Source organism: Amblyomma maculatum, chromosome 9 (genome assembly GCF_055883805.1).
Source record: "Amblyomma maculatum isolate TAMU_Amacu chromosome 9, ASM5588380v1, whole genome shotgun sequence".
NCBI classification, from domain to species: Eukaryota; Metazoa; Arthropoda; class Arachnida; order Ixodida; family Ixodidae; genus Amblyomma; species Amblyomma maculatum.
The window spans coordinates 127,044,179-127,115,962 of record NC_139352.1 but is presented as its reverse complement, the minus strand read 5'-3'; the positions used below and the strand labels follow the sequence as shown (position 1 = coordinate 127,115,962).

The 71,784-nt window shown below is 45.5% G+C and overlaps 1 protein-coding gene, 1 long non-coding RNA gene and 1 pseudogene across 2 annotated transcripts in view; 2 read left to right on the top strand and 1 right to left on the bottom strand.

Annotated features, from left to right (window-relative positions):
* Positions 1-24,034: 24,034 nt before the first annotated feature.
* On the top strand, positions 24,035-24,766 carry LOC146180348 (uncharacterized; annotated as a pseudogene).
* Positions 24,767-40,468: 15,702 nt separating this feature from the next.
* Positions 40,469-65,757, top strand: LOC146180347 (uncharacterized). The gene is made up of 4 exons (XM_084579545.1): positions 40,469-41,044; positions 44,863-44,974; positions 46,473-46,634; positions 63,954-65,757. Exons 2-4 carry the CDS (start codon positions 44,893-44,895, stop codon positions 64,445-64,447), a joined length of 738 nt encoding a protein of 245 aa, XP_084435671.1. The 5' UTR covers positions 40,469-41,044; positions 44,863-44,892; the 3' UTR covers positions 64,448-65,757.
* Positions 65,758-70,563: 4,806 nt separating this feature from the next.
* Positions 70,564-71,784, bottom strand: part of LOC146180346 (uncharacterized) — a 3,461-nt gene continuing 2,240 nt past the window's right edge. The window contains exon 3 of the long non-coding RNA XR_014700837.1: positions 70,564-71,784. This exon is cut by the window's right edge and continues 147 nt beyond it. This is a non-coding gene — a long non-coding RNA (uncharacterized LOC146180346).

Genomic DNA, 71,784 nt, shown 5'->3' with positions numbered 1-71,784 from the left:
TTCTTTTCTTTTTTTTTCTTCCGGTTATTCTACGCGCGCTCGCTATGACCGTTGGCGGCTTTTCTTTTCTTTTTTTTTCTTCCGGTTATTCTACGCGCGCTCGATATGACCGTTGGCGGCTGTTCTTTTCTTTTTTTTTCTTCCGATTATTCTACGCGCGCTCGCTATGACCGTTGGCGGCTGTTCTTTTCTTTTTTTTTCTTCCGGTTATTCTATGCGCGCTCGCTATGACCGTTGGCGGCTTTTCTTTTCTTTTTTTTTTCTTCCGGTTATTCTACGCGCGCTCGCTATGACCGTTGGCGGCTTTTCTTTTCTTTTTTTTTCTTCCGGTTATTCTACGCGCGCTCCCTATGACCGTTGGCGGCTTTTCTTTTCTTTTTTTTTCTTCCGGTTATTCTACGCGCGCTCGCTATGACCGTTGGCGGCTTTTCTTTTCTTTTTTTTTCTTCCGGTTATTCTACGCGCGCTCGCTATGACCGTTGGCGGCTTTTCTTTTCTTTTTCTTCCGGTTATTCTACGCGCGCTCGCTATGACCGTTGGCGGCTTTTCTTTTCTTTTTTTTTCTTCCGGTTATTCTACGCGCGCTCGCTATGACCGTTGGCGTCTGCGAATTTCGACTACGCGTGCTGTGAAAGTTTCTTTTTTTTTTCTTCCGGTTATTCTACGCGCGCTCGCTATGACCGTTGGCGGCTGTTCTTTTCTTTTTTTTCTTCCGGTTATTCTACGCGCGCTCGCTATGACCGTCGGCGGCTTTTCTTTTCTTTTTTTTTTCTACCGGTTATTCTACGCGCGCTCGCTATGACCGTTGGCGGCTTTTCTTTTCTTTTTTTTTCTTCCAGTTATTCTACGCGCGCTCGCTATGACCGTTGGCGGCTTTTCTTTTCTTTTTTTTTTCTTCCGGTTATTCTACGCGCGCTCGCTATGACCGTTGGCGGCTTTTCTTTTCTTTTTTTTTCTTCCGGTTATTCTACGCGCGCTCGCTATGACCGTTGGCGGCTTTTCTTTTCTTTTTTTTTCTTCCGGTTATTCTACGCGCGCTCGCTATGACCGTTGGCGGCTTTTCTTTTCTTTTTTTTTCTTCCGGTTATTCTACGCGCGCTCGCTATGACCGTTGGCGGCTTTTCTTTTCTTTTTTTTTCTTCCGGTTATTCTCCGCGCGCTCGCTATGACCGTTGGCGGCTTTTCTTTTCTTTTTTTTTTTCTTCCGGTTATTCTACGCGCGCTCGCTATGACCGTTGGCGGCTTTTCTTTTCTTTTTTTTTTCTTCCGGTTATTCTACGCGCGCTCGCTATGACCGTTGGCGGCTTTTCTTTTCTTTTTTTTTTCTTCCGGTTATTCTACGCGCGCTCGCTATGACCGTTGGCGGCTTTTCTTTTCTTTTTTTTTCTTCCGGTTATTCTACGCGCGCTCGCTATGACCGTTGGCGGCTTTTCTTTTCTTTTTTTTTCTTCCGGTTATTCTACGCGCGCTCGCTATGACCGTTGGCGGCTTTTCTTTTCTTTTTTTTTCTTCCGGTTATTCTACGCGCGCTCGCTATGACCGTTGGCGGCTTTTCTTTTCATTTTTTTTCTTCCGGTTATTCTACGCGCGCTCGCTATGACCGTTGGCGGCTTTTCTTTTCTTTTTTTTCTTCCGGTTATTCTACGCGCGCTCGCTATGACCGTTGGCGGCTTTTCTTTTCTTTTTTTTTTCTTCCGGTTATTCTACGCGCGCTCGCTATGACCGTTGGCGGCTTTTCTTTTCTTTTTTTTTCTTCCGGTTATTCTACGCGCGCTCGATATGACCGTTGGCGGCTGTTCTTTTCTTTTTTTTTCTTCCGATTATTCTACGCGCGCTCGCTATGACCGTTGGCGGCTGTTCTTTTCTTTTTTTTTCTTCCGGTTATTCTATGCGCGCTCGCTATGACCGTTGGCGGCTTTTCTTTTCTTTTTTTTTTCTTCCGGTTATTCTACGCGCGCTCGCTATGACCGTTGGCGGCTTTTCTTTTCTTTTTTTTTCTTCCGGTTATTCTACGCGCGCTCCCTATGACCGTTGGCGGCTTTTCTTTTCTTTTTTTTTCTTCAGGTTATTCTACGCGCGCTCGCTATGACCGTTGGCGGCTTTTCTTTTCTTTTTTTTCTTCCGGTTATTCTACGCGCGCTCGCTATGACCGTTGGCGGCTTTTCTTTTCTTTTTCTTCCGGTTATTCTACGCGCGCTCGCTATGACCGTTGGCGGCTTTTCTTTTCTTTTTTTTTCTTCCGGTTATTCTACGCGCGCTCGCTATGACCGTTGGCGTCTGCGAATTTCGACTACGCGTGCTGTGAAAGATTCTTTTTTTTTTCTTCCGGTTATTCTACGCGCGCTCGCTATGACCGTTGGCGGCTGTTCTTTTCTTTTTTTTCTTCCGGTTATTCTACGCGCGCTCGCTATGACCGTCGGCGGCTTTTCTTTTCTTTTTTTTTCTACCGGTTATTCTACGCGCGCTGGCTATGACCGTTGGCGGCTTTTCTTTTCTTTTTTTTTCTTCCAGTTATTCTACGCGCGCTCGCTATGACCGTTGGCGGCTTTTCTTTTCTTTTTTTTTCTTCCGGTTATTCTACGCGCGCTCGCTATGACCGTTGGCGGCTTTTCTTTTCTTTTTTTTTCTTCCGGTTATTCTACGCGCGCTCGCTATGACCGTTGGCGGCTTTTCTTTTCTTTTTTTTTCTTCCGGTTATTCTACGCGCGCTCGCTATGACCGTTGGCGGCTTTTCTTTTCTTTTTTTTTATTCCGGTTATTCTACGCGCGCTCGCTATGACCGTTGGCGGCTTTTCTTTTCTTTTTTTTTCTTCCGGTTATTCTACGCGCGCTCGTTATGACCGTTGGCGGCTTTTCTTTTCTTTTTTTTTCTTCCGGTTATTCTACGCGCGCTCGCTATGACCGTTGGCGTCTGCGAATTTCGACTACGCGTGCTGTGAAAGTTTTTTTTTTCTTCCGGTTATTCTACGCGCGCTCGCTATGACCGTTGGCGGCTGCGAATTTCGACAACGCGTGCTGTGAAAGTTTTTTTTTTTTCTTCCGGTTATTCTACGCGCGCTCGCTATGACCGTTGGCGGCTTTTCTTTTCTTTTTTTTTTCTTCCGGTTATTCTACGCGCGCTCGCTATGACCGTTGGCGGCTTTTCTTGTCTTTTTTTTTCTTCCGGTTATTCTACGCGCGCTCGCTATGACCGTTGGCGGCTGCGAATTTCGACTACGCGTGCTGTGAAAGTTTTTTTTTTTCTTCCGGTTATTCTACGCGCGCTCGCTATGACCGTTGGCGGCTTTTCTTTTCTTTTTTTTTTCTTCCGGTTATTCTACGCGCGCTCGCTATGACCGTTGGCGGCTTTTCTTTTCTTTTTTTTTCTTCCGGTTATTCTACGCGCGCTCGCTATGACCGTTGGCGGCTTTTCTTTTCTTTTTTTTTCTTCCGGTTATTCTACGCGCGCTCGCTATGACCGTTGGCGGCTTTTCTTTTCTTTTTTTTTCTTCCGGTTATTCTACGCGCGCTCGCTATGACCGTTGGCGGCTTTTCTTTTCTTTTTTTTTCTTCCGGTTATTCTGCGCGCGCTCGCTATGACCGTTGGCGGCTTTTCGTTTCTTTTTTTTTTCTTCCGGTTATTCTACGCGCGCTCGCTATGACCGTTGGCGGCTTTTCGTTTCTTTTTTTTTTCTTCCGGTTATTCTACGCGCGCTCGCTATGACCGTTGGCGGCTTTTCGTTTCTTTTTTTTTTCTTCCGGTTATTCTACGCGCGCTCGCTATGACCGTTGGCGGCTATTCTTTTCTTTTTTTTTCTTCCGGTTATTATACGCGCGCTCGCTATGACCGTTGGCGGCTATTCTTTTCTTTTTTTTTTCTTCCGGTTATTCTACGCGCGCTCGCTATGACCGTTGGCGGCTTTTGTTTTCTTTTTTTTTCTTCAGGTTATTCTACGCGCGCTCGCTATGACCGTTGGCGGCTTTTCTTTTCTTTTTTTTTTCTTCAGGTTATTCTACGCGCGCTCGCTATGACCGTTGGCGGCTTTTCTTTTCTTTTTTTTTTCTTCAGGTTATTCTACGCGCGCTCGCTATGACCGTTGGCGGCTTTTCTTTTCTTTTTTTTTCTTCAGGTTATTCTACGCGCGCTCGCTATGACCGTTGGCGGCTTTTCTTTTCTTTTTTTTTTCTTCAGGTTATTCTACGCGCGCTCGCTATTACCGTTGGCGGCTTTTCTTTTCTTTTTTTTTTTCTTCAGGTTATTCTACGCGCGCTCGCTATGACCGTTGGCGGCTTTTCTTTTCTTTTTTTTTCTTCAGGTTATTCTACGCGCGCTCGCTATGACCGTTGGCGGCTTTTCTTTTTTTTTTTTGTTCCGGTTATTCTACGCGCGCTCGCTATGACGGTTGGCGGCTTTTCTTTTTTTTTTGTTCCGGTTATTCTACGCGCGCTCGCTATGACCGTTGGCGGCTTTTCTTTTTTTTTTTGTTCCGGTTATTCTACGCGCGCTCGCTATGACCGTTGGCGGCTTTTCTTTTCTTTTTTTTTTGTTCCGGTTATTCTACGCGCGCTCGCTATGACCGTTGGCGGCTTTTCTTTTCTTTTTTGTTCCGGTTATTCTACGCGCGCTCGCTATGACCGTTGGCGGCTTTTCTTTTCTTTTTTTTTGTTCCGGTTATTCTACGCGCGCTCGCTATGACCGTTGGCGGCTTTTCTTTTTTTTTTGTTCCGGTTATTCTACGCGCGCTCGCTATGACCGTTGGCGGCTTTTCTTTTTTTTTTGTTCCGGTTATTCTACGCGCGCTCGCTATGACCGTTGGCCGCTTTTCTTTTTTTTTTGTTCCGGTTATTCTATGCGCGCTCGCTATGACCGTTGGCGGCTTTTCTTTTCTTTTTTCTTCCGGTTATTCTACGCGCGCTCGCTATGACCGTTGGCGGCTTTTCTTTTTTTTTTCTTCCGGTTATTCTACGCGCGCTCGCTATGACTGTTGGCGGCTTTTCTTTTCTTTTTTTTTTGTTCCGGTTATTCTACGCGCGCTCGCTATGACTGTTGGCGGCTTTTCTTTTCTTTTTTTTTTCTTCCGGTTATTCTACGCGCGCTCGCTATGACCGTTGGCGGCTTTTCTTTTCTTTTTTTTTTGTTCCGGTTATTCTACGCGCGCTCGCTATGACCGTTGGCGGCTTTTCTTTTCTTTTTTTTTTGTTCCGGTTATTCTACGCGCGCTCGCTATGACCGTTGGCGGCTTTTCTTTTTTTTTTTGTTCCGGTTATTCTACGCGCGCTCGCTATGACCGTTGGCGGCTTTTCTTTTTCTTTTTTTTTGTTCCGGTTATTCTACGCGCGCTCGCTATGACCGTTGGCGGCTTTTCTTTTCTTTTTTTTTTTGTTCCGGTTATTCTACGCGCGCTCGCTATGACCGTTGGCGGCTTTTCTTTTCTTTTTTTTTCTTCCGGTTATTCTACGCGCGCTCGCTATGACCGTTGGCGGCTTTTGTTTTCTTTTTTTTTTTCTTCCGGTTATTCTACGCGCGCTCGCTATGACCGTTGGCGGCTTTTCTTTTCTTTTTTTTTTTCTTCCGGTTATTCTACGCGCGCTCGCTATGACCGTTGGCGGCTTTTCTTTTCTTTCTTTTTTCTTCCGGTTATTCTACGCGCGCTCGCTATGACCGTTGGCGGCTTTTCTTTTCTTTTTTTTTTCTTCCGGTTATTCTACGCGCGCTCGCTATGACCGTTGGCGGCTTTTCTTTTCTTTCTTTTTTCTTCCGGTTATTCTACGCGCGCTCGCTATGACCGTTGGCGGCTTTTCTTTTCTTTTTTTTTCTTCCGGTTATTCTACGCGCGCTCGCTATGACCGTTGGCGGCTTTTCTTTTCTTTTTTTTTTCTTCCGGTTATTCTACGCGCGCTCGCTATGACCGTTGGCGGCTTTTCTTTTCTTTTTTTTTTCTTCTTCCGGTTATTCTACGCGCGCTCGCTATGACCGTTGGCGGCTTTTCTTTTCTTTTTTTTCTTCCGTTTATTCTACGCGCGCTCGCTATGACCGTTGGCGGCTTTTCTTTTCTTTTTTTTTTCTTCTTCTGGTTATTCTACGCGCGCTCGCTATGACCGTTGGCGGCTTTTCTTTTCTTTTTTTTTTCTTCCGGTTATTCTACGCGCGCTCGCTATGACCGTTGGCGGCTTTTCTTTTCTTTTTTTTTTTCTTCCGGTTATTCTACGCGCGCTCGCTATGACCGTTGGCGGCTTTTCTTTTCTTTTTTTTCTTCTTCCGGTTATTCTACGCGCGCTCGCTATGACCGTTGGCGGCTTTTCTTTTCTTTTTTTTTCTTCTTCCGGTTATTCTACGCGCGCTCGCTATGACCGTTGGCGGCTTTTCTTTTCTTTTTTTTTTCTTCCGGTTATTCTACGCGCGCTCGCTATGACCGTTGGCGGCTTTTCTTTTCTTTTTTTTTTCTTCCGGTTATTCTACGCGCGCTCGCTATGACCGTTGGCGGCTTTTCTTTTCTTTTTTTTTTCTTCCGGTTATTCTACGCGCGCTCGCTATGACCGTTGGCGGCTTTTCTTTTCTTTTTTTTTTCTTCCGGTTATTCTACGCGCGCTCGCTATGACCGTTGGCGGCTTTTCTTTTCTTTTTTTTTCTTCCGGTTATTCTACGCGCGCTCGCTATGACCGTTGGCGGCTTTTCTTTTCTTTTTTTTTTCTTCCGGTTATTCTACGCGCGCTCGCTATGACCGTTGGCGGCTTTTCTTTTCTTTTTTCTTCTTCCGGTTATTCTACGCGCGCTCGCTATGACCGTTGGCGGCTTTTCTTTTCTTTTTTTTTCTTCCGGTTATTCTACGCGCGCTCGCTATGACCGTTGGCGGCTTTTCTTTTCTTTTTTTTTCTTCCGGTTATTCTACGCGCGCTCGCTATGACCGTTGGCGGCTTTTCTTTTCTTTTTTTTTCTTCCGGTTATTCTACGCGCGCTCGCTATGACCGTTGGCGGCTTTTCTTTTCTTTTTTTTTCTTCCGGTTATTCTACGCGCGCTCGCTATGACCGTTGGCGTCTGCGAATTTCGACTACGCGTGCTGTGAAAGTTTTTTTTTCTTCCGGTTATTCTACGCGCGCTCGCTATGACCGTTGGCGTCTGCGAATTTCGACTACGCGTGCTGTGAAAGTTTTTTTTTTTCTTCCGGTTATTCTACGCGCGCTCGCTATGACCGTTGGCGGCTGCGAATTTCGACTACGCAGTTTTTTCTTCTTCCGGTTATTCTTGGCAATGTTTTCCTCCTTTCAGCTGCTGTCAAATACCGCGATTGCCTTACACAATGACCGTTCGATCGGCACGCATGTTTTCCGGCTGACGCTACACGGCCAAATTTTTATTTTACGGCAATGTCTTCCGGCTGGCGTTACATAACCTCGACGGCGCTTATGGCAGTCTTAGCGGCTTTGATGCTTGTGGTAGCCTTAGCGGCGTGCTCTGATATCTACTTCCGAACTTCGCAGCTGCGAATTTCGGCTACGCGTTCTCTTATTTATTTATTTATTATTTTTTTTTGCTTCGGTGTACTCTTGACAACGTTTTCCTCATTTAAGGCACAGCTGCGAATGTCGGCACGCCTGTTTTCCGGCTGGCGTTACATAACCTCGACGGCGCTTATGGCAGTCTTAGCGGCTTTGATGCTTGTGGTAGCCTTAGCGGCGTGCTCTGATATCTACTTCAGAACTTCGCAGCTGCGAATTTCGGCTACGCGTTCTCTTATTTATTTATTTATTATTATTATTTTTTGGCTTCGGTGTACTTTTGACAACGTTTTCCTCATTTAAGACACGGCTGCGAATGTCGGCACGCCTGTTTTCCGGCTGGCGTTACATAACCTCGACGGCGCTTATAGTAGCCTTACCTGTTTTCCGGCTGGCGTTACATAACCTCGACGGCGTTTTTAGTAGCCTTACCTGTTTTGCGACCGGTGTTACATAACCTTCTCAGAAACCCAAGTGCACGTGCGCGCCACATACTGCTCCCAGCATTGTCGCTTTCCAGCAATTGCAAATCTTTCCTGCATTCCCGGGAAATCATCTAATGGCCGTATGCGTCATATGCTCCTTTCTTGTCCTGCAAGTCAGTGGACATGTCACTCTGTCGTCTCCTATGGACAGTAGGCATTCCTCACTGGACGATCATGCCCAGCTTTCCGGGACACGTGTCTTTAGTTCGGCAAACTGGCACCACGCGGTGTACCACCGTGAACTCCTCCTTTCCATTTTCTTCTGCCCTTCCCTCTCTCGCCTAAGGAAGGACACGAGTAGCGGCCAGAGCTGCCGGGCTCAGCGGTGGGGCTTTTTTACGTCGCGAGACTCTGCACCACGCACTTATTTTTTTTTCGCGCCCCCCCCTTTTTTTTTTCTTTGGACGCTCGACCACCGACCACCAACACCACAGGGGGTGGTGGCACGGGGAGACGAAGCCCACGCGCGGGCACCAGTCCCTCGCTTTCTCGCCACTCGCATCGTCGCGCGGTTGCTCGCCGCCGCCGTCTCCACTGTCCGAGCGGAGCCGCGAGGAAGTCGAGTCGGCAAGAAGGCTGGCACAACGACGATCGCGTCAGCGCTGCACTGGCGCGTTGTATGTACAGTCCCAGCCATAATATGGAGCATGCCTCGGTGATAAAAACTCTCTCCACGCGTAACCTAGCGAATATTAGGAGGTATACAATTGCATATATTAGTACATGCCGCCGATGCATACACGGAAAAATTGCGTTTCAAAAGGAATAAAAAAAAAAGAATGCCAATTACGACTCCGAAAATTATTCACATTAAATTACAATTACTTCCGATATGTAATTCATTTAGTCTCAGATTACGTTCCAGTTATACATAAAAAAAAACCAAAACGAAACCTAAGTGAACGAAACTACAACCACTCTCCAGATCGCATTTATTACCGCTTTATTTAAGAAAAGCACAGTAGAGGCTTTTAAAACGTGCATGAGGTGTGTAAAACTGCAGTAAGATATTTTCCGTAACGGCAACGAGCCGCCGAATCCATACTGCGCCGCAATATTAAAAATGTAATGCCAATTCAATAATGCCGCTCGATGTCCCAAGAATTCGTCTAATTTCTACTTCTAGCTTGAAATTTAGAGCTCACTGTTTCGAATTCCACAGCTTTCATACGTTCTTTTTTTCTTCTTATTTATAATAAGTTTTCCAATGACGCTGCATTATTTATTTCGCATTGATGAACTCACCCCCCACCAAAACACACACACACACACACACACACACACACACACACACACACACACACACACACACACACACACACACACACACACACACACACACACACACACACACACACACACACACACATCCCTTGTTTTCAATTGTGTGGGTAGTGGCTGTTGTCTCCTCTTTTATGTATCTCATTGCGAGCCCCTCATTGTGCCTTAATTTTCATCGGCGCACCATTGCATACAAACCAACCGGCTCTGTCTGGAGCTCCACCTGGAACCGAACTGCCATGACACTTTTTGTTGGGATACTATATGAGCAGTGGGTTCTCGTTTAATTTTGCTGCCCTTTATCGTGAACCGCCGGTATCTGAGCGCTGCGCACTACTTTTTTTTTTTTGTCAACTTTGAGCCATAGGCCTAGAGTGCTGCGGACCAGGCCGAGCACATAGGGTGCCTGTTTGGAGCACAACCTAGCGAACCAACAAACAAACGAAACAAGTTGAGTCGCGTACGCAGAACTCCTTGTACGCCCCGCGAAGATAACCGCAAGGCGAAAAGGGGCGGGAGGGGGGGGGGGGGGTAGAGAACGTAAGCAAACAAACGAAAAACGAACGAACAATTAAGCAAGGAAGAGAAGCGGACGCCACGCACGCGGAGTGCGCGTGGGAAAAAAAAAAGAAAAAGTACAGAACAAACGAAACTGTTTGGGCGGCCATCAACACACGAAGGGCGCGCGGCGGATGTGTGTTATGGGGGTATTACTCCCGCAAGAATGCGCCACGAGGGACTAGACGCAGGAGTCGCCTTCTAGCCCCGACGTGCCAGCCCTAGCAGACAGAGCTGTGACCCCCAACCCGCGGTGCGAGAAATCGCCACTGCGGCGGGTTCGGGCCAGAGGGGACAAACACCGAGTTGCGTACTCGAACAGAGTTTATTGCACTGCTCGAGTACACGGCAAAGGAATAGCAATCAAGAATAACCACCGTGTAGCGAGCGAACGCCGCGTACGGGGGTGAAATAACAACCACCTAATAGGGAAGCGCGTCAAGTAGGTGAGAGGAAGTGTCTGCTCACCTGACACAGCTTCTCGCTCACATCCCGTTGCGGTGCCTACGGTCAGTGTGCGATTCTCGGTGACGGCGGTGGTCTCCTCGGCGGAAATCATGAACCGCGCGCGTGCGCGCCCATTCGCCGAAGAACCCCAGCGAGTTGCTACAGTCGCGCTCCTCGACACGGAACGGGAGAGGAGGTCTCCCGGTTACGCCGGCAGGAAAGAGGGAAGCCCGCGGCAGCGTCGCCGCAGGGCCCGGGAGGCGGCGGGGGGTGGCCAGCATGCCCTCTCCTCCGCCAACCTCTCTGCCAGCGCGCGTAATCACGCGTGTTAATTACGCGCGGGCGTTACAATGGAGGAAGGGGATTGTGAATCCCCACAGTGTGCACACACATTCCTGCGGTGTTCATGGAGACGATCATTAGGACACCTTTCAATTTGCTCTACACACTTTTTCCACAATATATCGGTATGCTATATGCCTCTGTGACCTGAAACAAATTGTTGCGAGTTAGCGCTCGTGCGTGTATCCTGTCCTTCCTGGTCCTCACCTGGATGTGCGCTTATGATTCCATGTCATGTATTAAACGCAAGCCCAAACTGATAGTCTCAAGAAGGCACCGAGCCCATCCCGGAGCCCCTAACCATTTCATGCTTACATTTACTGTCGATTATGGGAGAGGCAGATAATCGTTGACGTCATCGTTCACATAATGTTGATTTTATAAAGTCGAACCCCGTCATAAAAGGCTGGATATAACAGGTAGTCGGATATAAGAAACACCGTTCACCCAAATGAATGGCACCCATATGAAATTTATTAATTGGACCTTTGCTTTATTAGACATTCGATGTAGAAGCCAGTTGGCTATAAAGGACAAGTTAGCCTTGAATTTTGGTATACTCAGTCTCGCTTGTAACAGACATTTTTCATTAGGTGCGGTACCATCGATCGCCAGGTTCAGTTACAGCTATAGTGAAAACAAAGAAAAGAGGGACACGCTTGCGTCATGACGAATAATTACAACTTCAGTAAAAAAAAAAAAAAAAGCAAGTCAGTCGCCTATCAAATGACTAAAAGAAGCACCTGCAGTGGGAATGCAACGTAGATGAGCTCCTCAAGCTTGCCGCGAGGAGCACAAGAGCGACTGCACATGCGAGCTTCTGCGCGAGCTTACCGGGAGTGCCGTTGGGTTCTCCAATTATTGGAGCTTCCTATCAGGGATATACCGTAGATGTTGTGTCCGCTAGTTAGAAGAATACAGCGGGAATTGTCAATTACGTTGACTTTTAGTATAAACAACAATCTATCCGAAGAAGGATAGACAATTGGGTATTGGTTCCCATTGGAAATGTACAGCGCAAAAAGACACGAGGCGAAAAGAAGACGGATAGACGTACGCTGACTCGCAACTAAATTTATTGGAAAGAAACACATTTTTATACGTCTTTCAAGCGATTACAAGAAGCCTATAGCACTTGCGCGAAGCCCATTGCAAGGGGCCAAAACATATCATACGTCATAAACACCGGATGATAGATTTTTGGGGGATGTTTTCCTACCATCTCCCGTGAAAACTAAGGCCAAGATTATGAATTATCCAGAAACGACTCCTCTTTATCTACTAATATAACCGAAGGCTGGCTTAAACATTGCGACTGTCTTTTTCGGATCAAGTAGGCTTCCATAAGCTCTCTTGTTGTTTTATCTCGGTGTCGAAATAAAATCTTAGTGTTCGCAACTAAAGGGCGGCAGATTTTTGTTTTCTTGCTCTTTTCATCTTTTACACAGCTGCGACAGTTCTTCTTGTGTCTTTTTGCGCAGTATTTTTCCAATATGAACAATCTATCCGGTAAATGCGAAGAAAGGGATCAGCTGGTGCCGCTGACGTAGACACACCATTGTGACTAGAAAGCAAGACATAGCCAAGCCAAATAAACAATAAATAAATAAACAAGATTAATAAACTGCTCTGGTTACTATTCCACCATGGTTTCAACTTCACTCAGAAATGTCCTGTTATCTTTTTATTTATTTTTCATCTCAGTAGCGACATTCATAAGTTTGTTACTCACAGCCGATGTTACCCGTTGACAAACAAGCTAAACTTTTCGAGTGATATTTCTGCTGGTGATGTTTTATAGTTCTGGCTACTTCTAGCACCTTGGTGGTAAGCTGGCTACATTCACAATGACGTGGCGCTTTTTTTTTTTTTTACTTGAGTTCGTGTAGTGTTACGAGACACAGAACTTTTTCCAGAGTTGGGAATCGCTAGCTGCGGCGCCACGTCACATCGCGATGGCACTTTGCAATCGCTGCAAACGCAGTTCGCAAATAATACAAGAAAGTTGCGAAAGTGTGTTCAGTGTGTGGTGGTCCATCAGGGAAATGCAGTATGTAAATGAAAGCGATAATAACGCTTATGCTAAAGGATATATATTTCCTTTTTGCCATTTTATCCGTAGGATGCCTAGGTCGAAATAAGGTCTGGTTAGAAAATGGGATTGTATATTCTGCTTATAAGGGACCCTCTGATATTAGAGATAAAAAACCTTCTCCCCAGTGCACGTATCTTATAAAACGGTTCAACTGTAGTCGTAAGATTTGCAAAATGAGTCTCCAGGAGGTTGAGAGTGATGCACCCCGGGAAAAATAGGACGCAGTGACACACAGTGTGACATGTCTCTCCGCGTAGGGGCTGTATATTTTCGTTCTGTAATATCAACTAGCCCAAAGCGCCACCTTAGTAAACTCAGATTTACACCCCTGATCAGAAGCCAAATTAAAGTTTATTAAAAGATTTACGCAGTCAATGATGCTGAAAGCAGGGATACCGGGTGTTTGGAGAAGCATCTTTTCGTGAAGGCATTAAAGCGTCTAACGGACCAATGTCAAAAATCATTCAGGGGAGCTGCAGGCTGCCGCTAAGATTTTATATTTGCTTTCGCCTCCCTTTGCTGCGCCTGAGTGACCCAGCTGTTTCATCGACGTAATGCTAGTACGAGATTTGTGTCCGGAACTTAACTTTTCTGATATGAACCAACCATCACGGATAGCTACGCTCTTCATGAATTTTGTGACGGGGGTGAGACACTCCGGTACAAGCTGAAGAAACAACGTTTTGTTAGACGATGTCTCTCGCTTTGTGCACGCTGAGCGTTCGTGAAATGAGCGGCCAGCAGTGACAAAAAACACTCTCGAAGTTTTTCGTGAAGATTGGCTTTAGCGGACTGTGGTAGAAACACGATCTTTAAGTTTAAGAACTCAGGTTGCGGAATTGCCGACAGACCAGAGTAAGCATAATCCCCCCATAGACACCACCACCACTGCTCTCGCAAAAAGCTACACACAGCACGAGTAGGATTATTTCTTGCTTCTTTTACATAGTTGTCAAACAGACACATGTACCATTGCTTGAGTTCGATTGATCAATTTTAATTTAATTGCTCCAACGACAACATAAGCATGTAAACTTAATTCACTATTCCCGTACGACAGACATTGCGTCATTACTCTGTTGCGCTGAAACAAAACATGTCGTCGGTTTAAAATATAAGCTGCACTTTTCATAACTCCAGTGCTGTGTAGTCTTAAATTTACAATACAATGTTTTTCTGAAGTTAACCGCAATGCTGCGTGGTGCTAGAAGTAATTTTGGCACTGTGTCGCCAAGTGCCGTCCGCGGATCCCTCGGTTGAGGGAAAAGGAGGGGAAACTTTTGGCGTCGGGGTACAAATGTCTTTCCTTCCGCGCGCGCGCCGTCTTTCTTCCCCTTCTCTGTGTTTATGAGCGCCTCATCCCTGCTGAGTCGGTCTGCAGATGTTCCGGCCTTGAGCGCGAGAAGCATCCAACAAAGGGGGCGAACAGAAAAAAAACAACAAAAAAAAAAACACATAGACGGAAACCTGCGAGCAGTGTTTCGGAATGTACGCTCGCTGGCAAGTGCTAGTTTGTTTTCTCGCGGATCCTAACTGTTGGGCGTAAGCCTGGTGGGAGGAGGCGTAGTTTTATTTTTGTCCGTTTTGTAAAGTGGAGTCTCACATTTCAGCTGGTTCGCAGTGGGCGGTGAATTGACTTCTATTTTCAATATTTAGAATCTTGTTCGAATATTATTTGTTATGGCTGTCGCTGGTCTCAGTGCCTGTTTGCCTCAGGCTTTGCGCATGTTCTCCGGGGTATGTATTGCGTTCTGGACGAGGTTGGTGCAATGGCTGTACTGCGTGGCCGAGAACGATTCCGTCAGATAGATAACGTAGCCCTGACGAACATTTCTTGAGCTTTGACGCTGGTCACCTTACATGAGCTTCTGGTTTTGCGCGAGTCTAACAGTATACAAGCTTGAATTCGGCTTTGCATGCACGAGTTGGAATGTTTAGTTGCACATGGTCCTATTTTGAGTCATTCCTGTCATGTTATCGTTATGTTGACAATGTTGTACAGCTTGAAGTGATGGTTGCATAGTGTTTTGTGAATGTTAGTCGAAGTAACTGTCATGCGAGTGTCATTGAGAACGGAGGCAAGGCGGCAAGGCTCATTGCTGCATCTAGTGCAGTGAGTGTTGTGCTGGTCTTTAACGACCGTTGCTGTGCTTATTAACACACGAAGAATTTACGAAGTGGAGCATGAGATCATATTCTGCTTGACTGAGAGCGTAAGTGCGTGGTGAATTCTGAATGTGTGCCTTGAGCTTGCTCTCCGCCCTCAACTCTCGCGGTGTGGGTAAAAAGCACTTACACCTGCGTGCGCGCTCATTGCCATCAGGCCGGTGCATTCCCAATCTAAAGGGGTCTTATTCCTGACCAACGATATTCACGTAGTCGCAAAGTGACGGATGCCCATTCCGAGAATGAAACGGAAAAAATAATTGTGAAAAAGTAAAAAGTAAAGCTTTCTAGTGCGGTGCTGTGAGCTCGGCAGGCACAGGAAAGGCAAACTGAGGACTGCCGGCCTATTTTTGGCCGCCAAGTGGATGTTGGCCGTCTACGTGGATTTTTCGGTGTGGCGCTCAGGGACCGCTTCAGCGGGAAGCTTTCTTCCATTCTGTTCATTATTCGTTACAGCCTGCCCTGCCAGACTCCCTTATACGATGGTTATCGCGAGTACGTTTTCAGGGCTGTCTTTCCTGACAATTACCACGGCGAAAAACCAGCCATTTTCAAGCGTAAGCACCGTAATCTGAACGCAAATACCTCCATAATACAGCTCGTCAGAGTGCTGTTATTACTTAGTGAGCTCTACCGGTCTAGTAGATCTCATTACGCCTTAAAGGATGCTACATACAGTCTACCTCAGGGGTCTTTTCTGGCGTCTTTATTTTTATTAATACATAGCAACACTATTTTTCATAAAGTTTCACGCAAAATTCGCTTGTACGCACAAGACTGCACCATGTGCAGCCCGACACTCAACGAATAAAACATTTGCGGCATACAGTAAACGATCTAGACAGCTTCCACCAATTGACGCGTTATGGGGAAATGGACATCCAAATGAAATAAATGCAAATATACTCACTTGACTAGAAACCGTATATCAAGAAGCTCAACATACGATTTCAATTCCAATCCTTTGGAAAAAGCTTCCGAATCTAAATTAATGGGCGTGCATACTGAATTATGACATTTCATGGAGAACTAATGTCGAATATTTAACTAGCAAAGCATACAGGATATTGAATTTCTTGGCAAAAAATTTCACACAGCCTGAGCTGTAAAAGAGCTGCTGTACCTCCCACTTATTACACCATTTCTTAATAGTGTCAGCACAGTGTGACATCCGCGTACGGTAACATTATCAGACTCTCAGAACGCACACAGAACCGTGTAGCCGTTTTTTTTTTTTTTTTTTTTTTTTTGTTAATGGTTACAATTTTCAACACAACGTTTCAGCAGTGATGGAATCTTTTGGCTGGGAATTTTATAGCACTGCTATTAGTAGGCGGATTTGTTGTGTTTTGATAAAACTGGGATCGATAAAGCTGTGTAGGCTGCTACTAGATCTACCAAGAATTAAACTCCCAACCAAACTTCTGAAATGCTTTGCTGAAAATTGTAGAACAAAGCCGGTTACGCGGTTTACGCGTTCTAAGATATCTGATAATGTAGCCATACATGAATCCCACACGGCGCTGACATATTTAACAATCGATGTAATATATGTGTGAGGTGCAGCCGATATTTTACATGTAAGGCGGTGTGAAATTTTCATTAAGGTATTCAATACTATGTGTGCTTTGCTAGTTGCATATTCTATATGAATTCTCCATGAAATGTACTCTCTAATATACACTCTAGGGCATTTAAATTCGGAAGATTTTTCCAAAACATTGGAATTTAAACAGTATGCCGAGCTTCTTGGATTACGTTTTTTAGTCAGTGGAACATATTTGCATTCATTTCAATTAAGCGTCCATTTCTCCGTGATGCGTCATTGGTGATGCTTTCTAGATTGTATAGATCGGTAGAGCTCAGTAAATAACAATATCACTCTGATGAGTTGTATTATGAAAGCATTTGTTTTCAGCTTACGTTGCTTACGTTTGAAAATGGCGTGGTTTTTCATTGTGGTAATTGTCAGGAAAGACAACTGTAGAAATGACGCGCTGGGACCACCGTTTAAGCGAGTCACGCAGGGCAGGCTGTGAGTAATAATGACGAAAAAAATGAAACAAAGCTTCCCGCTGAAGATGTCTCTGGGCGCCGCGCCAACAAATCCATGTGGACAGCCAACATCCACTTGGATACCAAAGATAGGTCGGCATGCAGTCCTCAGTTCGCCTCTTCTGTGCGGCCCGACTGCCAACCACAATGCACTAGAAAAGCTTGCTTCTTTCTTTTTTCGCCATTATTTTTTCCGTTTCTTGCTAAAAAAGTAGCACGGCCATCGGACACTTTCTTACTGCATGAACCTCACTGGTCAAGAACAAGATACTATTATATTGAGAATACACCGTCTTGATGCTGATGATGAGCGCCTCGCAGGTGTAAGTGTTTTTTACTCACGCAGCGCAGATTCGGGGTGGAGCATGCCCAAGGCACACAGTCAGAATTCTCCACGCACTTACGCTCTCAATCAAGCGGACAATGTCCGCATGCTCCATGTTTTAAATTATCTGCGAGTTAGAAATCACAGCGACGGCCATTAAAGATAGCACCACAGTCGCTGCACTCGCTGCACATGGATGCAGCAATGAGTCTTGCCGCCTAGCCTGTTACCCGTTCTCAATCACACCCTCTTGGCACTTATTTCGACTTAGTGCAAGCATTTACAAAACACTACGTAACCAGCACCTCAGGCCTTAAAGCACTGCCAACATGTTGATAACATGAGATGATTATTCAAAATAGAACCGCGTGGATCGAAAACGAGAAATAAACATTCTAACTGTATATGCAAAGCCGAAGTCAAGCTTTGACAGTGTCGGACTTGCGCAAGACCAGAAGCTCATGAAAGGTGACCAGCGTCAAACTTCAAGAAAAGTCCGTCGGGGCTACGTTATATATATGATGGAATCGTTCTCAGCCACGCAGTACCGCCATTGCACCAACCTCGTCCAGCACGCACTGCACACCATGCAAGGAGCACGTGCGCAAGCCCTGGGGCAAGAAGGTGAGACCAGCGACAGCCATCACAAACAAAATTCGAACAGTACTCTAGATATTGAAAGTAGCAGCCAACTGAACGCCTACTGTGCGCTTACTGAAGAGCAAGACTCTACAAAAAAGAACAAAACTAAAATAACGAAAACACCGACCCTCGCCCAACAAGTTTACGCCCAACTGTAGGATTCGTTTGAAAACGTGCCCTTCCCAACATGCGCATATTCCGAACCGCTGCTCGCAGGTTTCCCTCTCTCTTTTTTTTTTTTCGCCCCCTCTGGGGATGCCTCTCGCGCACAAAGCCTGAGCATCTGTAGACCGACCCGGCAGGAACAAGGCGCTAGCAAGCCAAGAATGACAGCGCGCTCGGAAGAAAAGGGCTTTGTACTCCGACCCAGTCCCCTACTTTTCCCAGAAACAAGGCACCCCCGGACGACACTTGAAGAGAGGGTGGTGGTGGTGGTAGTGGTTGATTTATTATTTTTTAAAAATAATCAAAAAGAAGGAAAAGAGTATTGCCGGCCGCGGCAACTGCTATCTAACAAACTGAAGCACTTGAGCTGCGGCCGGCGGGAAGGAAAAGGGGATAGGGAGAGGATAGCAAGGGGAAGTTGAGAGGGGAGCGATAGGAAGAAAGGACAGGGGAGCTTTTTTACATTATTTACAAAATAAAGACGCTCAACGAGTTCGCATCGCTCGCGCGCAAGTGTCCGAGCACTGTCCACAAATGTCTGCGCGCGAGCGGCCTCTGCAATTGTTTATAAAATATATACACATATATATGCAATATCATTGATGTATATACATAGTCGCGCGCACGTAGCGTCCTGTCGCAGACAGATCGCGCGCGCGACACAATGCACCAGCTGCCGGGGTGGGGCGCCCGGCAGCATACGTCCAAGGTAGCACACACGGAGCGTTCAGGTCACGCACGCACTACCTGGCGAAGAGCAAGCGAGGCTTCAAGCCCGCCCGCTCGATGAACGCACAGAGGCTCACCATTGCCCTGTCACGGGTGCGCGCACTGCCTCGCGGCCACAGGAGCGTCTCGATGCTGTCCGGGATGATTCCGAGCGCCCTATAAGCCGCGAGCATCTCGCGACGTGGCTCTGCGGATGCGGTACAGCGAAGCAGCATGTGCTCCAATGTCTCCACTGCACCGCAATCACCACACACGTCGCTCGACGATAGTCCGTGGCGCACCCGTCTTACCCCGGGCCACGCGCAGCCGACGCGCACTCGGATGAGCATTGCACGCTGTAGGCGCGACAATGAGCGCGCGCCGACAGCAGGGATGCGCTCTCCTCGCGCGATGCGTGGGTCCGGGTGTTGCTACTTGAAGAGAGGGAAAATTACTTCTTTAGCCTCACGCAGCTTTGGGATTAACTTCACTGTAACCTTGTATTGTAAATTTAGGACTACATACCACTGGAGTCATGAAAAGTGCAGCCTACATTTATACAAGCGACATGCTTTGATTCAGCGGAACATAGTAATGACGTAATGTCGTAGGGGAAAACTGAATTAAGTTTACATGCTTATGTTGTCATTGGAACCGTTAAATTAAAATTGAACAATTGAACGCAAGCAAGGGTACATGCATCTGTTTGAAACTATGTAGAAGAACTAAGGAATAATCCTACTCGTGCTCTGTGCAGCTTTTTGCGAAAGCAGTAGTGGTGGTGTCTATGGGGGGGGGGGGGGGGGGGATTATCCTTACTCTGGTTTGTCGGCTATTCCGCGACTTGAGTACTTAAACTTGAAGGTCGTGTTTCTACCACAGTCCGCTAAAGCCAAAGTTTCCGAAAAACTTCGAGAGTGTTTTTTGTCACTGCTGGCCGCTCATTTCACGAACGCTCAGCGTGCACGAAGCGAGCGACGTCGCTTAACAAAACGTTGTTTCCTCAGCTTGTACCGGAGTGTCTCACTCCCGTCACAAAATTCATGAAGAGCGTAGCTATCCGTGATGGTTGGTTCATATCAGAAAAGTTAAGTTCCGGACACAAATCTCGTACTAGCATTACGTCGATGAAACAGCTGGGTCACTCAGGCGCAGCAAAGGGAGGCGAAAGCAATTATAAAATCTTAGCGGCAGCCTGCAGCTCCCCTGAATGATTTTTGACATTGGTCCGTTAGACGCTTTAGTGCCTTCACGAAAAGATGCTTCTCCAAACACCCGGTATCCCTGCTTTCAGCATCATTGACTGCGTAAATCTTTTAATAAACTTTAATTTGGCTTCTGATCAGGGGTGTAAATCTGAGTTTACTAAGGTGGCGCTTTGGGCTAGTTGATATTACAGAACGAAAATATACAGCCCTACGCGGAGAGACATGTCACACTGTGTGTCACTGCGTCCTTTTTTCCCGGGGTGCATCACTTCTCAACCTCCTGGAGACTCATTTTGCAAATCTTACGACTACAGTTGAACCGTTTTATAAGATACGTGCACTGGGGAGCAGGTTTTTTATCTCTAATATCAGAGGGTCCCTTATAAGCAGAATATACAATCCCATTTTCTAACCAGACCTTATTTCGACCTAGGCATCCTACGGGTAAAATGCGCAAAAATGAAATGTATATCCTTTAGCATAAGCGTTATTATCGCTTTCATTCAGATACTGCATTTCCTTAATAGAACACCGCACACTGAACACACTTCGCAACTTTCTTATATATTTGCGAACTGCGTTTGCAGCGATTGCAAAGTGCCATCGCGATGTGACGTGGCACCGCAGCTAGCGATTCCTAACTACGGAAAAAGCTATGTGTCTCGTAACACTACACAAACTCAAGTAAAAAAAAAAAAGCGCCACGATATTGTGAATGTAGCCAGCTTACCACCAAGGTGCTAGAAGCAGCCGGAACTATAAAACATCACCAGAAGAAATATCACTCGGAAAGTTTTGCATTTTTTTCAAAGGGTAACATCAGCTTTGAGTAACAAACTTGTGAATGTCGCTACTGAGACGAAAAATAAATAAAACGCCAACAGGGCATTTCTGAGTGAAGTTCAAACCATATTTGTATAGCAATCAGAGAAGTTTATTTGTCTTGGCTAAAACAGAACCACTTGTGATATGTTGTTTTTTTTTGGTCTTGGCTTTGCTATTTCTTGCTTTCTAGACCAATGGTTTGTTTACGTCAGCAGCACCAGCTGATCGCTTTCTTCGCATTTACCGGATAGATTGTAGTTTATACTGAAATGCAACGTATTTCATTCCCGCTGTATTTGTTCTTCTATCTAGCGGACACAACATCTACAGTACATCCTAATAGGCAGCTCCAATAAAAAGAAAAAAAAATTGCGGTTTAGCTCTAGTTAACCCTAGTTGAATTGCGAAAGCAACGGCGGAAGCTTCTTTCTACATTATTTGCCTATCACGATCTGTAAGTGTAAGGTGCTACATTATTGGGGACGCTTAAGCTCATTCTTTAAGGGTATGAATGAGCTCTGAGTGAGCTCTGAATATCACGTTCCAGGTAGAAATTATCGAATTCTTGGAAAATCAACATTTATGCACTCTGTGTACCGTCGTACAGATTCCATATCTGCTCTGATGGCGTCCAACAACATTCACGCGCTCCACTCAAGGAGAAAGTTCTTACGCCAAAAAAAGTTTTGTACTTGCTATAGAATCAGGTAACAGCGCAAAAAAAAAAAAAAACATAGACGGGACACAAGAGCAAGAACACACAACGAGATCTGCTGTGTGTTCTTGCTCTTGTGTTCCATCCATGATTTTTGCGCTGTTACCTGATGATGCGTTCCTGGCGGGCTCTGGCTTTCGGGTAAGTCCGAGCATGTGCAGTGCTCGAAACCCCCATCCGCGTGGAACAGGGATGCGAACACAGTGTGCGGGTGGCATTCTTCGCTTGTTCTTGTTTTTTGCACAAAGTTTTGAATAACGTAATTAGTGCATATATAGTTCTGCGCTTGCTTTTCTCCGTGTTATTCTCCTACTAACCTCTTCAGTCTCTTTTATTTACCATTGACCGCAGCTCAGGTGCTTGCGGAGTAAAACAGCAGCTTCTACGGTCGACAAACACATTTTTTTTTTCGTGTTTATCCTTCTGTGTAACAGCCGCTTCAGAACCTGTAGCGGTTCCTGAGGCTTTCAGTGCCGTGAGTGAATTGCCGGCGCAATGACTGTCAGTCACCAATTAAGCTCCTGTTCTAAACAAAGCTTTCCACTGAAAATGTACTCTGCTTTCCGCTTGTAAAAAGCGAACGTTCGGACCGGTCCTCTTTGGGTTGTCGCGACTGCTACTGAACAAACAGATTCTCTCATTGTTCAGCACTAGAGCAACAATGCAGGCCTTCCGCCCTCTCCAAACGGTCTTACCCTCTTTCTGCCTGACTATTAAAAAAAGACAGAAGAAAACGGAGATGTCTGTCTCCGCAAAGTGGGGTTCGGACACTTGGGCCACTGCGGGCAGGGGAATTGCTTTTTTCTTGGAAGCGTGTATTCGCACATTGTGAGATTCCCTGCTGAACGCATGGTAAAGGGGCTTATCCTCAGGTCTTGGTTTATTCTTTTTTTTTTTCGCTTTAAAACCCGGCTACGCCCGTCACAGGCACCAGAACAAAGAGCACCATACTGTCGCTTTTTTCTTCCCTGCATCACCGTTCGTTTTGTCAGTTCTATGTGACTGACATGGCTGCCTGACTTGGCCTTCCCGATGACATATTGATGTATGACACCAAGAGTCAGGACAAATGCGCGAAGAGAACGAAGAGTGCAGCGTTCGAGTGCTTTAAGTAGGCACGATTTACTGCCCAGTTTTTATGGGTGGAGAGGGGCGCTTCATGTACACATACGGAGAAACGAAATGGGACATGGGGCTGAATCGTGCTTTTGGGAGTAGCGAACGTGCAATGTGTATATTTAGATCCTCTAAAGAAGCATTCTAAGCTACACACGCCTGCCCTCCTTGCTCATAGCGTAGCACAGGCGGCGCACTAAATTTGAGACCAAGAAGAAAACTCTCTCTCGTCTGTGCAGTGGATAAATAAACATATATATATATATTAGGCTGCAGGGCCGCGCGACAAACACACACACACACACACACACACACACACACACACACACACACACACACACACACACACACACACACACACACACACACACACACACACACACACACTTGCGATGCCGAAAGCTAAATATCTAAAGTCAGTGAGACTGCGGAGACGTCTCCGGCGAGGGAAAATACACCAATCAGGTACAGCAGGACTGAAGATATATGGAAGAAAGCACTCCTGTCAGGCAAAAAAGGCGCCAAAACTACGCCCGAGGTTATTTAAGAGGGCCTGACTCCTTTGTCCGCTTATTCCTGCATGTGATAGTCTGCCGTTCTGTGCCGTTGTTTCTGCACCATCTGGGGAGCTCTAGCCACAACATTTGAAACTCTCAAGGATATTGCTACATTGTCCGACATAAGCTGCATCTGTATAAACCGTGAGCATATTTATATTCAAATTACGTCAACTTTTGCTGACTGATATTCCTTGCTAAAGTGCGGATGATGCACGGTCATAACAATACGAAGACGGCTCGCTAGTCCTGCCTGCGCATATATTCAGCTCGCTGTGTAAACCGTCACCGTCAGCGCTGCCTGAATCTAAGGCCACCATCTCCCACCTATAAACACCGGATCACCGCAGTGGCGTCGGCTTCCAGGCTCAGCCTCAAGACCGTCGGGTGAGCGGGGGCATCAAGCTCTGATTAAGTCTGCTGCTGGCCCTATTTCGTGTGTGATTCCTGCTCTCTACCCCGAAAAGAGCCCTATAACCGGGATATCACAGTTATATGGCGACCTCAAGAATTGATCCTTCGGTCGGCGAGGTATGTGCCGCCATCAAGACATTTGAGACTGAGCAAGCATTCCTCCGCGAGCTTAGGCTTACCCCCGAATCAACTGTAAGCCGGCCATCCCGAGCCAGTAGCCAGGGAGGCCGCCCTGCAAATTCGGAGTACTGGGGTGTCTGTAAAGACCTTACCTTTAATCCCGACAAGCCTTCCTGCGAAGGAGAAGTGGTGACATTTAACAGGAAAGCCAAAAATGGAATGCGGCCAAGTTTTAGATGTAATAGGTGCCGCAAGCAGCTTTCACAGCTTCATGGCACCGGTGTGCTTCGAGGGGTACAAGGCCAAGAGTCTTTTCTTGCCTGTACAGACCGTTTGGGACGTCCAAATGTAAAGTTGTCAAGGCGAGACATAATTTGGATCACCTACTGTATGGCGAAAGAACTGACATCCAGACAGACCCGGGAGCTCGTGCTCAAAGATTTCGAGCTTCACAACGATGCCCGCACAGACTGGCGAAACTATACCCGGGAAGTGCTGCAGCAGGAGCTTCTCCAGCGGCCTCCCATGGGAGGAGTTGGCGAAAAGGTTCAAATCGATGAATGCCTCTTGCGTGGAAAGCGGAAAGCCAACAGAGGAAGGCTTCTATCCGGCGACAATGTTCCTCCAAGGCACCGGAATAACTACGGTGGTGTCGCCGATAAGGGTCCGTGGGTGTTTGGGATAGTGTGGTCCCAGACTGAAGAGCTTCGCCTCTTCAAAGTTGACAAGAGGGACGCAGTTACTTTAGGCCCTATCATCGCGGCCAACATCAAGCCAGGAACTACAGTTTACAGTGATGAATGGGCCGCGTACAACTGTATTCCGACCCTTCAGGACCCAACCGGAGTTCCCCTGAATCACAACTGGCACACGGTGAACCACACCATCCATTTTGTCGACCCCACGACCGGAGCAAACACTCAGCGCATTGAAAGCGCATGACAAAAAATCAAGCGCAAGCTAGTGCGCAACGGCCAGAAGACGTCATCGGCTCTTCTGGAGTCGCACCTCTACTGGCATTGGTCCACGGCCGCACGAAGTGTTCAGACCCTTTTCTGCGCCTAATGGAAGCCATCGCAAGATGCTGTAAAGGACCCTGGCTTCGCCGCTGATCTATTTGCTTCGAAGTCGGGGCAAACAACGCTGGCTTCAGCACCTACTGTCACAATTTTTTAACCGGTTCCTATCGGAGCCACCAAGAGATGTCTAGGCAGAGTCGTCGCTGTCCGCTCCGGCCCCACCCTCTCTCTTTTACAAGTCGAGGTTATGTAACGCCAGCCGGAAAACTGGTAAGGCTACTATAAGCGCCGTCGAGGTTATGTAACGCCAGCCGGAAAACAGGTAAGGCTACTATAAGCGCCGTCGAGGTTATGTAACGCCAGCCGGAAAACAGGTAAGGCTACTATAAGCGCCGTCGAGGTTATGTAACGCCAGCCAGAAAACAGGTAAGGCTACTATAAGCGCCGTCGAGGTTATGTAACACCAGCCGGAAAACAGGTAAGGCTACTATAAGCGCCGTCGAGGTTATGTAACGCCAGCCGGAAAACAGGTAAGGCTACTATAAGCGCCGTCGAGGTTATGTAACGCCAGCCAGAAAACAGGTAAGGCTACTATAAGCGCCGTCGAGGTTATGTAACGCCAGCCGGAAAACAGGTAAGGCTACTATAAGCGCCGTCGAGGTTATGTAACGCCAGCCGGAAAACAGGTAAGGCTACTATAAGCGCCGTCGAGGTTATGTAACGCCAGCCGGAAAACAGGTAAGGCTACTATAAGCGCCGTCGAGGTTATGTAACGCCAGCCGGAAAACAGGTAAGGCTACTATAAGCGCCGTCGAGGTTATGTAACACCAGCCGGAAAACAGGTAAGGCTACTATAAGCGCCGTCGAGGTTATGTAACGCCAGCCGGAAAACAGGTAAGGCTACTATAAGCGCCGTCGAGGTTATGTAACGCCAGCCGGAAAACAGGTAAGGCTACTATAAGCGCCGTCGAGGTTATGTAACGCCAGCCGGAAAACAGGTAAGGCTACTATAAGCGCCGTCGAGGTTATGTAACGCCAGCCGGAAAACAGGTAAGGCTACTATAAGCGCCGTCGAGGTTATGTAACACCAGCCGGAAAACAGGTAAGGCTACTATAAGCGCCGTCGAGGTTATGTAACGCCAGCCGGAAAACAGGTAAGGCTACTATAAGCGCCGTCGAGGTTATGTAACGCCAGCCAGAAAACAGGTAAGGCTACTATAAGCGCCGTCGAGGTTATGTAACGCCAGCCGGAAAACAGGTAAGGCTACTATAAGCGCCGTCGAGGTTATGTAACGCCAGCCAGAAAACAGGTAAGGCTACTATAAGCGCCGTCGAGGTTATGTAACGCCAGCCAGAAAACAGGTAAGGCTACTATAAGCGCCGTCGAGGTTATGTAACACCAGCCGGAAAACAGGTAAGGCTACATTAAGCGCCGTCGAGGTTATGTAACACCAGCCGGAAAACAGGTAAGGCTACTATAAGCGCCGTCGAGGTTATGTAACGCCAGCCAGAAAACAGGTAAGGCTACTATAAGCGCCGTCGAGGTTATGTAACACCAGCCGGAAAACAGGTAAGGCTACTATAAGCGCCGTCGAGGTTATGTAACGCCAGCCGGAAAACAGGTAAGGCTACTATAAGCGCCGTCGAGGTTATGTAACGCCAGCCAGAAAACAGGTAAGGCTACTATAAGCGCCGTCGAGGTTATGTAACGCCAGCCGGAAAACAGGTAAGGCTACTATAAGCGCCGTCGAGGTTATGTAACGCCAGCCGGAAAACAGGTAAGGCTACTATAAGCGCCGTCGAGGTTATGTAACACCAGCCGGAAAACAGGTAAGGCTACTATAAGCGCCGTCGAGGTTATGTAACGCCAGCCGGAAAACAGGTAAGGCTACTATAAGCGCCGTCGAGGTTATGTAACGCCAGCCGGAAAACAGGTAAGGCTACTATAAGCGCCGTCGAGGTTATGTAACGCCAGCCGGAAAACAGGTAAGGCTACTATAAGCGCCGTCGAGGTTATGTAACGCCAGCCGGAAAACAGGTAAGGCTACTATAAGCGCCGTCGAGGTTATGTAACACCAGCCGGAAAACAGGTAAGGCTACTATAAGCGCCGTCGAGGTTATGTAACGCCAGCCGGAAAACAGGTAAGGCTACTATAAGCGCCGTCGAGGTTATGTAACGCCAGCCGGAAAACAGGTAAGGCTACTATAAGCGCCGTCGAGGTTATGTAACACCAGCCGGAAAACAAGTAAGGCTACTATAAGCGCCGTCGAGGTTATGTAACGCCAGCCGGAAAACAGGTAAGGCTACTATAAGCGCCGTCGAGGTTATGTAACGCCAGCCGGAAAACAGGTAAGGCTACTATAAGCGCCGTCGAGGTTATGTAACGCCAGCCGGAAAACAGGTAAGGCTACTATAAGCGCCGTCGAGGTTATGTAACGCCAGCCGGAAAACAGGTAAGGCTACTATAAGCGCCGTCGAGGTTATGTAACGCCAGCCGGAAAACAGGTAAGGCTACTATAAGCGCCGTCGAGGTTATGTAACGCCAGCCGGAAAACAGGTAAGGCTACTATAAGCGCCGTCGAGGTTATGTAACACCAGCCGGAAAACAGGTAAGGCTTACTATAAGCGCCGTCGAGGTTATGTAACGCCAGCCGGAAAACAGGTTGGTTGGTTGTACAACTTTTATTTCCATCGGAAACGGGGAGTCGTGCGCCCGCGGATTAGAGGCTGGCAGGTAGCCCTTGGCTTCTTGCGGCCTCTTCCGCCAGATGGACGGTGCGGTGCTGGATCGCAGGGTCCGCGCTTCGCAGCAGGGTATCCCAGGCTTCTCTACTTGTAATATTTTGCCCTATCCCTGGAGATTGTGGGCACTCCCAAATTATGTGGTCGAGGGTCCCTCTCGCCCCACAGTGTTTTCAGAGATCATTGTCCCTAAAGTCTGGTAGCGCGTGAAACGCCCAGACCGGGTTCATGAACGTATTAGTTTGTAGCCGCCTCCACGCGACAGCTTCTCTATTATTTAGTCTAACATCTGGCGGGGGTACAAGTCTACGTCCCAATTTATAATGGTCGATGATTTCCCCATAATTTTGCAAACGCTCGTCGTATGCCCAGTGTTCGGGGGGCTCGACGGCTACCCGGAAGTAGAGAGCTCGGGCTAGCTCGTGAGCCGCCTCGTTACCAGGGACGGCAGCGTGAGCGGGTGTCCAAATTAACTGAATTTTCCTATTTATTGTTCTTTGGGTGAGGATTTTGGCCGCCTCCGGCGATATCCTCCCCTTCCCAAAATTTTGAATGGCAGTTTTGCTGTCGCTAATTATGAACTTGGCTTCTGTTCCTACGCAAGCTAGCGCTATCGCAACTTCCTCCGCAGTCTCTATGTTGCGGCCTCTGATGGCTGCCGCGGATACCGGTGCCCCTCGGCCATCGACTACCGAAGCTACCGCCGCACCTGTTCTGCCACTTGCCGCATCAACATAGACTACTTCCTTTGTTCCCATGTTCTTGAACCGTCGCTCTAGAGCTTCAGCTCGTTTGGCCCTTCTTTCGACATTAAATTCTGGATGCATATTCCTAGGGAAGGGGGGGACTACCAAGGCATTCCTGATTTCACTATTAATTGTGACTTTTTTTTGAACTCCCTATGTCTGGGTTGAGGCCTACTTTTGCAAGGATTACCCTGCCCGTCTCGGTCATGCTTAGTCTCTCTAATTGGGAGACTCGCACTGCCTCCGCCAATTCTGCCCACGTGTTATGCACCCCGAGTTCCAGCAGTCGTTCGCTCGAGGTACCCATGGGCAGTCCTAGCGCCTTCTTAACGCATCTTCGAATCAGGCAGTCTAACTTCTCTTTTTCGCCGGCCTTGATGTCCAGGTAGGGCGTGGCGTAACTGATTCTGCTTATTACATATGCCTGGATTAGTTTTAGCAAATTTCTCTCCTTGAGGCCTCTTCCTTTAGTGGCGACCCTCCTCAAGAGCCCGAGGGTTTGCATCGCGTAACTTTCTAATTTTTTCAGGACCTCTCCGTTGTGACCGTGGGATTGAATGACCATCCCCAAAATCCTGATCTGATCTACTTTTGGCACCGGTTTGCCCTCCACCTGAATATGAAACTCCCCGCTATCCTTGCAGCGGAGGTACTTTGGGTTATAAACGAACAACTCAGATTTATGCGGGGAGCACGAAAGTCCCCTTTTAGCCGCGTAATCGACAATGATGTCGGTCGCTGCTTGCAGGCGTTCCTCCGTACTCGCATCGCTCCCATGGTTAATCCAGAGGTTAATATCGTCCGCATACATGCTAAAATTTAGCCCCTTGATTTGGTTAAGTTTACCCGGGAGGCCTCTCATTGCCACGTTGAATAGAAAAGGCGATAGCACTGAGCCCTGCGGTGTGCCTTTGCTTCCTAACTCTATCGTAGGAGATTCTAAATTTTGAAATATCATGCAGGCTTTTCTGCCCGATAAGAAGTCTTTTATGTAGTTGTACGATCTCTCCCCTACTCCGAGCACTTCGAGCCCTTCGAGAATAGCCTCGTGCCTGACATTGTCGAAGGCCTTGGTGAGGTCTAGGCCCAGGATCACTTTGGCGTCTCTCGATCGCGAGTCTATGATATCATGCTTTAGTCGGAGCATTACGTCCTGCGTGCACAAGTGTGGTCGGAAACCGACCATTTCATGCGGCCACAGGTTGTTTTGCTCCATGAAGCACGTTAATCTCGTCTGTATTACGTGCTCCAGCAACTTCCCTACGCATGAGGTTAGGGAAATCGGTTATGTAAGCGCCGTCGAGGTTATGTAACGCCAGCCGGAAAACAGGTAAGGCTACTATAAGCGCCGTCGAGGTTATGTAACGCCAGCCGGAAAACAGGCGTGTCGACATTCGCAGCCGTGTCTTAAATGAGGAAAACGTTGTCAAGAGTACACCGAAGCCAAAAAAAAAATAATAAATAAATAAATAAATAAATAAATAAATAAATAAATAAGAGAACACGTAGCCGAAATTCGCAGCTGCGAAGTTCGGAAGTAGATATCAGAGCACGCCGCTAAGGCTACCACAAGCATCAAAGCCGCTAAGACTGCCATAAGCGTCGTCGAGGTTATGTAACGCCAGCCGGAAGACATTGCCGTAAAATAAAAATTTGGCCATGTAGCGTCAGCCGGAAAACATGCGTGCCGATCGAACGGTCATTGTGTAAGGCAATCGCGGTATTTGACAGCAGCTGAAAGGAGGAAAACATTGCCAAGAATAACCGGAAGAAGAAAAAACGACTCACAGCACGCGTAGTCGAAATTCGCAGCCGCCAACGCAGCCAACGGTCATAGCAAGCGCGCGTAGAATAACCGGAAGAAAAAAAAAAAAAAAGAAAAAAACTTTCACAGCACGCGTAGTCGACATTCGCATAGCGAGTGCGCGTAGAATAACCGGAAGGAAAAAAAAAAAAAAAAAAAAAAAAGCCGCCAACGGTCATAGCGAGCGCGCGTTGAATAACCGGAAAAAAAAAAAAAAGTTTCACATGAGCGAGCGCGGCGATTATTTTGCAGCGGCAAGCGAGGAAAGTTCCGAGGAAGTGAGTGAGGGAGTGGTGGACGAGCCCGAGCCACACTGTGCCCGTCAAATTTAGCCGTCAGATTTTGTGGAAACATTGGTAGCATAGTCTGGCAACAGGCTAAGTTACGCTATATTCTAGGCACTATAGTTGCGCCAACCGGAACGAAGACTCTGGCGAGATCCCGGCGGCGACTACGTAGTTGAAGCAGCCGTCTGGGTGTTACAGATCATCCGCATTTACTCCAAATGCTTCTTGATCATGGACTGCTAGTAGAGAACACAAGGTAGGAACCTTGAGCGAAAGGCGACATAACTTGAACAAGCGGCCGCCTGTTTTGATTTTCTCGAGCAAGAAACGCTGTAATGAAATCTATTGCGGAAGGCAGTGCTAATAAAAGAAAGCTTCCCCTTTAACGCCACTTACTTGCTATCATCTACACTGTCTACAGTGTCGATATTGCGCCACGTTAGCGCGAACACAACATCGCTGGTTTTCATATTTTTCTTATTTTCGCAGAAGGTGCGCAAGGGCACGACGTTTCACCATGCAAATTACTGGTTTGCTTAATTCCATGCACGAGTAAATGAAAAAACACGCATCATCTGATAGTGTGAACTTGCTAAATGGAAAGGGCATACACATTGATGTGAAGTAACGGCAAAAAAAAAAAAAAAAAAAAAATAAAATAAACTGTCCGCACTTCAAAACATGAATACATAAGGAATGCCACAAGAAATGCAGTAAATAAGTACAAAAGCAATCTCATTTCGGAGGAGTCTGTGCTAAGTGAAATTGCATGTAGTGAAGTAGCCTGTCTCCTGCAGAAGCCGTGGGAAAATGCACTAAAAAACGACACAGAAGAGAAAAGCACACAGAGCAGGACTGGCTTCTGCAGACGATCACTAACTAGCCCAACAACTCTTGTTATAGCCTGTCCCCACTTGCTGCCAGAACAATCACCATACCGGCACTCAAAGTTTTATTTGCTAGTTGTTTTTTTTTACCCACTTGCATTAGGTGACAGTGTTGCATAGTGTGCAAATATAATTTAAAAAATTGTCTGACTTCACTAATACCATCATCAACACCTCCACACAGTAAACCTCTCCAAAATTCTTCGACACTGGCATCTTACATGTGCTGAAATGTGGCAACCCCCCCAAAAAAGAAAGACGTTCTTCCAAAGGCCAGTACACCGAAACTTCCACAGCTTGAATAAGTTTTGGAAATTTTACAGTTGGCAAATGAAGTTATAGAGTAGTTTTGCGGCACTTGCAGAAATTCTGGCACGTGGCGTGTTGTGGGGAAACAACTGAGAGCCGTTGACAGAAGTGGACTTGTCGTTTATGGCTCCTGCGAATAGAATGACTCCATGCACAGAGCTGCTTAACGCATAAGTTGCATACTTAACATCTTCGTGCTATGCGGATGATATCAGCGTGCACATTGACTTCGGCCACAACACTAGCATACAGGGTGTAAGACGACTACCAGGTTTTGTCAGTCAAAAGCTGCATTGCCTCAGGCATTATTTTGCTGCAGTAGCAAATTGTGATTGCACGGCAGTTGTAATATTTGATGGGTCTCATTCTCTCTCAATCACCTGCAGCAGAATTCAAAGTTTGCCATACTTCCAGGGAGAATAAATTCACAATGAAAGTTACACTGTACAGCTTCTGTTAGGTGGGAATTAATTGTACAGATGCATGAATAACTTTTAAATTTGTAAAAGACCTAAACCACATTTTCATTTTGCTATGCTGAAAAGTGAATATTGTTTTTTCTCTTGTCAACAGGAGGCACCGCTACATCTGCTACAGCCACCTTGCGCACCTGCTTTGGGGATGCCTCAGCAGACATCACAGTAAAGTCCTCCCTATTTGTGATGCAAGTCAAATAAGGGAAAGGTTTCCATCTGACAGTTACACTGGTTTCCAGTTTGCACAAGGTTTGTAGAGTCATCACCTTATTCATTCTGAAACAAGCCAGAAAACATGAGAAGAGAGAACTGCAGGACAGCTGGACTAATAACTGAAATTTTACTAAAAGATAGAGGCAAAAGAAGACTTGCACAGAGATGCACATGTAAAAAAGGCCCCAAAAGACTGTTGATCGACTTCTTAGCCACACTCACACGTCCTTAGCCTTTGCAGTATAGTGTGCCTTTGGATTTGGATCTGTGGCTTCCCTTTTGTAACGAGTGGTCCTTGACCATAAGGAATTTGCTTTTTTTAGATTATTTTTTGACCCTTTCTGTTTTCCACACTTTCACTGCTTTGGGGTTTTTCGTGCACATGCATTTCTGTGTGAATCTTCTTTTGCCTCTTTCCTTCAGTAACATTTCAGTTAATAGTCAAACTTTGTCTTGTGCTCCTCTCTTCTCACGTGTTTGTCTTCTGGCTGGTTTTAAGATGAATCAGTACCAGCTCATCCAGTTGTTAGTCTTGTTGATATCACTAGCCTGACTACACCCACTGCTGGGCAAATGCCTCTCCCATATCCATCCGAATAACCCGATCCTGTGCCAGGTGCATGATTCCCGCAAACTTCCCAATTTCATTTGCCTGCCCGGGTTTCTGCCGCCCCCTGCTACACTTGCCTTCCCTTGGAATCTACAAGACATATATAGGCTCACTTAGAATGAATTTTGTGTACTCGCTCCCCACCTATACCTTTGACGGGTAGAATTTTTCTTTTTTTTGGAACTGACCGCAAATACATCATAATGGGAGAGTCATCATAATAGATGCCTCTCCCATATCCATTCAAATAACCCGATCCTCTGTCAGCTGCACCCATACAAACCCCGCAGACTTCCTAGTCTCATCTGCCTGCCCGAGTTTCTGCCGCTCCCTGCTACGCTTGCCTTCCCTTGGAATCTACAAGACATATATAGGCTCACTTAGAATGAATTTTGTGTACTCACTCCCCACCTATACCTTTGATGGGTGGAATTTTTTTTTAGCACTGACCTCAACACATCATGATTGTGAAGCTGTATATACCCATTTGTATATTTAGGAGAAAGGAAGACAGCGAAGAACCATGAATAAAAGATGTCTTGCTCTAGGTCAACTGCCTTCTAGCCTAAAAATTTTGAATGCACTGATGAACCTGCGGCCAGCCAATAAATTATTTTGAAAGCAACATGTCTCTCTTTAACACTCATTTGGTAACATTAGAGAATGCCCAAATGTACTACAAAGTGGTGGTCCTTGTGGCACTGACAAACCTAGATTTTCTAATTGCCGCATTCACCTTTACACGGCCTCGAAAAATAGTGGCTCATGGGGAATAGAAAAATCGAACGGTTTTCTGCAAAAGCTGCTTTGAAAGGTGGCCACTGTTTGTAGCATTTTGAAGTCTCATTCAGAAGCAAGCCAACATAATCTGCAATTAAGTAGACATGCATACAATATGTGCCTTATCCTTTGAAATGTACGAGACATTAACCAGTCATAAAACAGTGTGCTGAAAAGGTATGTATAGTAAAGCCTCCTTCGTTGATGATCATACCCATAGTTTGCATGGAAACATCTGCACTAGAACCTGCATGACACTGAGTTAATTGGTCTGCTGGTTGAATATGCCACCAAAATGCTGGTAATACAATGAACTTCATCGGTGCTGGGGTCAAATTTGGAAATATAAAGTTGGGATGAAATCTTTTTCTGCTGAATTCACTGCAGGCTAGAATGCAACAGGATTAAAGGGCAGTTGTAGACGTAAGGGCAGGCCACATTGTCACTGCATTTTATGCGTCATAGTGCACATATCTACATACTGTGCATGTTTTGCTAGTAAACAATGTAACCACAGATTTGCAAAGCTCCAAGAATGCTACACTGATTCTGTCTGAGTAGCTGCTCGTGTTGAATATTGTGAAAGCCTTTTGATGGAACAAAAACTGCTTGGTGAATATTTATGCAGAGTGAGGTTGGTCAGGAGAGCAGGTGATATGTACACCTTCGCAATTTAATCACACAAGCACAGACTATATGATACTCATACAAATTAAAAGATATAAGGGAAGGAATTGAACTGAAGACTTCTCGGTTCGACAGTCCAAACTTCTGCTACATGTGCTTTGGGCTGTGTGTGCTAGCCCGCTTGGAATCTGATCGCCCGAGCCAGGAAAATGGTGCACACCCATATGAGCACCACTCCCAGTACTCTTTAACATGTACATAGAAGTGCAGGTGCTTGGGATAAACCTTGACTGCCGCAATGCACCTCAAACAATGGCATGTTAGCCAGAATAGCAGGTTGGGCTTGTTGGTTTTCCATCCTGAGGTAACAGCGCAAAATGTGGATGGGAGCAAAAGATAAGAAGACGATGAGACATTGTGTCGTCTTCTCGTCTTGTGCTCACATCCACGTTTTGCATTGTTACTTCAGAATGTCACGTGCCTGCCCAATATCTACATAATTGTCACACGAATCACTTTGTGTCTGTTTACGACTACTTGCACAACACCGTTGCCACCCACTGATGACGAGCAGCTGAACAGCAGTTTTTCACGTGCACTCCGCTGCCATTAATCAGAAATGCTATCACGCTACGACTTCCCGTATCACCCCACCAAACCTCTGTGTGTAATGACTCAACCTTTGGTGCGTTTGCATGTTCTCGGGATACTGAAGAAATCCATGGTACCAATTAGTAGATTCAAGCAACTTAATCTGACATACATCTGGTGAGAATATTAGAACTATATCCATGTATACACAGATAGATCTGTATTACCACAAGCGTCGCCTACAACTGTGATGATGCCCGCTCAGAACACGACTCATTTTTTTTTTTTTTTAGGGCATAATTCTCCACAAACCGCTGCTGAGCTTGTGGCCCCTTGGTAAGAGGCTTTCCACATCTGTGGGAAACCAAACCACTTCAGAAGTGGTGTGCATTCACAGTTTGAAAGCCTGCATTACAAATTTTTGGAAGTTTTCAACACCACATCGTTACCAGCCTTTGGCACTACACGTCACTGAGTTCCTTATATCTGCTTGTGCTCAAGGCCACAAGATATTGCTTTAGTGGATCCATGCACACTTGCCAATTATATTCTATTATGCGTGCTTTCTCCATAGACTGCACTTAAATGTGGTTTCACACACAAATATTTATACCTAATTGGACAGGCGGACTGCCCAGAATGTTCCACATGTGACATTACGGAGACTGTGAAGCGTGTACTAGTGGTGTGTCCCAGTATATGCGTGCAAAACAATAACTCGAGTTACTTCTTTGAAGTGTTTTGGCAACAGGCCTCTCTCAGAGGACTTATTGGCCGGTTGGCCAGAAATGGAAAGCTCTACAGGCAGTGCAGGCTTTCTGCTGCTTCTTGCATGACGCAGGACTTGACTCGTGACTGTGATGCAAGTTACTATTCCTGTATATATTTTAATTGAGTCACGACACTCTTTGTTATTTAATGACGCCTCTTTGCCTGTAGAGTAGCAGGTCAGATTTTAAACTTTTCAGCCAACCTATCCACCTTTCCAATCACTTGCGTGAATGCATTTCTCCTGGATGGTTGATCTGGTAATCACACCATCGTAATGCAAGGACATGGGGCGTATGAGCTTTTGAGGTGAACAATTTTTACCCTAGAAATGTCTTTTTAAATGATGTGAAGGATTCTGAGCTCTGCTCAACAAGATCCTCCTCTTTGGAGTCTAAGGCATCAGATTCTATGGGACTATAGATGAGTGCTGTGGAAAGAATGTGATCAAAGTGGAACCAAGGGGCCTGTTCTGGGTGGTATGGTATGCTGGTAGGGGCACCTGTTGTGCTGGCGTCACGGTATCGTTCAAAATGAAAAAAAAAAAAAAAAAATTCAAAATGCGCATATATTACTGCTATGAGGGCAGTCTGGCGGGAAACAATTAAATAGAACTGCCGGCTTCTGCGATTCGAGTAGTTCTCAAATAGGCATATCTGTAAGGCTACAAATCGCAACTACTTTTACTACTTTTATCACGCGAACTTACCTCAGACCGCCTACTTTTTTTTTTTTTTTTTTTTTGGCCAATGCACTGGGCCAGCAGTTTTGCGTCGGTACGACGCATCGTTTGAGGTAAGCTTTCTTCGTTTCCATACCGAGGCTTCGAATGACGCCGAGGTTCATTTCGGAATTCCAGTACAAAGTAGTACGAACACATGAACCCAATCGGTGTGCCAAAACTTGTGAAGGCGTACGTTACTTCCACTCGGATCAGTTGTGCTGCAATCTCGCGACGCACACGGTTGGCATAGCGAGCACTCAAACCCGCACAACACGCCTAAACCCATAACCTAACGTTTTCAGGAAAAAGAGGCGAAGTCTGAGCACTGTAGAAATTGTAGGAAATATGCTTTCTTTTTTTTTTTTTTTTTTTTTTTTTTTTTAGAAAGGTTACGAAAGAGGCGTCGGGAAGGTTTGGGAGCAAAGCTGCGACAACGCGTTGGGTGAAAGGGCCACCGAAGCACATTGTACCAACCTTTTTTTTTTTTTTTTCCTGTTTCCCGCTTTCCGTGTAGTGCCATAGTTCAGGTCATCGAGCCGAAATAAAGGAAGCGAAGCTCGACACGCTATTCTCAACGATGCAGCGCGGAGGCGAGCATATACTGATATACGAGTACGCGCCGCGGCGCCCGCTCCTGAAACACTCCACCCACCACTCGGATTGAACACACTTGTCGATTTCTTCGACCTGAAACCGTATTTACATCGTATCTTTAATGACGCCAAGAATAAAGAAAAAAACATTACAGCAGCGGCCGCACAATTCCAAGTTGTACCGGTGGTATGAGGCTGCTCAAGACGTTGTGCTCCATCATGAATGTTCACAAAAAAGAAAACAACAACAACAAGAAATAAGATTGGAACCATGGTCATTTGGAGTACCTGGCGGAGCGAGGTTAGTCGTCGTTACCGAAAATGAACTCGAGTGTCCCCCCTCGCTCTGTTCCAGCGCGCAGCGAGAAGCAGACACCACCCGTCTTCCTCCGCTGCCGCCGACCGCGCGTCAGGTGACAGCAACGAGAACTGCCCGGGTACAGATTGTTGAAGAAATGCGTTTGCGTGAGCGAATAATTGATATACAATTTTTGTAATTGCTAACTTTAACAGAAACATATTATCTTATGGGAAATAATGATTAATATCTGCGTTTCCAAACGGCTAAACATGACGTAGCGTGGCCTCCGCGATCGGCTCCGTCGCAGCGCCGTTGCTCCGGCCGTCCCATTCGCACGGAGAGAGCGTAATGCGGTGTGAATGCTGCTCTCGCCGCGCGTGGCGCGCGCTCCCCATGGCTCGCTTCCCCTGATGCGGACGGGCACAGACGACGAAAACGCACTTATCGCAGGCTGTGTGCAACGCGCACGAGAAAATTACCGCCCAGAAGTGCTGGTTAAAAACAAAGTAGCTTGCTGGTGCAATTAGGCAATTGCTTCTTGAATTCTGATGCTGACTTAGAACCGGGGAAAGGCAAATCTTCACGAGAGCGTGCCTTTTGCAACATGCAGGTAATCTTCTTTGTGTAGCTGTTCAGGGTTTCAAAACACGAAATATTGTGCAGTTGAACAGAGCGGTTCATTTTAATTCTTAAATTCTTGTGCATATTAGCTTAGAACGAGAAATTACTTTTCATTTATGGGGATCAAGGAATTTTGCCAGTTTTCCTGTGTAGACATGGTGTAAATCTGGTTTATACTTAAATGCGTGCAATAAATGTTAGCTTTCAGCGCTCGCAGATGCCACTCAATGCATTGTCCCATTCCTATTTTGACCAGAGCAGTGCACAACAGCCTGCAATGGATAAAGTTTTTTGACCTTGTAGTGGAGGGAACTAAGGCGGATTTAGTCTTCTTCTTTTCTTTTCATCATCAGCAAGGAAAAAAAAAAAAGAGGGTTTAATTCAATAAACCTACAGCTTGGCAGGAATACAGATAAAATCATTTGAGGATACAAATTGCACTTTATTTAAAAAGACAAAATTGAAGCCATGATGTTCAGCATCAGTTTTTCACATTTTCTTTATTCTAAACGCGCAGCACTTTCCTGTGCAGTGGCTTGCAGGCGAGCTTCTTGCGGTATGTTGTCCGGTCCGTTACAGTAGCGCCGACGTTGGATAAAAGTGGCCTAATGAACTTGTCGAAAACTACAGCTAGTGTACTTGTGGCGTGGTCATCTCTTGCTGGGCATACGAAAAGGGGGCACTGCTCCAGTCGAGGCAGTAACAGTTCAGCCAGTTGCTGACGCACGTTGGTCTTTTTCATGTGCGGCAGGGCAAGGGACAAGTAGAACAAAACTACACATTCCCGTACAAAGTGTGGAGACCACACGGGCCGTTGCCTTGACGCATTGGTGATCTGTTCCGCTAGGCAGTCCTCTAAGCAGAACTGGGCTGTGCCGACCTTGTCCAGGCATTTTTTTCAACGCCGAGTGGAGAGTGTGGTTTTCATAACCACTGAGTTTTCTTTTTAGGCGACTGTTTTCTCGTTGCAGTCTCCTGATAGTGTCTGCTTTCCTGAACAATTGCACTCGCATTCGGTTTAGACCCCTTGCATCGGACTGTTTGCGTATAAGAAGGTCATCGGTAGTTTGCGTTGCGCAATCACTAGGCTGCTGATTCTCATATCCTGCACCGTTAGGACCTGCTTCATCTTCTTCCAAGGATGAATGAATCAGGCTGCCTTCATGCACTAGAGAAAATGAGCAGGCAGAAGTTGATGAACGGCTTGTGCTTTCTTCGCGACCATGCCCTTTCTTGGTTTGGTGCGGAATTCTGCGACAATCGCTCTATCTTACGTCTTTTTTGTGACTGTTGCGGCTGCATGTAGTTCGGGTAACCCGCGAACACGCTCGGAACAGCATCCCGTTTCAGACGGCGCACCTTTGTGGACCCCAAATTATAATCCGAGTCTAAAAAGTGATGGCTGCAGACGACACTGCTAGCAGACTTGTCATTTGGCACAAAATCTTTTCTTGATATGGCCTTTAGCCATGCTTGCCTACGCTCATCATTTGAAGGAAATTCATGGAAACTTATTCCGTGGTTCTTTTTTCTATCGGAGCGACAGAAAGGGACACAGCAATACATTTATCTGAAAAATAAAGAAAGAGATAGGATTGCCGTGTAAAGCGAATGACAGAGAATCGATGCAGCTTTCGTCACACCGCAAATAATTTAATAGCGGGATCAGATTAGCTGCGCGAAACCACTTTCACCAGAAGGAGCACATGCAACATAGCAAAACAAAGGCCACGAAAGTATTTTCGCTCAAACTACTCAAGTACAAAAAACAGAAGTCATAACTTGTGACTAGCGTAGTGGCGTATAACAATGCACGAGCGCTTATCGTAATTATATATGTTCGAGCCAGAGAAAGTTTCGCTATAAATAAACGTCGCCTGAAAGGCACAAAAAGGCATGCGTAAGTTGTGTCATATAGCGTGGCAACTTTTGCAGCACACACGCATATACACAAAAAAATTCTGCACAATAGCATGCACACCGGACGACATGCTGCACGGTAAAAGCCTCGGTTGCCTCAATCACCTTTTAAACGGCCACAAAAACTGCATGCAAAGGCGATCCTAAGTGTTTAACAACGTACCTGATCTTGACGTAGAAGTCGAAAGAAATTGACAACGCATTCACGGCTGTTCCGCGTGGAAACGTGCCAAAAAAACGGACGACGTGACTGAAATCGCAGGCAGTGCCGGCCACGCGCGCGCCGCTCGAGCCATTAGGGTGCCTCGATGCGCGCGCCCCATCGAGGCACCCTACCTCGCGGCGTCGGAGCTAGCGAAATTACAATTTTCCGCTGGGGCGCGCGCCGAATGGGACGGCCGGAGCAACGGCGCTGCGACGGAGCCGATCGCGGAGGCCACGGACGTAGGCGAGTACTTGGTCGCATGGTCGCTTCAGGAACGCAAAAATGCTCTATTGTACAAGATGAAGCAGACGACGCGTCGCTTGCGCGCTAGCAAACGACTCTTTGCAAGCCACGCCCAACACCACCGTGCCCAACACTTTTCAGCAAGAATAGCAGCTTGGGCATGTTGGTTATGCATCTTGAGGATAACAGCGCGGAACACAGGGCGGGAGCACAAGATTAGAGGATGACACAACGAGCGCTGCGTTAGCTGCGTTGTGTCGTCCTCTAATCTTGTGCTCCCGTCCTGTGTTCCGCGCTGTTACTGTTATCCTCAAGAACTTTTCAGCAGAAGTGTTTCCTGGCTGTCGTTAGTCGGCGCCAGCGGCAGCTTGCGATATATCTCGATAAAAATGCCTGTATAAGTTTTACATTTTGCGCAAGTTTGATTTCATTTTATAGCTTTGTTGCTACTTCAGCTACTCTAGGCGGGGCAGCGCGGAAAGTTACAACCAAGCCTGTGGATGTCTAAGATGGCTTCAGCTTCAACCCCGGCTGCCCCAGCGCTGTACGCATCAACAATGGCGACGCCTGTAATGCTACTATCGACGCTATCAACACTATAACCTGGCTACGATTTCAAGCAAGTTGAACTTCTTTCTTGAGATTTTAAACAAGTTTGATTGTCTCAGTTAAAGCAGCGATGTCACAAAGTGCTTGTCTTTTGTGCTTATGTCAACGTTCTGTGGACAGACAGAGAAAAACTCGAGGGCGCAAGTTTGCCGCTCAGCGCTTGTCATCTCGCAGCGACACAAGGAGCGCTCCTTTGTTGTGCTCTCCTCCAGCCAAGCATCGATGCCGGGGACAACAAAAGGCTCATCTTTGACTACACAATCTGTGGTACAAATTTATCGCATGCTTCGATCTTTGTGGTTTTTTATGGTTTGAGCTCTGGGGCGTTGCTGGAGTACAAGTATAGCAAGGAGTACAAACGTCAATATTTGAGGTGTTTGTTACTGATGAAACCACGTGCTCTCCGTGTCGCCAGAACTTGCTGCTGCGAAGCCAGCGGATGTCTCTCTCAGTAGGCGTGAAACCGGTCAGCATTCAGCGCCGTTGTCTCGAAGGTGAAGGCAAGAGAAAGGACAGCAGTATTCGTGCATTGCACCCCTAATGCTCTTTTTGGCTCACATTGCCGTCTAGGTGAAATTTGAGGCTCTAAATTCAGGTAAAGAAAATTTTCTTTGTTTAGGGAAATTGAGAGTCAGCATTTTACTTTTAATTTTTTTTTTTTATTATTTTCCGAACTCCTGCAGGGGAAAAAGGCCTGGAACGGGATCCAGGTATGGGAGTGCTATACTCCGTTTCATACATCAAGTGCAACACTACCAAAGCTACAGATCTTGTTTGCGCTCTCCGCATCCGCGATAAAAAATGGTGCCTGCTCTTGACGAGAGAAAATAATAGTTGCTTTGTCTGCAAGCTTAATACATTTTACATTTGCCATCAACTTCATAAAAAGCACCTTTTTTAGGGAGAAAAGGTCGGATTCGGCTAATTTGTATGTTTTTTTATGTCGTTTTGTTCGTGCCGCGTTTTACTGCCCCGCAACCTTGCCAGCTGTGCCACCAGATGGCGCTGGCTGTGCCCTCCGCGCTGCGCATCCCTTTTTGAGAAAATGGTTCTTTGGTGCGCATTTTTTCTATAAGATCCGCTCTGTGAAGATGTCTAAGCATGCGAAGCATGTTATTGCAAACGTGTATGCTCGGAATAGAGCCCGTTTCGGCAGGAACCACTCGCCTACAGAACGAGCGCGTAGTTATACCCCTCCTGTTTTTTTTCTTGCGGACTACTTGCGTAGCTTTCGCTGCGTTGCACCTGATGTATGAAACGGAGTATAGATTGCAGCAGGCAACCTTACATTGTTTCTTGCTTTGGCACCTTATCGATGCACTGATGGGGTGCCCTCTAGGGTGCCTGGTTAAAGAACCGAGCTCATTACCAAGGTTTAATAGTTCCAGCTACATGATCAGTGAAACCTACGAGCCCTTCATTCTACCCCACAAGTATGTCTTGTAGAAGAATAGCAATGCCCGGGGCATGCATGCAGAAGACACGGAGATTATATTATGCGCAGCTGCTTGTAACATTGGGTCATTGCTAAATGCATGTGTTGCTATTGTTTCTGCAGTAAAAAAATGAACGGAAATGTTTTCAAGAAAATCATTGCTTTAAAGGAACTCCTTTCCCGGTTAGAGCTTGAAAGTAATAGTGTCTCCGATTGCAAGGACATGTGTTGTATGTGGTCAGAATGGTGCACTCCTGCACTCATTCTTGTGGGCCAGGTGCATCAGCACTACCATGCTTTTGAAATTCTAACAGCTTGCCAGTCATTCAGTAGCACAGACAAAGCCTTATGTAAACTAACCATGGCATAAAGTGGGATACAGGCTTTTTTCTTCTTTTTTTTTTACCCTTTTCAGGATGCTTGATACTTCATGCCTCTGTAGGGTTACAAGAGAACACTTTGATCAGCCTGTGTTGTTATTGCCTTCCATATGCATAGGCTTTGTTAATGCATACACTCATCCTTGTGTCTGCACAGCAGATCATTGTGTAGCCTTTCTTGGTGATTGTTACACAGCGTGCATTGCAGACATGGCTGCTTAGGTTTGGGGGTGGTTACTCACGTGAGCTTGCTGGTTTTGCATGGTTACTGGCATTTTGAGGCTGCCATGCTAGCCATGCTACAGGAGCGGCACCTGCATGGTATACAAATCTGTAAGCAGTGGAAAACTTCTGATTGCAGTATTCGTCCAAACTTGAAAATATTTCTGCAAACTATGTGTTTCTGGAATAGTATGCAGCTTAGTTTTGCTCTAAAGGCATATGACTTAAAGTATTAGTTGAATGCATGCTTCGTTAAACAAAAGCCAGTGAAATATTTTGCATAGTTGGGACAGAATGGCTACGTTTTTTGGAATAAACCAAGTGTTTTCTCATGCATGGGAGCTGTCACTAGAGCACGTAGAAGCAGCCGAGCATTGCTTGTTCAATTGCTAATGCAACTGTTTACATTGGAAGTCAACTGAGGGTGGTCACTTTACATATGGTGCATTCATCCACAGTGGTTGGGCCACTTGCTCAGTACTGCGTATTTGTAACACCACGTGTGAAATAATTCAGGGTGCCCTTGGTGACTCAAGGAAGGCAGTAGAAAGGAGGCCGCTTGTCCTAAGCATGATGCAGCGGTTAGCACCAGGTAAAAACGGGGTGCCAAGGTGTTTTGCGTCGGCTTTTTAAAGAAGCGTTCTCGGGAGATAAGGCTTCCCTCAGGGCTACAGGTCTCCCATTATAGAAGTCAGCTGCCTCGGCTAGAAACACAATTTGGCTCACTTATTTATATTATGCAGAGAATCGCAGATGCCCAGGGTGTGTATGTGAAATGAAGAGTGCTATTAATGTATTATGCCGCTTTATACAAAATTTTTTACATTGTCTTCTAGCAGCTTCTTCATGAAGTGCGGACTGTAGCTGAGAATAATGTAGTTGTTTCAGCCAGAGTAAGCATTCTTCATTTTTGAAATAGGTTCCTTTTTATGCCAGTTAGCAAACAGCAAAATATATTTCTGAACTGTATTTCTACAACACTTATACCCCTGTCACACGGGCACTTGTAAGGCCTTTGAAATTAAGGTTCTTTGCTTCAAAGGGGGTTGGCACGCAGTTACACAGCAAAGTCTCGAACCTTTGCGAAAAAGGCCCGTGGCGGGAAAGGCGGTCGTCAGAGGCCTTTAAGCTGAGTAAAGTAGCAGCCCAAAGATGGGCGCCAGCGAGCGAGCTGAGAAGACAAGAACACTGACGCAAATATAAATTTGAATATTATATTTAAGCCTAATTCTTTTCAAAGGTCAATTTCACACTACAATGAACTTTAAAAATCTATGCTGTTAAGATACCACTTCAATTGTTTTCAGCAACCGCCTGCTTTGCTTTCTCCTTATGCAATGTTTTTACTTCATTGCTCATTTTGTTGTGAGCTCAATTTTCGTTGGGCAGCATTTGCTAGCTAATGTACTATTTATTTCATATTGTCACGCTTTAGTTCAACGCTTTTATATATTTAAAGTGATTTTGTCGGTCAACAGATGGTGCTAATTGGGGTTGTGTTGATCATCGGCATCGTATCTACCTCTTGTGCACTTTCCGTGTAGCTGCACCGCTCCTTTTTGGTTTTGCCGCTTTAGGGCAATAAACCTTGTTTGCAGTAAAGACCTTGGAGAAGTGCCGTGTGACCAGGGTATTAAGCTTTATTATTAGAGGCCTATTATGAGGCTTATCCGCGCTGATTACATCTTACTGAAAACTTCAGTGTTGCCTTCCCCAAAGTTTTCTGCTCCTTCATGCAAATGCTTTTGGAGAAAAAAAAAAATTATTGAGAAGGGAAACTGTCAGAGAGGATGTGCAGTTTTTGTTTCAGGTTCACACTTTCAATGAAGTGCAAGTCTGCTTTGCGTCATTCCATGGTTGTCGTGTCATTGTCACTTCTCTGCTCTTCTGACCGGAAAGCATCTTGTTCATGGATGTCTTGGCTGCAGAGTTTCAGTGGCCAATTTGTTCCTGTAACCCTATGGGATGGGCATCACAGTGTTCTAACTTTTCTGTGAAATGAAGCTAGTGAAAAAATGAAGGTGCGAGTGGCAATTCTTGGTGTGCAGGTGTTTGTACTTGCTCTTTGAGGAGATGGGATGAGAACTCGTGCAGTGGCTCAAAAGTTTGCTTGCCTTTTTGTCACGACTGCAACTGTGCCGTTTGCTGCTGCTCATCTTGGTAGGTAATCCCAATTTCATTGCAGAAATTTTAGGCTTCACAGTTTACTTCTCTTTGCACCTAGTCTCACATAATAGCCAGTACAAATGTGAGCAATATAAGCCCGAATTTAAGCATCCTCGCCATGGATCAACTCTCTTTTGGGGGATAACATTGAGCTTCATGCACTCAAAGGATTCCTCTCAACAAGGGTTCTTCTATTGTGCTAGCTGTTGCCTTACCAACTTTTATTGTACACTTCATATTTTTTTCATCCCACACTGCCCTTGGTAATTTCATGAATTTTTTTTTTTTATTCAAGACATTCTAATCCTTTCTTCTGATTTTTGGGGCCTGCAGCTGCATACTTTGAAAAGAAGACAGTCGCATATGCTAAAGGAAATGGTCTGCTGAGTTCCATGTTTAGTCAAGTGGCAGTTTCTTTTTGGACCCTAGGTTGTCAAACACACAACTTTTAGCCAAATAATATAGTTGAATGATCTGTTGAGTGTGCCAATAATAAAGTTGTTCTTTTTGCGTATTTTTGATGGAGGTGGGCTTCCAACAGCGTCTCTGTTGTTACTCCAGTACAGAAGTTAGTCCTAAATACCTTGGAATGTGTGCCTATGTTCGGAGGGGGCTATAGGGCATGATTGGCTTTTGTCCACAGTGAAATGACTGGTGGCATGAAAAACCAGAATCTGTATTTTTGTGCCTTCTTTAAAGTATTGGAATGGTTGGTCTGCTTGAGATAAAGAAGCCCTGTTCTGTGTGCCCTCACAGCCCACCTATTTGGAGTGCGATTTGTCTTAACAGCTGGCTCGTATTATTTTGTGTCTGGTTTGCTAGACTGCATTAAGCACAAAGTACCACTGATAATGCGTAGCCTAGATCCATAACATGAACAAAAAATATCTTACTGAGGGTTCATTGCCACCGAAGTTGGTAGGTTTTTTTTAATGTAAAGTTGTAGTTACTGTTCTTTGTACACAACTGTGTTTACATGTTTGCCATTATTGCAAGTGTAAAATTAATGGCTTTGAAGAACATTGCTCTAGATCTTTAGTTGAGGCTTGTGTCTAATACCCGTCATAATTTTCAGACTTATGAAGTGTTGATACGCTTTGTTTTTGTGCTCTGGTTGGACTATAAGGGAGTCGCTGCCTCAGGATAGCTAAGCTTTAACTTAGCTACGGTGAATTTGTTATTACTGGTTATTTTACTTTTTTTTTTTTTGAATGTCATGCTGTGAGGCAAATGTTAGCATTTGTTAGTTGCATAATCTCTCATAGAGAATGTTGTTATTGTGCAGCAGCTTTTTCTGATAAATTAACAAGTTCTAACTTGGTCCTAACTTGCGGTTATTCCTAGTTTGCAGTTCAGGCTGCTAATGCAATCTGGAAGTGGCGGGTGCCTCAACAAAATTAGCCAGGAGGAGAGGAGGGAAAACTTTTATTGTGGTTTTCTTGCTGAGTGGAGCCCGCTGTCTAGGGCTTCGTGTGCAGTCTCTATCCTGCAGGCCCGCTTCATCAGGAGGAAACTGCCGGCTCCTGTGTCCTGAGTGCGGTCCTGCTACAGATATCCACACCGACTTCAAACGCTAATAGAGAACACACGGTGGCAGCCGGCCAGGACGCTTCAAGGAATTGCAGCCTTGAACTTCATCTTTGCTCCCACACAGGCAAAGCAGTGCACATTCGCACAGGCGAGCAAGTGCAACCTTTGTCAAGTGATACATTTGGCAGATAAGCTAAACTTTTCGCCGTGTACCACTTGTGTGTCGCTTTTGCTTTATGACAATTATGCGCAGGAAAAGCATGAAGTGCCATAAACTCAAAGATAGGTGCGTCGGAGGCTTACGTCTCATGACACAAGTGCCAATGGGGTTGGGTTTACTGTGGGCGGTGCGTCGCAAAGAAGCTGTCGCTTATTACAAAAACGTGTAATCCAGTTAATAGGGAACTGTGAACATAATAATAACTCAGATTAAGCAGGTGTGGTTCATTTCTTCCTCTAGATCAGCAACAAAGCACACGAGAGTGCCACCACAAATCTTTGGTTAGCAAAGCTGGTTTCACAGAAATACCATCGATGCATCAATTTTTTGGTTCCCCACATGACAGTAGTGTCATGTTGAAAACAAGCATGCCAGACCAAAGGGCACTTTCAGTTGCTCTCGACGCTTATCCCCTCAAGTGGTTTTACAGCGTTAGCACTGCCCACAGGTGCTGAAGGCCACGCAGCAGATCCAGCTTCAAATGCTAAAAGTTAGCTTGGAGGCTCCATATAGAAAAGTGTCCCTTCCTGGGGCATGGCGCGAAGTTCTATGCATCAGTTGTTTCGCAGCTTAACTAGATTTTGATAAAGCCACCATTCCTCTACGTTTGCTTTGGATTTCTAAGGGAATATTCCAAGAATTTGATGTAACTAATAATTGGATATATCCAGGATCAACTTCATTGCTAAAATCAGTATATTGGGGTAAAATTTACCGCACATTCATTGTAGCAAAATTTCATTGTTGGCTCGTAATGAATCTGAAGGAAAATTATACTTTGAGCTCGAAGGGTTGCACATGCACATACCAAAACGTGCACCAGTGTACGTATGTGAAAGAGGGCACGGTCCACCGATGGGGGTGGTGGTGGAGCACGCAACATCTGGGGTAGTTGCGGGTTAGGCTCGCAAACTTAGCATCATGTGAATCCTGTATGCAGTGCGAACATCTGCGCAACGTGGTGCCAGCAAGACCAGATGTAGCTGATGCAGACCGCTTGTCACAATCCAAATGGAAAAGGCCAAATGAGGTGCGCTTTCTGTGCTCAAAGGCAACCATGTTGCAAATATCGCATTTATTTATTCCCATTAATTAATTCATTCATTCATTATCAGCTGGACTATAGCCACTGCAGGGCTAAGCTCTCCAAATAACCCGGTGCTGTGCTTGGTACATCCATTGCGAACTATCTAATTTTCTGCTTTCCCTGCTACGCTTTCCTTCCCTTGGAATCCAAATGGTTACCCTTCACGACCATTGATCATTGTGTCTCCACAGTACATATCCTGTCTATGCCTATTTCTTCTTGGTTGCTGTGCAGCCACTATAGATATATTCAAATACTTTCACGTATGGCTCAACACCATGATTTCATAATGCCTGTGCAACTGCTGAGGTTTTGACTGAATAAAATGCTTTCTCATATTACTGAATGCTATGTATGGGGGCGAGTTATATACAGAGCAATTTTTTTATCAACTGGCTGATAGTATAGATAAAGATGGTAGAGTTGCATTTCCAAAAATTGCTTGATTGTTTGGTTGTTTTAAATTCTAAGGTTGCCCTGATTCTGTTGTTAGTAAGTACCTTGTAAATGCATAACGGATAGTAGGCTGACTGGTCTATAATTTTTCAGGTTTTTAGTATCCTCTTTCTTATGAATTAAGATAATTTTAGCGTTCTTCCAAGATTCCAGTGCCCTGTGTATCATCAGGCGTTGTGTATACAGAGTGGCCAGTTTTTGTACCATAATATCCCCGTCATCCTTCAACAAATCTAGTTGCCTGATCCTCCTTAGCTGCTTTCTGACTTGTGCAGCTCCTAAAGCTTTGTTAACCTCTTCCTTCATCACTGGCGGAATGTCTGACGGCTCTGCACTTCTGGCAATCCCATTATTGGTGTTGCTACTTTGGCTACTATATAAGTCAGTATAGAACTCCCCAGCTGCCTTGAGTATCATGTCCCTAATAGTAAGGACATTTCCTGCCTTGTCCTCTAGCGCATATATCTAGTTTTCTGCTTATGCCTAATTTCCTCTTCATATCTTTAAGGCTGCCATCCATAAAGCTCTGTAAAAGTGTCAATGCCGTGTTGGCCGGTAGTGCGATGAAGTGAAGGTGGAATACACACATCAATCCATGCCGTGTAAGGGTAATTTATTCAAGCGCACATTCGTTTATATATCTACAATCAGTGGTGGCACCATCTGTTGATGGCTTTGTTAGTTATACACAAACTAAGTTCACCTATTTCCACCCTTCTACACTACAGTAGGCACACTCCTCTACCTGACAACTGACTTCTGATTCAAAGATGCATGCACGTGAACAGAGACGCGCATGCTCGCACTTGCGGTGGAAATCAATGATGTGCAGCGTGGTCCTAGTTACTTTTCATGTGGTATGATCACGACTGACTTTATTACTTCTCGGCCTGCTCACTATGCCGCCTCCTATATGGCGGTGTGTGACTACGGTAGTATCGTGTGACACCTCGGGAGAAACAGTGTGCCACAACTTACCCTCATCTCGCAATCTCCCATGTTACACTTGAGCTGGTGTATGGCATTGCAGGTGAAGTTAAATCATAGCGCTTGTTAAGTAGGCGTTGAACGAACGTTGTGTGTATATATTTCAGAGGTGCTATAATCAGGGATCAAGGGAAGCGTGACCCATCAGCTAACAGGCCTTCATCCTTGGCTTATGAGTGTGTGAGAACAGCGCATAAACCGGTGTCTCGCGCTCATGTCTGCCCCTACACAGCCGCAAAAATCTGTACCTAACTTGTGGCTGTAAACTGATAGTCTGAGTAACATCTCGTCCATCACCAGAGAGCCACAGCATAACTAATTTTGACATAAAGTTCAAACATTTTACCTGCTCACTGTATAGGTTTGCCTGCATGTGTAGACATTGCTTTGAAATTGACGACACCACTTCTGTAGCGCACGCACCAGTAACTCTCTTGAGAGTCAAGCAACTAAAACTAGTGTTTCTCGAAGCAGGTTGTACACAAATGGGAACTTTTCGTGCCAAACCACACAATAGCGGGGGTAGTTTCCTCCTGCCAGGAGCCCTTTCGTTAGACTATAAAATAGGAGCTATTCTTGCAGAAAGAGAGCCTTTGTACCATCCTATCCCTGCACGTTTTCATAGAAAAGTACGATATTCATGAAATATTATTTCTGGGTAACCTGAGAACTTAAGCAACGCCATACATAAGTGAAGAATCGCGAAGTTGGATTTGTTCAAAATTGCGCGGGCTGGCCTTTTTAGTCTGCTGCCTAAGTGCAGAAAGCCCAGCCTATAGCTTATCCCTCTTTTAGTTTTTTTTTAGGAGACTCCGAGATTTCCGCTTTAGCATGATCACTTGCTTTAGTAGAAGTTTCGTCATGCTAGGAACGTCAATACTGTCTCTACTCCGTGGATCATCGTGGTGATTTTATGTGATAAAGTTTACAGCTTCTATAGTCAAAAAGGTGTCGTCAAAATGCAGAATTGAGAAAAAGATGTCGGAAAGAATGCGGGAAATCAGTCACCATTTAGGTGTGAGCCCGGGGACTCCGCAAGGATTGTAGGTAACAAACATGTCAGAGGATCATCTAGTGATTGTGCTGCGATGGGTATGACATACAGTCGTTGACCGGTTTTTAGGACTTGGCGGGATCCAGGAAATGGTCCGAATAATCAAACGGTCCAAAAAAATCTATGAACTTAAGAAAGATCACTTTGAGCAAAAATTGAGCTTTACAAATTACAAACTGTGCTGCTCTCCATGTTTCATTTATGTGTCGATAATAGGGAGTTATAGTATAGCTTGTCCTGCTACTGTGATCTCCTTCTGGGTGCTACCAAGGGGCATGCGCTAGTGTGATCCGAGTGCCCACATTCTGATTGGGACCGATGTGGCAGGCGTGTACGCCGCTAGTAAGCATGCAATTCACACAAGGCGGTCAGCACATGCACAGTGGTGCTTTGCAAAAGCAGATCATTCTAAGCTATAACCACTATAACCGTCCAGCTAGAATATCTTGGTCAGTCATACTTTCATCTTGTCCATACCGCCTCACAACGTACTGTGATACAGCTGTAGGTCATGCTCACGCCACAAATGATTGCACACCCCGCACGAAGCAATAACATTCAGTTTCCGTGGTTAACCCCCCCTGCTGAGGGCTGTTAACTGCTAGCATTGTGGCTGTTTGGAAGAAACAATAGTACCTTCCCAGTGAAAAAACACATTTCTGTTGACATTTTGGCTCCCAGCATGGAGGCTTTATTGAAACAAAAGTCGCCGACCAGTGAAAAAGCAAAATTTCATAATTGTATCCAGCCATAAACATAACATGAGATATTGTTTATGTGGAATGGAAATAATGGCGGTAAGCAAAGGAAAACTATTTTTGTCTACAAGATTTTTTAGTCACTGAATCGAGCTGCAGTTTTTAAAGATAGAAATGGCGTGTGAAATTTTAGAGGCGTTCTGGATACTGAAGAAAGAAGACATATATGTTAGTGAAGCCTCGCTGAGTTTACGTAGGAAAGAATTACTTTTATTGAGGAATCTACTTGAGTAATGCAAAGAATTGAGTTTATTATCGGCCCTAAAGCTGTTATTCTTAGACACCTCTCGTGTATTTTGGCCTTGTTTATTGATCCTTCTTTTCATCAAGTACATGTACTTGTCATTCTCATGTACTTCGTTGCTTCGTAGACATGCTGGGCAGGTTACAGTTTTTTCTTTACGTAGGGACTTCACAAGTGATGTGTTTTGGATGGACATGTCTTACTGCACATGTGTGGTGGTTGTTTGCTAGTGTGCGACTATGTGGTGGACGTTGTGACTGTCCAGCTTGGATGATGGTTGTGGTACACCGGGACGAGTGTGGTATTAGCTGCTGGGCAAAGAAGAGGTGTGTGGAGATGTACGGGAGTGTAGAATTGGGGACTGTCATGCTTGGACGATGTTTATGTTCTGCGGGGAAGAAAGTGCTACTATCTCCTTGGCACAGAAAAGGATGATGAGAAGATGTACTTGGGTGTAGAAGAGGACGAGTGGTGAAGAGGAAGTGTGTGTTCAGATCCATATTACAGTTGGTAGTGTGCGCCTGTGTTGTGCTTCTTCGCATATGGTTGTGTTTGTTGCGCCACATTTCTGGGTACTAAGAATTATGGAGTCGGCGCATGCAATAATGTATGTTAGCTTTGCGTACTTTGCAACAGCTTTTTTGCTGGTTATACTGACACCAACAGAAGCAACTTAGACAAGAGTTTTTGATTTGTTTTCCTCCAAGTTCATTTGCTCTTGAATATGGCAGTTTCATGTCTGCTGTGTTCGAAACGACAATCTGCCCATATCTTTCTGCCATGCCTGGCTTTGACAAGAAGGTTTTTTTAAGTAACTGGCTCAGAAGTTTAGTCAAATCTTGTTTCTGGCTTCTAATTTGCAGGTAATGCATTATGAAAGTGCCCAAATATTCTTATACAGTGTTAAACCTGTCCAAGTTGCAGTTCCTAAGGCTACCTCCCTGGACGTCCTAGCTGAACAGCTTGTCAGCTACCTCAGGATTAGGAAACCATTGCACACGGTATCCTTTTCTGTTTAGCAGCATTTCTTCGTCAGTGGTTTGTTTACTTAAATCAACCCTGCTGGTCATTTTGGAACGTATTACAGTCTTGTAATACGCTACATTGGTGCCTCATTTGAAAAATTTTGTGAGATGCCTTTAAATGTTAAAAATAACAGTGTTGGTTTTTGCTCATGAACAGTGGCGCAAAGTACATTGATCACAGACATAAGTGTTTGATGTTAAGGTCTGATTTTATTAACAGTTTCTCTTCCTGCACCGTCTCTTCCTTGTCTCATGTGTAAAAAGTGATTATGACGCCTGCTTTACAAACCTTTGGAAGGTTAATTCTTTCAAATAGGACTTGCTTTTACCTTGACAGCCATCAGTGTGATTTTTTTCCTTGGCTCCCAACAGCCTCTCTGAGTAATCTGAATTTATAATGCTCTTTGTTGTTGCCCATTAGTTCACTCCAAGTGGGAGTTCATAATTCCTCGCCACCTGATATGATGCATTATTTTTAATTTTTGGTGTTGGGAAAATGCAACTATTATCTTTACCGCAGCGTTCCCTTTTCTCCTGTCTGCTTGACCCTTGGCAGTACAAAAAAGGGTGCTTCGGTGTTTTTTGTATTGCCCTGTGCTTGTTCTTGTTGTCTGAAAGAGAACTCCTTAAAGGACAGCAGTGTGAAACTACACAGGAAGCTTGGCTGGCATATTTTTCTGTTATTGTCTATTGTTCTTGCCCTACCATTTTACCTGGCACTAGCTACTAAGTGGCATTCAGTTTGCAGATCCATGGCAAAACTATCCATGCGGTCAGTTTTCAAGTGAAAGCTTGTATGCTTGGTTTTTAGTCATGTACACTACCCGAGGTTGGTGGCTGGATTACAGTGTGCCTGGTCATTGGGTCAGGAGTTCAGCTTGCATGTACAGGAATTTCAAATGCCCTAGTTTTCCCGGGAGTGATGTTAAGTTCGTGTTCGGCAGGTAGAGAGGCAGAAGACGATGATCTGATGATGGTCAGGAGGAGATATATATTTACAAAGGAAAAATAGTTTACATAGGCAAACTGTAAGTTACAGCACGGCCGGTCTCGAGGGAGAGAGCGCTTCTCTTCTCTTACGGCCTCTCCAATGGGGTCTGTTTCTACCGCCCGCCGCGCCTCGGTGGGGTCGCTACCGCCCCACTGCTGCTCCTCCGCTACAGCCGTTCACGCGCAAGGGAAACGCGCGCTCGCTTTTAGCTTCGCCCGCGTCAGTTGCAACCGGCAGGTCCTGACATTTCGCCCCTTATGGTTTATACAAAATCCGTAATCAACATCGAATATTTATCGTGTACGAGGAATAAAATACAGTCAACAATCCGCTCACGCGCGCGCTCCTTCGTCAGTGTGGCCTTGCACGGTCGAATGAAGTTTCGGGAACACTTCAACATTTTTTACCCCTAAATTTTGTTCAAAACTAAATTTACCAGGCTATGCAATGTGCCTTTGAATGTTTTAAGCAGGTGCAGCGCGACCTGACGTGAGTGCATGGTGAACTGTTGGGTGAAGATTCTGTCAACCGCTACCGTTTTCGTTTAGATCAGAAGAGGCACGGACAAAAATTCGTGGCGAGTCTCAGATTCAGTAAAGAACAAAAATTTACTCATATAGTAAAAATTTCACTTGTCTAGTGGAGTGGGCTGTTCTAGCTTCGTTCAAAACATATCAGTCAGTTGAAAGACCGAAGATGTATATGTAGTCTCGCGACTACTTGTAATCAAGGAAATCGGCATAAACAGTTAAGTAGAATCAAAAAGAGCGGCGAACAATAAAAAAATTGTCCTTCAAAGTTACACATTGCCCTATATGTTCATCAATTCATCAAAATGCGACCTGTGTCTAGAAAATTCAGTCTCAAAATCTTCCTGCACGGCTTGTGCACATAAGGAGTTGGCCTCTCGGTCTTCTCTGTCACATTCCTGGTATAATTAATTGAGAAGAATTATGAAAAATGTATCAAATTTTAAAGAAGCGGACCTAATAACATAGCTGTTGTCAATTCCTTTCGGGCAACTCAGTGTTGAATTCTGAAATGCTGACTGAATCAGAATCTTAAGTACTTCGAGAACATTTGTGTTTATAGCAGGTGCACAGCAGCTTTTTCTAAAAAAAAAGAAAAAGCTTGTCCAATAGGGCAACAAGCTCTGGTTTCGGATAATGCAGTAAACTAGAATATTGTCCTCGTAGAAGAGCGTTCTACATGGGGCTGCTTCTTTCGCTAGTTTCAAGAAGAATAGAGCAAGCGTCACACCCGAAGTTGATTAACTAAACGATATATCCAGCGGCGTAAGGTAAACCGGAATATGTGACAGTGGGAAATCGGATGGTAGGAGATGCCATCACTTCCTTTAGTGCCTTGATTTTGCTCTCAGATGAAACGTCTGTCTTGACAATGTAGTCATGTGCCGCTAGCTGTTACGGCCCTCACATCTAGCATATGTCATTCCCTTCCGCACATTAACCTTGCTTTCCCGAAGAGAGCCTCAATGGGTCGCTATATAGGGCTTGAAATGAGTCTTCAGTGAGAGTGTCCTTCTTTAACGCTTTAAAGTTTCTTGCATACTTTCGCTATAGCAGGTGAACTCATTTGTAAGTCATTGCATCGAGTATCACCTTCATCATTTATTAGCCTCTTATTACCACTTCGAGCACAAGTGGTGTCATGAATATCAAACCATTTTTAGTGTTTTCATAACAAGCTTATTATCATGTAAAAATTTCATTAAAACAATGTTTATTTGCAAAATTAAATAATGTGCATAATACCACACATTGGCTAATATATGAATTGTAATAACATTTAAAACTCAACCCTACAACGTTTACTTTGACTGTTATACTAATCTTTTATATCATTCAAGCATTTTGCAATTTACATTACATTTTTATGAAATTATTTTCATCTTCGGTGTTACATGAATGGTTTCGCATCTAGCGCTAAAGACTGTTTTTCTGAAGCAGACGAGTTGCTGTCATGTTAGCCTTGAAGAAGCTTCGATGTAATCACTTCTCATTCAGCTTTTTTTTTTTTTTTGTTCCTTCTCTTGTACAGGCTTGGGAAAAATTCGGACTAAAATGGACAACAGTAGCTACCATGTCGCAATGTATGCCATGCTTGTCGAACGTTTGCTGAACGACAGTGTTTTTTATATCCGTTCACGTGTGTAGTGCGTTGAGGACATGCCGCTGCATCATCTACGTTCTTGTTCTTTAATTTCGGGGCTGCACTAACCATGAAACTCGCGGGCGACAGCGCGAAACCAGGCAAAAGCCACCCGCCGCCGCTGAAGCAGACGCGGAGCGAACAGTGAGCAGGTCGCGCCCCTTGCTGTGGCGGAGAGCGCAACTCAAGGAGAAACATTCCCATTGTTCCCGCGGCGATTGAGAAGGCCGTAAGAAAGAGCGCGCGCTCTCCCCCGAGACCGGCCGTGGTTACAGTAACAAGAGTCACACAGACAACTGCAACTTAAAACAAAATAGACCCTCACACAGAGAAGTCACTCTACAAGCCCTTACTTTTCCGAGGACCGCTTTTTGATGACAAACATCAACAAAGACCCGAGGGCGGTCACCTTCGGTGATCCGCCCCGAAAATAAAGCAGCCAAACAAATTATTGAAAAACATGCCACAACCCCTGTGGGTTGGGAATAATCTCGGACCCAGGTCCTTAATTACTTCAAATAAAAATACAGCATTCAAAACACACACTCTTTCCACTCGCCGGTCCCCAAACCCTCTCACACGGCGCCTGTCTTTGCCGCCCCTCCTCAGCGTGTTTGCGACGCGACCTTGCAGCTGGTGCCTTTGTGAAAGAAATGCCGCGAAGGATCTCGAGACGAGGCCACTCAGCCGTCCTGTTCGAGGAAAAGTGGGCGGGGGGCACTGTCCCAGAGCAGTGTACAGTCGCCGTCGCGCGGACCCAATGTCTCGCGCCACGGCGGGAGATCGCTGAGATTGCTGGACGAGCTGGCCGTAAAGTGGTTCGCAGAAGCGTACCATTGTTGTTCCCGGCTGCGTTCGCGTCTTGGCGACGCCTCGGGGCGAAAGGACGAAACAAACCAGGCCTCCCGCACGCCCCGCGAGCCCGCGCCCGAGAAAAGGGGAAACAAGGAGAAAAAAAAAAAAAACAAAAACAAAAAAACAACAGCGCTCGCTCCTTGGCCTCGGCGCGTGGGGGGTTCGACCGCCAGCGCGACTCCACGTGCGAGTCGCTTTTCACTGCAGCCTTACACCGGGGAAATACTTTTTACCTGTTAAAGGACTGACACACATGCCTTCTTGTAGTAGGTGTGTTTCTTCATATTGTATCAAAGTTTGACAAACTATTCCATCCACTTGTGCTGTAAATGCATGTTCCTGCATTACTCGCCGTGGCTAGAATCCTCAGCTGCTGTTCTCAAGTACATGGAGTCAGATTCCATTCATGCTGACCGCTATTTTTATGAAGGGCGAAAAGCAAGGCGCCCTAGCATTATGGCATGGTTGTACAACGTTATAGAACCTAGGTGGTCGAAATGATCCAAGTCCCATACTGTGACGTACCGCATAGTCTAAGTCACTTTTCGACATTAGGCCCCTTAAGCTAAACTGTCCTCGTCGCTGAATGATTATATTATTGAATAATCAGCTTCATGCTAAGCAATTTGTTCAGTGAACTCGTTAGTTTGGCCTTCAAGAAATCAGTGTTCTAATTAACTGAAAATTTGACTTATCAAATGGGCCTATAAGAACTTCCGAGAAAAGGAAATATTCCACAGAGATAACCAATATGAACTCACAAATAGACACAGACATAGACACTGACTCCAATTGGTCGCACTTCTTTTTCGTAACGACAGCAAAATGAAACATTGTTGTTCGTGCGCAAAAACAAATGCTTTCACACTGTTGTCAAGGCATGTATGTCATGTTAGGCCTTCCCTATCTAAACAAATTTAAGAAGACGACTCTCGCCACTAAATTATGATACTAAGGTGTCACTGATGCATTTCGATCCGATCCTTTTGATAAAGAGGCTTTAAGCAACTCGCAGGCAAGAGTGTCCCTGCTCCTGCTTAGAATCCTAATTTCTGTGAGCTTTGGGTCACACTTCGGCTGAAAATCGCACGATTTGCAGTGGGCGGGTAGATGTAAATGTGGACTGTCTGTCATAGAGTGCTTGTGCTCTGCAGCCCGATCATTCACACAATTGCCAGTTTGGCCGACATATACCTTGCCACAGCTTAAAGTGATTTGAAAAAATAACCCCGGTGGTACAATTGACGTACGGTTTGACATGCTTCTTAGAGCAGCCTTGCTTTCTATTGTCGCCCGTGACTTACATGCACATGTTAGCCAATTTTTGGGAGTGCATAAGACCATCTTGACACCATGTTTGCTAACAATCTTCTTCAAATTATGAGCCACCTTATGCACATAAGATGCAACAACAGGTCTGGTCGCAGCTTCTTGCAGATGAACGTTTGTAGTTTGCAAACCTTCATGCACGTACAGGAATGCGTACTATTCACTACCAGTATTTCGAACTGTACAGTCCAAAAGCTAAATGTTTTAGACCAAAATAGGCACCAGCAATACTGTGGAGATAGTTTTTCAGCTGAATGCTCGTTTTTTGGCGCACCGTAAATGTGAGCAGGCATCGTTATTTCAACCAGCGGCTTCTTTACAGCTGTGAATGACGTAATCTGGGATTTATACATTGTCATTGAGATAGTCTACCTTGGCTATAGTATGTTCATAGAATCGATACCAAATATGTCGGAACTCGATGGGGATTGTGAAATAGTTTGGCATATTGATAATTTGTAAACATGCCAACAGATAAGCTTCACTGCTATCCAGAAACACAAGTAGTACATACGCAAGTAGCGTGTTTCCTTCAGCTATGTGCCATCTGCTAGCACACTGGAAGCCTTCCTTTCGTCGGAAATGCTGCGATGCGGGAGGTATACGCGCACACACCTGCACGCTGAGTAGTAACTCACGGTGGGCATCGAAAAGAGGGGCATGCAATTTGAAATATCGAGTGTCTGCTGAACGGGAGTTTTTAAAATTTTTTAAAATTTAAAACATAAGGAGAGCTCATCATAGCAGCAAGTAAAATGAATGTCACTCATGCTTATGTATAGGTTTTCAAGGCGGTGTTCTGAGATTTTGATATAAGCAATAATTCAGTATATCCAGAATCAACTGTAGTTGCTATTTGAGGCACCGGCATTGATGGTACGCTTTCCTAGTCGTCAAGGTGGCCTTGGAAATGGGACGGGTGCAGCATCTGGCGTGCCTTCAGTGACTCCGGCGTGGCATGACTTGCAGCTGTGTATTTGCTGTCTTAGGCGAAGTAGCACCGACTTCACAAAAGCATGACACTGGCTGAGATAGTCTAATTAGAGATAGCATACAGCAGGATCATCTTCACCAGGGTGCCATTGCACATGCAGAGATCGCGCCTTGAGTGAGTTGCATGCTTATCGGCAGTGCATGCGCTCCTGTCATATTGTGATCAGTTAACAACTGCACACGGCAGCAGATCATGATAGCACATAACATTATGCTAAAGTTATGAACTGATTTAAACGGCCCAAATAATCGAACAGTCTGAAAACTTTGTGTACTTGGAAAAAACTTTTCTGCAAAAAATTACCATTGGAGGGACTATGAATGGCTAGAAAGGCCACTGACAAATGTTTTGAATGTGTAGAACGAATGCTTCCGAGTATTCTCCCAAAGTACAACTCCTTGAAACAAAGGCAGTGATTTATTATTTACTTTTTAAAACAGCGTGTTTTGAAATTGGCAGGCTGCTCGGTTGTTGCGTGGCGGTGAGATTTGGATTTATTCTGCAGTGAGTACATACGTCGCAACTACAGGGAGCGGCAGGCTGCCATCAGCTGCCATTGGCTGCAGCAGCAACAGTCACTACGTCACGGACGAAACTTCCGGTAGCTGCGAAAGTTGTCTGCTCGAGTGCTGCATGCACTGCATGCATGAACCCCTTAGGAGGCGAGCGTATAGAGGCACCATAGAAGCCCCGTGCACAGTGAGTTTGGTCGTCGGTTCGAGGCGTTAACCGAGAAGGTGGTGGTGTCTTACTAAAAGTGCACGTTGGAGCTTGAGTGCGAAAAACGCGCGAAGTGATTCAATTCAACATCGTACTGATTATACACTTCTGCTTCAGATCATATTTCAGGAGCAGCACATAAAATAGGCGGTGTCAACCTTCATGTTCCGACCGACGCCGCAGCAACAGCGTACCACAGTCCCGTCTCGTCTTTGCAGCATCATTCATCTGTGCGGCGTGTTGATAATTAAAAGGAACATGCATCAAAAAAAAGGTCTACCATCAGCTGCATCGCGAAAGTACACAAATTTGCACCGGTTAAGTGCAGCACCAGATGCCGCCAGGTTATCGCAGAGACTCGGTCTGCGAGCACTGTGGCTGACGGCACTCCGGCCGTGTGCTGTTCCCTGGTCGTCGCTAGGCCTTGTTCGTTTTGCATCGAACCCATGACGGGCGGCGTTTTGGAATCTGCCGCTTCACTGTGTTTCTAGCGTGGCCGCTCGCGTCTTGTGCGCTATTCTTGCATGTAGCTGCGGAAATCGTTGACAACTTGCGCTGCCGTACTGCATGTGCCAAGCTGCTTTGCTGATGTTTTGCACCGCCGAGTCTGGCTCGGACGATGCTTACACAAGATAAAACGTGTGCACATTATGCATTAGCGCCTCCTAAACAATGTGCGAAATGACCTAAAAAAAAACACTACACTACATTACACTTTGGTTAATCTCAATTCTTAAGATTCATGGATGAGTAATTCGTGCTCACCTGCAATCAGTTATCCTAACTTTGTAGTGATCTCTTGAAATGATCAGCCCGTGCTCACGCCGATAATACGTATGATGTATTCCATTCATTATGCACATCAAGAGACGCCTCTCGTTGACCATCATGAAAGCGTTCATTCTGGCTAAAAATGACGACTGCATGTTTGCACGCGTGCAGCTCGCATGCTCGTCTGCCAGCATCTATGCAGAGTCATTGCTACCGCGTCAACTCTGCAAGGAGACCAGCAGCCGTTGGTCAAACCGTAGAAGACGGTACCAAAGCTACAGACACGGTAGACTGACCAGCAGTGCGAAAGAAGTAAGGGGTCTTGTAGAAAGCCGTACTCAGCAGGGGTCACGCTAATTTGCACTCAATGGGACAGGAATAGGAAGAGAAGTGCTTCTGCGCAGCGGCCGCCGGTGTGGAAAGCAGCCTGCCCACCTGCAGGTATGCGCTCGCAAATGACCCGGGTCGTGCGGGCTGGTGTCATGCACAATACCGAGAGGTGAAGAAACTGCACAAGTGATGGCTGAGGAAGAAATGAGAAAAGTTTGAAAGCTATGCAAGCGCAGACGGGATGGAAAAGGTAGAGACCGATGAGTGCGTGGGCGAAGCTGGGGAAGACGGGCCCAGCAACCGGAAGTCTGCGAACCGAGGTTCACCGGTGATGTTTCATGGGCAGGGTGGAGTTCCCGAGCTGTTTTCTTTGTTTTTTTTCTGTTGTCTCGAAATGTTGAGTTGAGTAGGACCACTATTTTTAATCACCATTATCTCCGTTGTTAATGAAGCTAAATGGGAAATTCTTATGATGAATTGACTTGTGGGGGAGTATCTACATCTTGACCAATTTGCTTTACCTGATTTTAGGCATTGCATAGTCCCTTTCATAATTGCGACCTTCACCGCCCCCTGTGTTTCATTTATGTGTCATTATTAGAAAGTTAAAGCATAACAGAATCTTGTACTGTGGTCTCTTCTGCGTACCGCCCACGTGCACGCACTAGCGTGATCTGATACAGTGGGTATGGCTGCCAGTGCACGTGCGGATTTTTCCGGACGCAGGGGCCTTGCGTGCCGCCGGAAATCAATTCCCTCAGGGCGATCTCCTCATGCTCAGTAGCGCCACGCAGAAGCAGCTCGTGCTGAGCAGTAAATATTACAACTCTACATTTAGACTATCTCAGCCAGCCATGCTTTCGTGATATCTTCATATGTCACTCATGACTGACGGAGCTGTAGGTCATGCTCATGCCGCGATTGAATGAATGTGTCACACGAAGCAATAACAAATAACATTCAGTGTCCATGGGTAATGATGGTCATGAACACCACTGCGTGATGGAACTCCCGAGAAAAAAGCACCCAGGATGAGCCTCTCTGAGCGTACTGACACCCCTTCCCCCGCTATTCCCCGTAAGTGTTAACGCAGCCGCGGCAGGTAAAGCTCACATTCCATTTTCAGTCTATCTGCACGCCTTTTGTAGGCTGCCACAACAATGACAAAGAAGGTCTCAAGTGGCAACAGTGAACAGATCGCCAAGCTAGTTCATCCGAGTGATTCTGCTTAAATCCAGGATCGCTCCTTTCATGTCCGTGCAAAACTGTGGTTGGTTGCAACAACGATGCCTGCTCGCATCTATATTATGCCTAATGATGAGCATTTGGCCGAAAAATGATCTCCACAGAAGTGCCGGCGTCAACTTTAGTCCGAAGCATAGACCTTTTGAATTCTGCGGGGTCCAAATTATCGGTAGTTGAAAATGTAAACGTTTCGATGAGGTGTGTGACAGTTCCCGAATTAGGTGAAATATTGCATAGATCCATACTATTCGAATTGGAAAAATCGGCCAGCTACTGTATAACACTCTACTGCCGCCTTATAAACAAAATGTGGGGAATGGTAAATTTTATTTTTAATGCCTATATTTTGCATCAAAGTGATTCTTCTTTAAGTTCGGGGATTTTTCAGACTGCTCAATTATTCAGACCATTTCCTAGGTCTCGGTCGGTGACTGCATCTCTGTTCTTAACTTGTGCTTTTTGCAGTTGCACTGAACAGTAACTTGCAGCAACATTTTGTGTTTTGTGTAAAAAGTGCCTAGAAAAAAAAAAAAACGCTATTGAGAAGGAAACTTATTTCATCAAATGACTTTCCTTTTTTTTATTTTTTTTTTTCAGGTGAAGTACAAGTACCATTCCAGGGATTTCTCTTTGCCAAGAAACTTTCACCTTCCTGTTCTCGCTCTGATGCATCTTGTTTCACAATATGTCAGCTGTTAAATATCAGTGGCCAACAGCTGTTAAATATCAGTGGCCAACTTGCACCTGTAGCAATAGTTTTGTCAGATGTGCTTGCACAGTGTTCTGGCTTTTGTATAAAATGAGGCCAGTTGAAAGGCGAAGGTATGACAGTGCTTGGTATGCTACTCTTTGTATTTTATTTACGAGCAAAGGTGGTGAGAAGTCATGCAGTGACTCGGGCCTCTGTTTGTTTTTTCAACTACAGCTTCAGCAGTGCTTTTTTTTACACTAATCTGTATGTGGCTTGTCATTTTGAATAATTCGTCCCATTTTTTTGCTGAAGTGATCTTTCTTTGGGCTGTGATGTCTGTTTGTCTGGGTTACTGTGTTAGCCAGCACAAATACCTGCAGTATGAACCCTAATGAAGGTATTCTTGCTGTCCACCCACGTTTTCTGGGAGATGTGCAGCATTTCATGCACTGATAAAACGCACATGCTAGAGCTATGAAAAGAACCGAACAAGGATTGAGGGAAGCTTCAGTTCGCATATAGCATTTTGGCAAAAGGGTTTGTCTTCGTCTACGCAGTGCAATCATCACTGCCATTAAGCGTCCTCTCCTTTTCATTTGTCTCTATTTTTGTATATGTTTGATTCTCGTGAGTGTGGGCTTCCAACAACACCTGTGATGGTTAAAATACAAGGGATCTATGAGAGCCACTGGAAGTATTTTGGAAATGGTCTTCAGAGGGGGCTTCGGGTGCCCTTGACGTTCAAATTTAGCAATATGATTGGTGTCATGAAAAAAAGGAGTGATTTTGTCCCACAAAATATTCGTGGCAGTTATATGTGCTGTATGCTTTATCTGTTGTCAAAGCATTGCGGCTTTAGGTTTCCTCACAGCCTGCCTTCATTGCATGTGAGTCTTGCCAACTGGTTGTATGTTTACCTGAGGAGCTGGTTTGCTTCACTGTTTTGCACAAAGTAACATTCATAGCTTCGTGCCCTGGTTCCATAATCTTAACTAAGAAAAAGGATTTTTTAACCGGGGCCTTATTGCCAGTAAAGTTGTGAGGCTATCTGGACACAAACATGTTTTCATATCTGTCAATATTGCAGTTGTCCTATAGATGGCTTTGGAGAAATGGGCTCTATGTTAGCACTTGGGCCTCTCACCTGTAAAATGATTCTGTCTGATATCCTTCATGATGGTCAGAATTTCATGAGATGGTAATGCACTTTCCACTTTCTTTTTTGTTTTTTGAACAGATCGGCAGTCACACAGTGCCTCAGGATATCTAGGCTTTTACTTAGTTTCAATGATAACTTTTGTCATTTAAGTTTTATTCAGTGGTCATATCCTGAGAGACAGATGTAAGCACTAAAGTAGATGTTTCTTTATTTTACAACACCAATCGGCCAAGGTATCCAATTTTGCACTGCGTATGCTTGTTGCATAAGGTATCCATAAAAAGTATTCTATAGCACAGTAACTCTTCCTGATTGGGGGGTGAGCTCTAAACTCGTGTTTGCTACCAATTTGCAGATACAGCCACTGATACAAGCTGGAGCCAGTCTCTTCCTGCGCAAGATTTACCAGAGAAAAAGAGGCGGTTCCAGTGCCCTGAGTGTGGCTATGCCACAGATTTCCACACCAACATCAAGAGACACCTGAAGACACACACTGGAGAGCGTCCCTTTGAGTGCAGCCAGTGCGACCGCACATTTGCAAATAAGGCAAACATGATACTGCACCTTCGTGCCCACACAGGCGAGAGACCATACCACTGCACACATTGCAGCAAGAGGTTTACTTCGATGAGTCACTTAGCAGTGCACCTTCGCATCCACACTGGCGAGAGGCCCTACAAGTGCAACCTCTGTCCCATGGCCTTCGTGGACAAGTTACACTTAAATCGCCACTTGCTAAGCCTCAGCCATAAGAAACCATTTGCATGTCACTTTTGCTGTAACACTTTTGCATGCGAGGAAAGCCTGAAATGTCATGAACAAGTTCACCTGAAGTCAACTGTTCCTTGAAGTCATAGTGTGGTATAGCTGCATTCAGAGGAGGCTGGGTTGGGCAGAGCACTTACAATGTCATTCATACCTATCCTTAATCCACTAGAGATACTTCTTAGAACACGTAGAATGCATGTTTGGTTTGCTTTTAGGCTCCGGAAATATTGACCACCTGGGGTTCACTGACATTGGATAGTATATGGGTGCCTTAATAAAAAAGTGATCCCCATGTCCAGGATCTCAAATTCATGTTTATATTTTTTGCATTTAACTGGTGTTTCATAATCACTTAGATGTAATTTTAATGCCTTTTTGAACTTTTTTCATATCTTTCTTGCTGTGAAAATGACAGTATTGCGTAAAAAAGCAATGGAAACTGTGCATGTAATAGCATACATCAACTTATATTCTGCTGCAAACTTTTTGATGCCAAAGTGCATAAACTTGAAGGGTCCTAACAGTGCTAACAGTTTGGATGCTGAAAAGTTCTCACATAGACACAAGGACAATTGAGGAGTACAAGTACTTGTCCTTGTTTCTGCACTTGTCCTTGTGTCTATGCACAAACTTTTCAGTGTCAACCAACTCGTCCAAGTTTCCGCTTTCCTAACAATTTAGTCTACTTGGTGTTATAAAATCTTATTCGTTCAACCTTCAGAGGAGCAAGAAAAATGTGCGAATAATCGAATGGCCCTAAAATCTCCTGAAAATCATTTGCAGTTACAGTTGAACCCCGCAATAACGAAACCGCCGGGGAAGGAAAACTTTCTCGTCGTGAGAATTTCGCTGTCACGAAAATGGACAAATAAGCACACCCATTACCTTCCAGAACCAAAATTTAATCAAAAAAGTCGCCTATTTTGCTCTGCTTGACATTGCTGTGTAGGAGCTTGATGACTCTGGCTTCGCAGCTTGTCGTCGTCGTCGTGGTCGCCGAGAAAAGTCCGGATAACATTGAAAGCATCAAGCACATCACGCGAGCTTACTTGCTTACCTTGTGCTTGGTTTTCGCAAACTTCGTCGTCACCCGCCTCATTTCCTTTGCGCACACTGTCGATAATAGCGTCGTCACTGAATTCCTCGTGCACGATCAAGTCGGCGTCCGCACACAAAAAGTCCTCCAGTTCAACAGCCTCTGGCACCATTGCATCTACACTGCGAAGCGCGTTCCATGCTTGGGTTAGTGGCTGCAGGTCGTCACCGCTTGCAGCTTCCGGTTCTGCCAAGGCGTGCTGACCAGCTGCGAAACAGGCATGCCTGAAGCAGTTCTGGACAAGCGTGGCCGAAGTAGCAATCCACGCGCCGTCAAGCATCTCCAGCGCCATGAAGAGGTCAATTTCCGTCGGTCGCTTCATTTTGATGTTTAACATCTGCTGGATGAGCCTTTTTCGGTACGCAGAAGGCTCATCCCTGATCAAGAGGTTGGATAACGGATGTGCAGTTCGCAATGAAAAAAATCAAGCGGATGCTCGTCAGGACAACGTCTTCAATGTGGTGCGCACCGCAGTTGTCCAAAAAAAAGGCAGACGGATCTGCTCTGCTTTCGCATGTCCATATCAAAGGCTTCCAGCCAGCTTGAGAATATTGCGCGCTTCATCCACGCTTTTTGGTTTGCAGTGTACTGGACCGGAAGCTTTCGGTTACCTTTAAAACACCGTGGCGCCTTGCTCCAGCCCATCACGAGGAGGGGACGCTTGTCAGGTCCATCCATGTTTTAACATAAAAGAATGGTGACCCACTTTTTGCTCAGCTTGCCGCCATGGCAGTTTTTTCCTTTCAGGTCTAGCGTTTTTGAAGGCAACATTTCATGAAGCCAGTTTCGTCCGCATTATAAATTTCGGAGGGCTCGTACTCGTCCATTATGCCTTCGTAACTTTCCTGCATCCAGGACGATGCTGCTTCTGCGTCGACGCTCGCACACTCCCCCGACAACACTTTGGCGACGATGCAGTGCCACGCTTTAAATCGACTTAGCCATCCGGCACTCGCCTTAAAGGGGTTGTGAAACGAAAATGTAGCTGCCCAGTTGCAATTTTCCTTGCATTAGTAAACATTAGGCATGCCGATTCCAAAATATCTCGTCGAAATATTGCTTCTGCATTTAATAATACCATTCTGAAATCAAAGCATTTTTGCGTTCCTGAAGCGACTATGCGACCCTGTAGGCCGGAATTAGAAGTACTCGCCTACGTCATGTTTAGCCATTTGGAAACGCAGATATAATCATTATTTTCCATAAAATAATAGGTTCCTGTTAAAGTTAGCAAATAAAAATATAGTATCCTGTAGGCCGGAATTAGAAGTACTCGCCTACGTCATGTTTAGCCATTTGGAAACGCAGATATAATCATTATTTTCCATAAAATAATAGGTTCCTGTTAAAGTTAGCAAATAAAAATATAGTATATCAATTATTCGCTCACGCAAACGCATTTCTTCAACAATCTGTACCCGGGCAATACCTCGCTACTGTCACGTGACGCGCGGTCGGCGGCGGCGGCGGCGGAGGAGGACGGGTGGTGTCTGCTTCTCGCTGCGCTCTGGAACAGAGCGAGAGGTGACGCTCAATTCAGGTTTTCGGTAACGACGACTATACCTCGCTCCGCCGGGTACTCCAAATGACAATGGTTCCAATCTTATTTGTTGTTGTTGTCTTCTTTTTTTTGAGAACATTCGTGATGGAGCAAAACGTCTTCAGCAGTCTCATACCACCGGTACAACGTGGTTGTGCGGCCGCTGCTGTAATTTTTTTTTTATTCTTGGCGTCATTAAAAATACTATGTAAATACGGTTTCAGGTCAAAGAAATCGACAAGTGTGTTCAATCCGAGTGGTGGGTGGAGTGTTTCAGGAGCGGGCGCCGCGGCGCGTACTCGTAAATTAATTGCTCGCCTCCGCGCTGCATAACTGAGAATTGCGTGTCGAGCTTCGCTTCCTTTATTTCGGCTGGATGACCTGAACTATATGGCACTACACGGAAAGCCGGAAACAGAAAAAAAAAAAAGTTGGTACAATGTACTTGGGTGGCCCTTTCACCCAACGCGTTGTCGCAGCTTTGCTCCCCCACCTTCCCGACGACTCTTTCGTAACCTTTCTACAACGTCTACAGTGCTCAGACTTCGCCTATTTTTCCTGTCACCGTTAGGTTCTGGGTTTAGGCGTGTTGTGCGGGTTTGAGTGCTCGCTATGCCAACCGTGTGCGTCGCGAGATTGCAGCACGGCTTCTCCGAGTGGAAGTAACGTTCGCTTTCACAAGTTTTGGCACGCCGATTGGGTTCATGTGTTCGTACTACTTTCTACTGGAAGTCCTAAATGAACCTCGGCGTCATTCGAAGCCTCGGCATGGACCGGAAACGAAGAAAGCTCACCTCAAATGATGCGTCGTACCGACGCAAAAACGCTGGCCCAGTGCATTGGCAAAAAAAAAAAAGTGTAGGTCGCGTGATAAAGGCAGTAAAAGTAGTTGCGATTTGTAGCCTTACAGATATGCCTATTTGAGAACTACCCGACTCGCAGAAGCCACCAGTTCTATTTGATTGTTTCCTGCCAGACTGCCCTCATAGCAGTAATATGCGCATTTTGGATTTTTTTTTTATTTTGAACGATACCGTGAGGCCAGCACAACAGGTGCCCCTACCAGCATATCGTACCACCCAGAACAGGCCCCTTGGTTCCACTTTGATCACATTCTTTCCACAGCACTCTAGTCCCATAGAACCTGATGAAGACTCCAAAGTGGAGGATCATGTTGAGCAGAGCTCAGAATCCTTCACATCATTTAAAAGACATTTCTAGGGTAAAAATTGTTCACCTCAAAAGCTCATACGCCCCACGTCCTTGCATTACAATGGTGTGATTACCAGATCAACCATCCAGGAGAAATGCATTCACGCAAGTGTTATTGATTGGAAAGACGGCTTAAAAGTTTAATATCTGACCTGCTACAGAAAGAGAACAAAGAGGGTCGTGACTTGATTAAAATATATACAGGAATAGTAACTTGCACCACAGTCACGAGTCAAGTCCTGTGTCATGAAAGCCTGCACTGCCTGTAGAGCTTTCCATTTCTGGCCGACCGGCCAATAAGTCCTCTGAGAGAGGCCTGTTGCCAAAACACTTCAAAGAAGTAACTCGAGTTATTGTTTTGCACGCATATACTGGGACACACCACTAGTACACGCTCCACAGTCTCCGTAATGTCACATGTGGAACATTCTGGGCAGTCCGCCTGTCCAATTAAGTGTAAATATTTGTGTGTGAAACCACATTTAGATGCAGTCTATGGAGAAAGCATGCATAATGGCATATAATTGGCAAGTGGGTATGGATCCACTAAAGCACTACCTTGTGGCCTTGAGCACAAGTAGATATAAGGAACTCAGTGATGTGTAGTGCCAAAGGCCAAAGGCTGCTAAGGGTGTGGTGTTGAAAACTTCCAAAAATTTGTAATGCAGGCTTTGAAACTGTGAATGCACACCACTTCTAAAGTGGTTTCCCATAGATGTGGAAAGCCTCTTACCAAGGGGCCACAAGCTCAGCAGCGGTTTGTGGAGAATTATGCCCTAAAAAAAAAAATGTCATGTTCTCAGTGGCATCACCACAATTGTAGGCGACGCTTGTGGCGATACAGATCTGTGTATACATGGATAGAGTTGTAATATTCTCACCAGATGTATGTCAGATTAAGTTGCTTGAATCTACTAATTGGTACCATGGATTTCTTCAGTATCCCGAGAACATGCAAACGCACCAAAGGTTGAGTCATTACACACAGAGGTTGGGTGGGGTGATACGGGAAGTCGTAGCGTGTTAGCATTTGTAATTAATGGCAGCGGAGTGTACGTGAAAAACTGCTGTTCAGTTGCTCGTCATCAGTGGGTGGCAACGGTGTTGTGCAAGTGGTCGTAAATACACACAAAGTGGTTCGTGTGACAATTATGTAGATATTGGGCAGGCACGTGACATTCTGAAGTAACAGCGCAAAACGTGGATGGGAGCACAAGACGAGAAGACGACACAATGTCTCATCGTCTTCTCGTCTTGTGCTCCCGTCCAAATTTTGCGCTGTTACCTCAGGATGGAAAATCAACAAGCCCAACCTGCTATTCTGGCTAACATGCCATTGTTTGAGGTGCATTGCGGCAGCCAAGGTTTATCCCAAGCACCTGCACTTCTATGTACATGTTAAAGAGTACTGGGAGTGGTGCCCATATGGGTGTGTACCATTTTCCTGGCTCGGGCGATCAGATTGCAGGCGGGCTAGCACACACAGCCCAAAGCACATGTAGTAGAAGTTTGGACTGTCGAGCCGCGAAGTCTTCAGTATGGTTAAATTGCGAAGGTGTACATATCACCTGCTCTCCTGACCAACCTAACTCTGCATAAGTATTCACCAAGCAGTTTTCGTTCCATCAAAAGGCTTTCACAATATTCAGCGACACAAGCAGCTACTCAGACAGCATCAGTGTAGCATTCTTGGAGCTTCGCAAATCTGTGGTTACATTGTTTACTAGCAAAACATGCATGGTATGTAGATATGTGCACTAGGACGCATAAGATGCCGTGACAATGTGGGCTGCCCTTACGTCTACAGCTGCCCTTTAATCCTGTTACATTCTAGCCTGCAGTGAATTCAGCAGCAAGATTTCACAATTAAATCATCCCAACTTTATATTTCCAGACTTGACCCCAGCACCGACGAAGTGCTTTGTATTACCAGCATTTTGGTGGCATATTCAACCAGCAGGCCAATTAACTCAACGTCATGCAGGTTCTAGTGCAGATGTTTCCATGCAAACTATGGATATCATCAACGAAGGAGGCTTTACTATACATACCTTTTCAGCACGCTGTTTTATGATTGGTTAAAGTCTGGTGCATTGCAAAGTATAAGGCACATATTATTGCATGCATGTCTACAGATTGCTTCTTCTGAATGAGACTGCAAAATGCTGAAAACAGTGCCCACTTTTCAAAGCAGCTTTTGCAGAAAACCGTTTGATTTTTCTATTCCCCATGAGCCACTATTTTTCGAGGCCGTGTAAAGGTGAACGCGGCAACTAGAAAATCTAGGTTTGTCAGTGCCACTTTGTAGTACATTTGGGCATTATCTAATGTTACCAAATGAGTGTTAAAGAGAGACATGTTGCTTTCAAAATAATTTATTGGTTGGCCGCAGGTTCATCAGTGCATACAAAATTTTTAGGCTAGAAGGAAGTTGACCTAGAGCTAGACATCTTTTATTCATGTTTCTTTGCTGTCTTCCTCTCTCCTAAATATACAAATGTGTATATACAGCTTCACAGTCATAATGTGTTGAGGTCAGTGCTAAATAAAAAAAAAAACGCATCCGACAAAGGTATAGTTAGAGATTGAGTACACAAAATTCATTCTAAGTGAGCCTATAGATATATATATGTCTTGTAGATTACAAGGGAAGGCAAGCGTAGCAGGGGACGGCAGAAATTCGGGCAGACAGATGAGATTAGGAAGTCTGCGGGGATCATATGGATGCAGCTGACAGAGGATCGGGTTATTTGAATGGATATGGGAGAGGCATCTATTATGATCCCTTCCCCATTATGATGTATCTGTGGTCAGTTCCAAAAAAAGAAAAATTCTACCCGTCAAAGGTAAAGGAAGGGAGTGAGTACACAAAATTCATTCTAAGTGAACCTATATATGTCTTTTAGATTCCAAGAGAAGGCAAGTTTAGCAGGGGGCGGCAGAAACTCGGGCAAGCAGATGAAATTAGGAAGTTTGCGAGAATCATGCACCTGGCACAGGATCGGATTATTCGGATGGATATGGGAGAAGCATTTGCCCAGCAGTGGGTGCAGTCAGGCTAGTGATATCAACAAGACTAACAACTGGATGAGTTGGTACTGATTCATCTTAAAACCAGCCAGAAGACGAAACACGTGAGAGGAGCACAAGACAAAGTTTTACTAACAACTGAAATGTTACTGAAGGAAAGAGGCAAAAGAAGATTCGCACAGAAATGCACGTGCACGAAAAACCCCCAAAGCAGTGAAAGCGTGGAAAGCAGAAAGGGTCTAAAAAATCATCTAAAAAAAGCAAATTCTTTATGGTCAAGAACCACTCATTACCAAAGGGAAGCCACAGATCCAAATCCAAAGGCACACTATACTGCAAAGGCTAAGGACGTGTGTGTGGCTAAGAAATCAGTCAACAGTCTTTTGGGGCCTTTTTACATGTGCATCTCTGTGCAAGTCTTCTTTTGCCTCTATCCTTTAGTAAAATTCCAGTTATTAGTCCAGCTGTCCTGCAATTCTCTCTTCTCATGTTTTCTGGCTTGTTTCAGAATGAATAAGGTGATGAGTCTACAAAACTTGC

Coding starts and splice junctions, on each gene's coding strand:
- LOC146180347 (XM_084579545.1), top strand. CDS start 44,893: ATGAGAACTCGTGCAGTGGCTCAAAAGTTTGCTTGCCTTTTTGTCACG. Junction 44,975..46,472: donor GTTTGCTGCTGCTCATCTTG/GTAGGTAATCCC, acceptor TCTATCCTGCAG/GCCCGCTTCATCAGGAGGAA. Junction 46,635..63,953: donor TCATCTTTGCTCCCACACAG/GCAAAGCAGTGC, acceptor ACCAATTTGCAG/ATACAGCCACTGATACAAGC.